We start from the raw sequence: 71,018 nt of genomic DNA, 5'->3' as shown, positions 1-71,018 counted from the left end.
TCCCCGGGCCTTTTATGACATGCACATGCCAGGCAGGGACCCCCACTGCAAACAGAAACCCCAGGGGTTCATATATACCACTTTGTCCCATGTCCCTCCCGGAGTCTTTTTTACAGAGAGGAAGGGAGAGGGATAGAGAGTTAGAAACATCAATCAGCTGCCTCTTGCACACCTCCTACTGGGGATGTGCCCGCAACCAAGGTACATGCCCTTGGCCGGAATCGAACCTGGGACCCTTCAATCCACAGACCGACGCTCCATCCACTGAGCCAAACAGGTTTTGGCACCGGGTTCTCACTTCCAGGGTCTGTGCTGAGGAAACAGACTGAACGGTGGCAGGTGGCCCGTGGCCTCTGTGACAAAGGCTTCTCATGTAGGGGCGCTCGTTCGTTACGACCTTCCTATCGAATACGTTGCTTTGAAACTCATTAACCTAAAACCCCCCACATTTTCCCTAGAAAGCTGTGTCCTAGAAAGTGACTTTCCTGACTCATTCTACCACCAGCTGTTTAATGTGTTGATGCACTTACGTCTTTTTTTTTTTTTTTTTTTTTCTTTCCAACTCTGCTATCTCACGGACTTGCAAACATAATTTGGCTTTTTTGTTCTGAGTAATTCCTGCCCTGCTGATGTCACAGTGCAATGTGGGAATTATAATAATAAAACTAACATCAACCACCACCCCCACCACCAAAATAACAATAGCCTTGAGCATTTCAGTGTTTGAAGCACTAAGTACGTCACGCATACTAACACATTTCATCCTCACAGATTCACGAAGTAGGAGCTTTTGTGATCTTCATTTTATAATGGAGGAAACTGAGGCACAGACAGGTTAGCTAACTTGCTTAAGGTTATACACATATCAAGAGAGGTGTGGGTGTGTCTGGCTGGGGTGGCTCACTGGTTGAGCGCTGACCTATAAACCAGGAGGTCACTGTTCAATTCCTGATCAGGGCACCTGCCTGGGATTGTGGGCTTGATCCCCAGTGGGGGGCATGCCGGGGGCAGTCAGTCAATGATTCTCTCTCATTGTTGATGTTTCTACCTCTCTATCCCTCTTCCTTCCTCTCTGTAAAAAATCAATAAAGTATATTAAAAAAAAAAAAAAAAAAGCTGTGGTGCCATCTACACAATGAGATACTACGCTGCGGTAAAAAAAGAAGGAATTCTTACCATTTGCAACAGCATGGATGGAACTGGAACATTACGTTAAGCAAATTAAGCCAGTCAGAGAAAGACAAATATTTCAAATGTGCCCTGACTGGGGATCAAACCTGCAAATGAGGCATGGCCCTGACCGAGAACTGAACCTGCAACCTTTTGCTATACCGGACAGTGCTCCGACCAACTGATCCGCCTGGCCAAGGTAACTGATGCCTCGTTCTTTTAATGGCTTTTTTGGTGGTTTCATCAAAATTTATCTTTTAAATATATATTATCAAAGCAATACATTTTAAAAAATATTAGTACTACAAGTCATATAATGGAAAATATTGGTATTTTTCTCTACTCATCTTACAACCCCCCCCCCCCGCCCCCCAATCTTACTTCCCAACAGCAAGCATTTTCAATAACTTGGGTCTTCCTTCTGGTGTTTTTAATCCATATTTCTAAGTAATATGCTTATACTATCACTTTTTAATTTTCCAGTTTTAGACATTCTCTTTTGTTTTCCTGTTATGATTTATGAATTGTGATTTATGAAAAACCCTACCCGCTACACACATGAACACACACACTTCCCCTGCCATCATTTTCACAATGTGAGTATATAGCCATTTTTCGTTATGTAATAAATAGATAACTAGCATAGGTGTTTTTGTTTGTTTTTTAATTCTCTGCGATTGAATTGAGACTCCAAAAACTGAGAAAAATAGGCTCAAAGAGCCCCATGTTCTAAATAGAGATTTTAGACCATCCATGCAGGGCTTGCAAATCGGGTGGCCCAGAGTGATTCTCCTAGCTTTCGCTGCTAACGTCCTGCACTGTCAGCAGTGAGCAAGGGGGTTATGTTTCCCACCGCCATGCAGAATGGGAGGAAGACTCCTTCTGTTCATCCTACACTGAGTGGGGGGATTTCAAGAGGCTCTTCACAGAGTATGATATGCTCCCTGAAGTTTGGGGGAATAGTCCCATGACTTGGTGAGTGACTCACACCTGAAAGAAAAAAAAAGGAAAGAAATCTGAAGGCCAGAGCTACCTGGAGCGGCCTGCCTGGCAGCAGCACAAAGAGTTAAGGTTGGCCAACATTCCCAGGGATTTTTTTTTTATTGGGGGGGGGGGGGGGGAGGGGCGTGGTATGAATGTGGTTCCTATGGGCCAGATTGGATTCTGTGGAAGGGAGCTGCCTACAGGTGGCTTTCAAAAGTTCCCCACACAACAGCACCATCTTGAAGGGTAAAAAGCGACCCCAACAGAGAGTAGTCAACCAGCAGCCCTATGCTGAGGGGGACAATGGCCAGTGGTCATACAAATGAGGCATTGTCCAGGTCTGGGCAATTACAGCCAAGACATCCTTCCTAAGGGATGAGCTGCTCCCAGGAGTCAGCCCTGGCCGTGTGACCTACAAAGAAAGCATCCACAGCAGATGACAGCTCTGCAGGCGGGGTGCTTCCCTCCCCCTATTCCTACTCTTTCCACGTCTGCAACTAAGTCTAGAGGAGCCAGAGACAGCCCAGTGAGCAAGGTGGAATAAGGTGATGCTGACCCTTCATCCAGGGTTGCCAGAGTTAGCAAATGAAATTACAGGAAGCCCAGTGAAATCTGAATTTTAGATACACAATGAGTGCTTTTGGAAAGCATTAAGTACATCCTATGCCATATCTGGAACGTAATTCTCCTAAAAGTATTTGTTGCTTTTCTGGAATTCACATTTAGCTGGGCGTCCTGGATTTTGTTTGGCAGCCCTACCCATACTTCTTGCCCACTGCAAACTTCAAGCCTGGGTCAGGCCCAAATTGGGTATCAGACTACACTGGACTTTGGATAACCTGAAAAAGAATTGAGGCAATTCATTAATAACCTAAAGTGTTTTAAAAAGTGATAGGTGCTGTCTGCTAGTATGTCCCGACCCGCGGGACAACAACGGGGGCACGCAGGAACCACCTAAGAGAATGAAACAAACAAGGAACGCGGAAGAATGGAGGCAAGACAAGGTTCTGATCAAGCCTCAACTTTATTCTTTGAAATGGCTGTATTTATACAGCAGAAACAAAGGGGGGCAGGGCCGCCCATGCAGAGGGGTCTTTGTGTAACATTCCAAGGTGCAACATTCCAAGGCTGGGCTATCTAGGGGGAGGTGGGGGGGTGAGGATCAGGAAGGGGAAGTTGCTAAGCGGTAGGTTAATCTTATCTTCTGGCCAAGCCCTCAGAGCACCGCATAACTTCTGCTAGAAGGAACTTAATTCTATTTCCTTAAGACTGAGTTGCTTGCCTCAACTCTGCTGGCTCCCAACACTAGTATACCCACGGAGCTGCTACAGGGAGATACCATATCAGAGAGGTCAGCCCCTGAGACCCTCCAAATGCATCCTGTTCAATAAGCTCCTTACAGTTATATTTGTTCAGCATTTAGGTTATTATTTCTACATCAATGTTATTTGTTGTGGGGCCGATGTGTAAACTAAGATTGCATTTCTTGTACAACTTCCTATTTCTCCCCCCCCCCCCCCGCCCCTTTGAGTTAATAATTGCCCAGAAAAGTATTTTTCATGATTAAAAGCTGTTTGTAGTCTTTCCCTGGGAACTGTCTGCTCATGTCCTCTGTTGGGTAGTTGAGCTTTCTCTTACTAACTTATAAAAGTTTATATACGGCTAAAACCGGTTTGGCTCAATGGATAGAGCGTCAGCTTGGGGACTGAAGGATCCCGGGTTCAATTCCGGTCAAGGGCATGTACCTTGGTTGCGGGCATATCCCCAGTAGGGGGTGTGCAGGAGGCAGCTGATCGATGACTCTCTCTCATCGATGTTTCTAACTCTCTATCTCTCTCCCTTCCTCTCTGTACAAAATCAATAAAATATATTTTAAAAAGGAGTTTATATACGAAGAAAATTAACCTAAAAGAACACTCTTCCAAGGGGAAATAGAAAGGGCAAGTCACAGAAGACATGCTGATCTTTTCCGACATCCGTGTTGGGAAGCATAGATTTTCCCTGCCCTGTGTTAATATCTAGTCTTGGTCCTCCAAGATTTTCTCAAATCCGTCGTTTCCTTACATATTTCTTTAATGCTTACATGCTCAATTCACAACTAAAAAGTTCCCAAGGAGGGTGTGTAAGAGTAAGACTGCCTATTTGCGTTTTTTTCCTTTAGACATGATCATTCATCCTTGGGAAGATTTTCCATGAAATTAACTCACATCGGGGAAAATAGTTGCAACTCTCACCTCTGAGAAACTATGAGAAATTCCTCTTGTGATAACATTACCATGTGGCTGGAACAGGGAACACAAAGATTAACATCTCAAATGTGTTCCTTCCTCTGTTCATGATTTTCTGATTCTAATCTGATAACAAATCTCATTGTTATTTTTTCAGTGCTACTTTATAAAATCAGGACCTCACTCATTTAAGTGACTTCTGCTTAGTTCTCTCTGAAGTAGTGGGAATTGTATGATAAGGTAAATGTTACATGTTAGACTACTACTGCAATCTCTGAACGCATAATAATCTGGCCACTCGGTGTATATCCTATATAATAAAAGGCTAATATGCAAATTGTCCCCTCAACCAGGAGTTCAACCAGCATGTAGGCCGGCCAACAGCCCATGTCCCCTCCCCCTGACTAGGCTGGCCGGACCCCACTCATGCACAAATTCATGCACCAGGCCTCTAATATATATATACTGAGTGATCAGATTATTATGCATTCAGAGATCATAATAATCTGGCCACTCAGTATAAATTTCCCATGTAAATGGCTGCAAGCCACTCAGCTAACTTTCACATGTAATTCTTTTCAAAGAATCCCTTTGTTCTTGAGGGAAATACAACATTCAAAAAACAAATGCATTAAAATATGAATTCAAAAAAGATCTCAGAGGACACTAGACTAGGAAAAATTGCATTTCGGATCGGGTCTTGGTAGAGGCCTACATTTGTCAATCGTTCCTCAGAAGAGCCCAGGCAGCTGGTCCATTTTCTTACTTTTATTTATAAATTCAATTTTAACACTGCGATGAGACATGCCGATTCCCCTGTTTCGCTGCCTAATTTATTTATTTCTCTAGGATGAGTGACATGTAGGAAGGCCAGATTCCAGAATCCCTGTGCCCGGAATAAAGAATCTTTGCCTGCCTTGCCGGTGCCAGGTGTGTTTAGTCTCAGTGAAACCATCCTCAGCATATGTCATAGTTCACATTCTTTGTTCTGCCTTATCTCCCTGTTCCGTGGGAAACCAGATTCTTGGGGATCCCTGTCTTGTACATTGAAAAATGTTTTCTTTTTTGTCTCTCTGCAGCACAAAAGTTCTGCGATCGGGTTTTGTGTTTATCTGACAGAGCGACAAGACAAAAATCTGATCGGTGCACAAATCGATTAATCAAGCAAACGCAACGCAGGATCTCCAAAGCGTCCTGGAGGAAGAGCGTGAGTGTGTGTGAGGGGTGGCCATGTCCTGGCATAAGGGTAGGTGCTTTCACTTGTGTAGTTCTTCTTGAAACCTTGCAACCGATTCCTGGAGGTAGAGGAGACATCTGAAAGTCAGAAAGTCAGTTACTTGCGGAAGGCCTCCAGCTGGTAAGTGTCCAGGGGTTTTCCCACTGCTCCCTACCGCATACCTGAACTCTAACGGTAGGCAGTTCTTGAGCTGACACTCATTATCCAAATGTCAGCATGGGCACAAAAGCGGGGTGATTTTGGACACAAAAATCACCATCATATGAATACCCCTGATGTACGGTTTCATAAAATGGATGGAAGTAATGTCTGAGAAATGCCAGAATCACAGGCAAACGCTGGTAAATCAAAGTCTTGCAGAGTTAGACCAGCCAACAATTAAAGAGGGGGAAAATGGGCATATTAGGATTTTCAAAGGAGAAACATTTGAAAATCATAGATTAAAGGAGGCAGCTGAAAAAAAATAAAAGAGGGACCTCAACGTATTTGTCAAATGCCCTACCAGGCGGGTTTTTTTTATGTTTAGCCTCATCAGAGGATATTTTTCCCATTGATTTTTTGAGAAAATGGAAAGGAAAGAGGGAGGGAGGAAGGAAGGGAGAGAGAGAGAAATAGGAACTTCCATGTGAAAGAGACACATTGACTGGTTGCCTCCTGCATGCACCCAACCAGGGCTGGGGATCAACCCTGCAACCCAGGTACATGCCTTTGACTGGGACTTGAACTCGAGACCCTTCAGTATGCAGGGCGACACTATCCACTGAGCACACTGGTCAGGGCTACCAGATTTTTTTTTTTGTTTTTTTTTTAAGTAGATTCCTCTTGGGTCCCAGAGTAAGCTACCCCAAAACATATCATTTTTTTGGCATGTTGATTAGTTTGAATTAAAATTACTTTAAAAAATGGCTGGTGTAAAATGGATGTGTCCTTAATCTTCCTCTATGTCCCTGAATGTGGGAAATAAATTTCCCTGTGAAAGGCACCTGCTACCCCCCCTTGTCTGTTCCTGAGGGCTGAGAGAGACATCCTTACCACCCCCATTAGAGAATCCGGGGCCCAGGAGCCTGGGTAAACAAACCTTGCCACTTGTTCATTAATTTACTACCCAAGCCCAAACTTTGCTTCGATTCCTCAATAATGAGCACCCAAACCTAGTCAACTCCTCACAAGTTACTGTTTCTTTGTATAAAAAGATATAAAAGCTGCCTGCTTTTCAGTCACTCCCGAACATCAATTTTATGATTTTGCGTATGCATGAAATGAAATTCTTTTTTTCTCATGTTAATGTCTTGTGTCAATTTTATTGTTAGTCTAGTCACACTGCATGCCTGTAAGGTAAGGGGGAAACTCCCTCTCTAACTCTGCCGAGCCCTAAATCAACACTGTTTTTCACTCTAAAAATTAGGGCAGACTGACAACCACTACCTAACTTTTGTTAAAAATTTATAATTAGGGTAGGAGGGGGATGGGAGAGGCAATGGGGGTGGGGAGGGACATATGTAATACTTTCAACAATTAAGTATAAAATAAGGGTCATTATATTGTTATAATTTTCAATATCAAATTTGAATAAATTTTCCCACATCCTATATAACTTTTTTTATATTTTAATTTATTTTTTAAAAAATATTTTCATTGATTTCAGAGAGGAAGGGAGAGGGAGAGAGAGAGAGAGAGAGAGAGACATCAACGATGAGAGAGGATCATGGATCGGCTGCCTCCTGCACACCCCTTACTGGGGATTGAGCCTGCAAACCTGGTCATGTGCCCTGACCAGGAATTGAACTGTGACCCCCTGCTTCATAGGTCAACACTCAACCCAGGGAGCAGCACCGGTCAGGCATGATCTTTAAGCTCAGACTTGAGTAGGAATTAATGAGGAATGTGTCACGGGTGCTGTGGATTGGTTTGGAAGTACAGTCCCAGGGAGAACCTGAGGAGAGAGGCTACAGGATGCATTTAGAATAAGGTGACCAGACCTCCTGCTTTTGGCGGGACACGGGACACTTTGTTAAAAATTGGGACTGTCCCGCCAAAAGTGGGACGTCTGGTCACCTTAATTTAGAAGTACAACATACCTCTGAGGCTCTACTCTGCAAACACATCCATGGTTCACCCTGCGCCGGTGTTGGAAAAAGAGCAGAATGTGACCTAACTGCCACTGACCTGCTGGAAAAATGAACTCTTCTGGTTATACCAGTTTGGGATGATCAGAAGGGATGATGTGAGGATCAGGCGGCTTCCTGCTAATTCCTTATTTTCAGTAATTGTTCATTTCACACGTATCACATGTCACCTGGCGGAAAGAATTCTATTGAAAAAACGCAGGGACTGGATCCAAGCTGAGGAATTAAGAGGCATCTGAGATGCAAAGCGCAGACCAGCGATTCTCAAAGCCTGGCCCGAGGACCAGCAGCCTCAGCATCACCTGGGAACTCACGGGAACTGCAAAGGCTGGCTCCCACCACCCCAGACCCACTGACTCAGAAGCCCTGGGGACGGCGCCAGGTGGTTTCTGGTTTCCAGCAGCCCTCCAGGCAATGCCGAACGAAGCCAACGCTGGAGAGCCACTGCCGTGGCATCCAAGTTAGCGGAGCGGAGCTTATAGAAGCAACCAGAAGGCACCACGGGCAGGAGGGGTATCCCAGCATATCCCTTCTGGGGTGGAGGTACACGGCGTACAGCTGCCGCCCGCACCCACCGCTGCCGAGGGCGTGTTCTTGGGAATGAATGCGTTCCCTGAGGGCGGGCAGCAGGGGGCTGTGTGCAGTGCCCAGTTGGGTCTCTAAACAGGAACCCGCGGGAGGCTCCAGGGGCGGCCCAGGGAACCCCAGCTTGTCCACAGGCGAGGAATTCTTGCAGACCTGCCCCACCCGCCCAGGCGGGCTGTTTGAGGAGAGTTGAGGCTAACTCTTGTTTCCACATAAGCAGAGTGGGGGCTCTGCATGAAACGCGCCTCCCCTGACCCCCCTCACCCCTCGTCACTTTTCTTCTCTGGGTTTCAGAGTAGAGCTAGCTCAGCTTTATTTGCCTCATCATCCAAAACCAGTTCTCCGCCAAAACCGGTTTGGCTCAGTGGATAGAGCATCGGCCTGCGGACTGAAAGGTACCAGGTTCCATTCCGGTCAAGGGCATGTGCCTTGGTTGCAGGCACATCCCCAGCAGAGGGTGTGCAGGATGCAACTGATGGATGTTTTTCTCTCATCTGTGTTTCTAACTATCTGTCCCTCTCCCTTCCTCTCTATAGAAAATCAATAAATTAAAACAAAACAAACAAACAAAAAAAAACAGTTCACCTTGGCAAATGCATGTGGGGGACAGAGTTTATGCCCGTGTCAGTATTTATTAATGTATTAATTGCTGTATCCCTTCCCACACCAATCCCAGGAAGCCACTGTCTGCCCCACTCTGTCTATAGGTGCCTCCTGAGAGGGTTTTCACGGCCCCAGAACACTCCAGGCCGGGATCATTATGCCAGCTGTCTCTGTCAGCAAGCGATCTTATAAAATATTTAAGGCTCCCTCCGATGCGGGGATTTGGAAGAGATGAAATGAGGCCTGTACGCGCCTAATGCCTTCTCTCGGGGGATGCTCACAAGGAGCTCTGCACCTGGGGTGCCGGCAGCTCGTCACCCCCACTTGGCAGGTCTTCAGTGGGAAAAATGCAGCAGACCTAAAATCTGCATTATTACCCTTTTCATTATATTCGCTCTATTTGTCTTCCTTTACTAGAAGTCAGATTCAAAAACTCCAAATACCAAAATGACTGTCTCAAAGGACGTTTAGCCTGGAACACATTGACATACCTCGATGTGAGGTTGGGGGATGAAAAGAGAGAGACCAAAGAGCTTATACACTTACTAGAGGCCCGGCAGACGGAATTCCTGCTTGGGTGTGTTCCGAGGCCTGGCCTGCAATCAGGGCCATCCTCCCTGGCTGCCCACAGCCGGCCCCACCCCCTACCATCACCCACCCCGTTCCCCCTTTGCCATCGGGCAATCAGAGCCTGACGGCCAGGGGACCGAGCGGTTGGCCGTTCCACCTGCTCACTCGCTGGCCCTGCTCCCACCGCCATGGGTTGCTCGCTGTATGTGGGGTGACTGGTAGGGTGAGGGCCTTGGCCTGGTGCCACCCGCATCCCCCACCACCCACCCCTGGTCCCCCGTTCGCCATCGGGCGATCGGAGCCTGCCGGCAGGGTGAAAAGAACTGAGAGGTGGTGAGTGGTCGTTCTGATCATTTCGCTGTTAGGGTCAATTTGCATATTACCCTTTTACCATATAGGCTATGCACAGCCCATGGACACAGACAATAGGATAGTGAAGACCTGGGGTGGTGGGTAGGGGCTGGAAGGAGCGGGGTGATGGGGGGAAGAGAAGGGGAGGAAGGGAAGGGGATATTATATATCTATAATAAATATACACAGTTATTTAGTGTCCTGGTTGGTGTGGTCAATGGTTAGAGCATCAGCCTGTGCACTGAAGGGTTGTCAAGGGCATGTACCTTGGTTGCAAGTTGATCCCTGGCCTTGGTTAGGGTGTGTGTAGGAGGCAGCCATTCTATCTCTATCTCTGTCTATCTCTATCTCTATCTCTATCTTATCTCTATCTCTATCTTATCTCTATCTCTCTCTTTCTCCATCCCTCCCTTCCTTCCACTCTCTCTAAACATCAATGGAAAGAATATCCTATGGTGAGGATCAACCACAACAAACATATTTAGTTTAAAAAAGCCATCTTAGTCCCAGCCTGAGGTTGGGGACAAAAAGAAGGGCAGCATAGGGCCTGGGTGAGAACCTGTCCCCCCAGGCATGTTGGCTGAAACCCCGAGGCCTTCCAGCAAGGGGCGACAGAGGCTGGCCACGCAGCGAGCTGGGTATCACGTGGCCTCTGTGGCAAGAGCAGACGTCCCAGTCCCTCCGCAAGCCCAGACGGGTTTCTCTAAATGCCTCGCTCTGGGCTGGGAGAAGCCGGGTCCCAGGACTGGTGCACTGGCGTTGACACTGGCAGGAACTGGGCTTCCTGCATCTCAGGTTTCCCAGAACCGTCCGCCTTATTGACATTACACTTCGGGGTGCAAACGGAAAGCTCTGGAAAAGCTGTGCCTGTTTACCTCATAAAAGGTCTCAGCCGCTTTACACACACACACACACACACACACACTCCAAACTGCCGTTCTGCAAAGAGAGCATTGTATTATACTTTAACTAGTCTCCCTGGTCTCTTTCTCTTGCACTCACAGCTGTGCTGAGGGTTGTAAAAAGCCAACCTCTGGGTACCCTACAGTAGTGCAGACATAACCTGAGAGCTACCCCTGGAATTGTGTGCCCAGCTGTGTACACGAACATTCCCTCCTAGAGGCAAGAGGTCGTGGCTGTCATCAGAGAGTCCCACAGGTCGGAAGGTGTTTCAGAACCTCAGCGAGTGGTCCACAGATAAATGCCGTGGTCATGTTAACTTCTGTTGCCTGCACATAGATATCCCTGACGGATCATGATCAAGGTTACTCACCAGTGCCTTCCTGCACAATACAACGCAACACACGCTAGCAAACCCCAGACTCATAGCCATAGTTTTGTTTTCTGAGAATAAGAGAATCTTTGCAATCTAGAATAGTGTTCTTACACCCTAACCATCATCCTAAATTCAGTTGTTAATGTTTGTCCTTGAAGGCTGCAAGGTTTTTTTTAATTAAAAGAGGGGGGGGAAATTACAGATACAATTTTAAGTCCTCATAATTCCTGGTCTGATTTCTCTTCCCAAGAGTAACTACAATTCTCAGTGTAGCCTGCATCCCTTCAGCCCACTGTTTAAGGTGTGTGCATATAGGTAGCCCTGAACAATATATAGTATGGTTTTTGTATCTTTAAATGATTTGTATCCTTCTGAATGCATCATCCTGCAACTTTGTCTTCTTCACTCAAAATTAACCTTTTGAGCTGAAACTGGTTTGGCTCAGTGGATAGAGCGTCGGCTTGGGGACTGAAGGATCCCGGGTTCGATTCCGGTCAAGGGCATGTACCTTGGTTGCGGGCACATCCCCGGTAGGGGTGTGCAAGAGGCAGCTGATCGATGACTCTCTCTCATCGTTGTTTCTAACTTGCTATCTCTCTCCCTTCCTCTCTGTACAAAATCAATAAAATATATTTTTTAAAAATTAATCTTTTGAAAGCTATCCATAGCTACACTAATAAAAGAGAAATATACAAATTGACCTTATCTCCACAATGCCCACCAGCCAATCAGGCATAATGCAAATTACCCCAACAAAGATGGCGGCTTAATTTGCATACATAGGCTTGTACTGGCCTGGCGGTGCAAGATGCCTGTTATGAGAAGGAGGGTGGAGGGAGCTACAGGAGCAGAGCTCCAGCCGGAGCCAAGAAGACTAAAGGCTCAGGCCTGAGCAAAGGCCTGGGTCCTGGGTGCCGGCAGCCAGGGGAAGGAAGGTCTATTGCACAAATCTTTGTGAAAGGGGCCTCTAGTTGATATACAAAAATCTAGCTCACGCCTTTGCATTTGCTGTTTTGTGTTTTAACCTTTTAAAAAATATACATATTTTATTATTTGATTTCAGAGAGGAAGGGGGAGGGAGAGAGAGATAAAATAAATAAATAAATTAATATATATTTTTTTTTAAAAAGGAAATGCACCTGACCTGGGGCCTCCTGCCTCTTCTTACCTCTCTGTGTTCCAACAGCTACATCCCCAAGCACAGAGTTAAACCCCCTCAGGTAAAGGCTTTTGGGGGACGGCATTCCCAAACGGTCTTCCATCCACGAGGCACAGGCAACTTGCTGTGGCCTACACCCTGGGGTTGTGTTCCAGCCCAACTGCTAACAGTCTTAGCCTTTATTTCCCCTGACCCGACAGAACAGCGGAAACTCTTCCTCTGCCCATGCCCGGGCCCCAAGCAGACCCTGCCCAGGGCCCTGACACCGGTCACCTTGTTACCTTGCTGCTTGGTTTGGTTTGTCCGTTCATTGCACGAGAATTTATTAAGCAAGCACCTGGTGGAGGGGGTGCGAAGATAAACCAGACAACACGATAACTGCCATCTGGAGAGGGCGTGCACTAGCAGCGTAGGTTCTTACATCAACCAGTCCTTCCAACGTGCCCGTGACGTAGGAGCCATCATTGTCTCCTTTTGACCGGGCAGGAAACGGAGCCTTTGAGTTCAGGATGATCTCACTGGCCCAGGCAAAGCTAGGATTCCAGCCCAAAACATCCTGTCTAAATCAAGTAGCTCTTTGTAGAGCAGGAATGAGAGGCCGCTTTGGTTAAGGGGATCAGAGGAGAACAGAGGAAGGGACATTAGGAATGGGTTAGAATGCTGTCACATACTATATCATGGGACACGGTAGTGGGGAGGTTGTAGGATGCACGAACCCATGAGGTGGGAAAGAGCAGACTCTGTAGAACACTGCGGAAGTGGAGTAGGACACAAACCAGGAGAACAAGTTGGGCCCTGAGTGGCAGGTGAGGGCATTTTAACCTCCGTCAGTGGAGAGGATGAGTCATCGTCACAGGCTCTTTGAGCTGCAGGGCGGTGTGATCAGAGCCAGAAGAAGCAGCCATGAGTTTGGAATTATGGGGAATTTTATCATAACACAACCAGAACGTGCCAGAAGATACAGCAAAGTAATTTTGCTTCATGATGACGCACCATCACATACTTCAAAACCGGTTAATGACACGTTAAAAGATCTGGGAATTATTAACCCACCCGCCATATTCACCAGACCTTGCTCCACTTGTCTGATTAATGGCACACACACTTTCTGAGCAGCACTTCAAAACGTACGGAGAAGTTGAAAATTGGGTCCCTGAATGGTTCGCCTCAAAACATTTAACAGTGTCCACAAATTACCGGAAAGAAGGGGGAAATCTGTAGCTAGCGATGGACATTACTTTGAATAAAGCACTTTTGATGTTTCTCTTGAAATTATCGTGTTTTCTTCGATTACAAAATCCGCATGATCAACCGGTACACCCGGTACCTGTTGGAGGTGAGTGTCCTCGCTAGCGTATTCACCATCACAGATTCCAGGCCTGGCTCAGTGCTGGGCATATTGTGGGCACTCAAGAAATAGTTGTTGAGTAACAAAGGAACCCAAAAGGCAAGAAGAAGAATTGTGAAAACATTTTTAAAGCAAGAAGAAAAGAGATAACATAGAAGAGATAAAAGAGGTTGAGAAGAAAAATACTACCAGCTATGATGACTGATGATGGATAAAACAGGCTATTTTAGAAGCTTTTCTAAAAATAAGTTTTAAAAAAATTTAAGTAAAACACATACATATAGGAAGTATATATTATACATGGATAGCTTAATGAATTATCTCAGATTGTAACCAACTTCCAGATCAAACACCAGAATATACCCAATCATATCCAAAGTCTCCCCCCACTCTCTCAGTCATTACCCTCACTACCTAAAGCAGTGGTCGGCAAACTGCGGCTCGCGAGCCACATGTGGCTCATGAACAGAGGTCTGCGGCTCTGTTGACTAATGAGTTTGCCGACCACTGGGATAGGGGCTTAATCACAAGAAACAACAATAGCCTGTAATTATTGGAAAGGAGAGTCTAGGTCAGTGGTCAGCAACTTATTAGTCAACAGAGCAGCAAACTGCAAGCCGTAGTTTGCCGACCACTGACCTAAAAGAAACTGACATCCTGACTTCTAAACAGCATACATTAGTTTTGCCCATTTGAGCTTTTTGAGTCAAACATTGTAGCTTCTTTTGCTCAAAATCGTGTTTGTGAAATTCATCCTTGTTGTTGCATGTAGGGGTTTGTTGGGTTCACTGCAGTATAGTAACCCAGAGTGTGAATCTACCGAGATGTATTTTTATGCTCAGCTGTGGATGGACATTGAGCTTGCTTCCTGGTTTTGACTATTAATAAAGCAGCTATAGACATTCTTATATACATCTTTTTGTATACTTACATGATACATTCACATTGCACATGTAAGTAGAAATTAAATTGCTGAAATATAGCATCGGACTATTTATATATATATATATATTTTTTTAATTACTTATTGATAAAAAATCAATAAAATTTTATTGATTTTTTTTTTTTTTTTTTTTTTTTTTTTTTTTTTTACTGAGAGGAAGGGAGAGTGATAGAGAGCTAGAAACATCAATGAGAGAGAAACATTGACCAGCCACCTCCTGCACACTCCCCACAGGAGATGTGCCCACAACCAAGGTACATGCCCTTGACCGGAATCGAACCTGGGACCTTTCAGTCCGCAGACCGATGCTCTATCCATTGAGCCAAACTGGTTTCAGCAGCATCGGACTATATTAAACTTTAATAAACACCACTGAAGAAAAAAATAAGTTTCTACCCTTTTATAGGTTATTTTGCCTCGTCTAATAATCAAATTAACATGAGACAGATGAACAGGAGAAAATGACCAAATGAATTACTTTTGTACTGATGGGGTTCCATCAGCATATGAGATACAGGGACAGACTAGGCCGTTGAGGGTAGGAGAGAGTGGGGGTTGTGGTTTGGGACTCCAAAGGCTAGGCAGGCAATTTACAGGAGACGAAAAAGCGGAAGTTTGGCAAATGAATGTTTGCTGGGTTGTCTTTAACAATGGGACACAGAGGGGAGTTTGGTTAAATGGGCTGTGCTAGGTCCCTCCTCTTGTTTGTCCGTCCGTCCATCCATCCATCCATCCATCCATCCATCCATCGTACCTAGTTCCTGTTAACCTTTGATGCTATCTCTCTTCCTGGAGCAGGCCTCTGTCTGAATTCTTTCAGATAGTTAAGAAGGTCAAAGATTTTCCCTGAGTCTTTAGTTTCTCAGAAATAACCAGCTTAAGGCAATCCATCTCCCCAAAGGCACATTTTAGGGTAGCAATCTCTGCTTCCCCCTCAGCATCGAACAGGCTTCTCAAGTGGCTGGATTTACCTCTATTCCATCCACCATCTGCACTTTCACATTGCTTTGCATTTTCTCCAAACGGGGATTTGTGACGCTTTTTAGTGTTCCATTTAAGACATCTTCGCTGACTTCAAAATCAAGGAGGTGTTCTCCTGTCTTATCCTCTAGAACAGTGGTCGGCAAACTGCGGCTCTGTTGACTGATGAGTTTGCCGACCACTGGGATAGGGGCTTAGACACGAGAACAACAACAGCCTGTAATTATTGAAATCGAGAGTCTAGGTCAGTGGTCGGCAAACTCATCAGTCAACAGAGCGACAAACCTTGGCTCGCGCGTTGCATGTGGCTCTCGAGCCGCAGTTTGCCGACCACTGTCCTAGAAGATCTAGTGTTTTACCTTTCACACTTCTATCTACATCTGGGTATTGATGTTTGCATATGCTGTGACATAGGGGGTCATGTGTGTGCCATTGGGACATCCAACTGGCCCAGCACCAGTTACTCTAACGGACGGTCCTTTCCCTATTGCTGCAGAACCACCTCTAACCTACATTCTGTCTCTGTGTTTGTGGGCGTCTCAGGATGAATCTAAAATTCTGACCCTGCCATTTGCCCAGACCCTCTAACGTTTCCCTCTTGGTGTTCGGTATTCTTTGTTCCAAGAAGTAGGCAGTAGTGACCAGGCGTTTATCCAATGTGCAGGGAATGCTGACCTCCACCGGGAAGGGTGTGTGGGATGACTCTCCCAGGAACTCTTTCCTGGAATTCCTTTCTCTGGCTCTGGGTTGCATTCAGCCCAGAGCAAAGCTGTGTGAGATTCCAGAAGCAGAAATGAAGCAGCTACCGCCGTCTAAAGGTTGTCGTTGGTAAGAGGTGGCGAGACAGACCCAGACGTGCCAGCAGGCTCCGCTTTGCCCTCCTCCTTCTTCCTGCCTGCCTGCTCTGCCAGCCACCGCAGCCCGGGCGCTGCCAGCAGATGCTGTGCTGTAAAGCTCAGAGGTGGCGTCATGAGGAGCCAACCACCCTCCCAGGCTTCTGCCCCAGCCCCCTCCGGTCCTGCTCTAGCAGCTGCTGGCGCCTGGGGCCCAGATCCCCTGGCAGTCAGGGCTGGGTAGTGACTTGTCTCTGAGCCTTCAATTCCCTTTCCAGACCCTGACGTCCTCGGCTCTCCCCCAAAGCATGGAAGGTCCATTTTCTCTAGCAAATTCCTCGTCCCGTAACTCACAGAGGTTCTGCTTTCCTGCTGGGCCCTGAATGGCACACTCATGTTGAAACCGTCAGCACAATGCAGCAGTGGCAGGGCCCACCCCCTGCACAGGGACAGAATGAGCACCAGAGGACACGCTGGCGGAGGAGCTGCGGGATGGTCCTCCGGCTGACAGCCCCGGCAGCATGGCCACCTGCTGATTCTGAGCTCGAGGCCCTGAAGCTGGGTCGTTTACCTCCCGGCTTGTCCTTCCCCTGCCCCCTCTACCTCCGTCCTGACCTTCCGGCCTCCAGACGTAGGGAGGGAAGACACTTCTTTCATTTTCACCCACGTGTGCGATCCTTCGGTACAGCACTCCTAGGAAACCAATCTACTGGTATTTGCTCGTATCGCCGCTTTACAGGGAAGGAAATGGAAGGGAATTAACCCCCATGGGTTCTGTTTTGACGCAAAGAACCCATGTACGCTCGACAGACGTCAAGCTACCGAGTGTCCGTAAGAGAAATGACCAGGGACCACAACGGGGAAATCAGGACAAACGTGCAGCCTGCGTCTCTCCTGGAGAAAACCAAAAACCAGATCCTTTCACTCAACGTGCGACTTCACGCAAACACCAGAGCTCTTTCATTTGGGTCAGGGACCCCTCTTGGAAGGAAACGGCTGGCAAAACGGAACTCAGGGGAACATGAGGAGCGGCTCCATGAAGCTCTGTGGAAGGGACCGGCCCAGCCAGAGCCAGCCCCAAAGACGCTCCCCTGACAGTCTGGGGAGACTCTGAGGAGATCGTCTTAATAGAGCGATTAGGGGCAGGAAGCAGGTGTAGCCTCTTAAAATCTAGGCGTCAGAGGGGGAGTTTTCAGGACAATGTGGTTTGCAGGAAAAACCAAGAGTTGCATTTTAATCCTTCATGGTTTGGTTTCCTTTGAAGGTGCTGACGTGGCAAGTCCAGAGAGCAGTCAACAGTCACAGGTTTCTTCTGAGATGCCAACATCTTAATTCTCAAGTCCACCCACTTCCCAAAAAACCAAGGAGCCGTGCCTGGACCTGAGGGTTTGATCCACTTACCCAGGAGAAAGATCCCTAACCCACACCATCTCCAGATCATGAGGCTTTTCTTGCTGTTCTTTTGGAAAAAAAAAAAAAAAGTTTGCATTTTTCCGTAGTTGCGAAAATAATAATAATAATAATAATAACAATAAATGCTTATGTACAAAACTTGAAAGGGCACAAGGAAAATGAAAGAAAAACATAAATACCACCATCTCACTTCCAACATAGTGGCATTTCCCCCAGTATTTCAGATACAGCTACAGGCGGAAATACGTCATTCAGAATCAAACTGCCTGTCTCTGCTCCTGCGTGCTCATGGGAGGGAAGATTCGTATTTGCAGAGGAAAAAAATAAGATAGCTAACGTTCCGTAGTATTTACTTTTGGCCGAAACATTATTCCACGCACTTTACACATGATTAGCCCTAAGAACGTTTGCCTATCACCACGTTCAAAGATACTCTCCTGTACTGAGCTCACTTAATTCTCAGCAACCCCAGATGTCAGTGCCATCCTTGTTTCACGGATAAGGAGGCAGGTGAAGAACCGTGCCCAGGCCACGCAGCCGGGAAGTGGGAGAGCTGAGGTTTGCTGGAGAAGCAAGCGATGGGCTGAGCCTGCACAGGCAGGACTTTCTCTTAGAGTAGGGGTGTCGAACTCAATCAGAGAAGGGGCCAAAATCTAAAATCCAGCCTAAATCACGGGCCGAATGGTTTACTGAACAGTCATAAACTGTCATTGTGATGGAAACGCAGCGAAGTGCAGTGATGACAGCGCAGTGCGGCCCACATTGCAAGGCCTGGCAGGACGGATTTGGCCCGCGGGCCTTGTGTTTGACACATGTGTCTTAGAGGCTGGCGGAGGCGGGAGGGACTCACCATTCAGTTTCTCCGCGTTGGTCTCCTCTGTCCCAGGCTGACTGCTGTCAGAGTCATCAGGGAGTCATGGTTTGTACCCTTGGGGTGGAGAGCACGAGATAAAGAGGGGGTAGGGGGTTGAAGAGAGGAGAACCTAGAGAGCAGACCTGCCCTGCCCTGGCTCCAGCTCTATGGCCAAGTCCTTGGCCAAGGCCACGCCCATGCTTGCCCACGCCCACGGTGGCCACGCCCGCCCACGGCCTCACTGTGGTCAGAGCCTAGGATTCTGGAGATGCTTACTGCCGGAGAGGTAGCCGGGTGGTGCTCCGAACACTAAGGAAAAGCCTGCCACACACACACATTGGGAGGAATTCAGGGAAGTGGCTAAATCTCTCAAGTTTTGGGTACGCACTTGTAAAGTAATGATAATATCTCCTACCTAACTGTGTTAACAGGATTTGACGAAATAATAAAGCCAATATACTGGACTCTTCCCCTTCAGCGATCTAGCGAAGGGTCGGCAAATTTTTTCTCAAAAGGGCCACGTTGAAAATAGTTTAGGCTCTGCAAGTCATACAGTCTCTCTTGCAAACTACTCAGCTTTGTTGTTGCAGCCCCAGAGCAGCCAGCGTCATTACATTAATGAATGAGCATGGCTGTGTCAGTAAAACTTTATTAAAACAGTCAGTGGGCAGGGTTCGCCTCACAGGCTGTAGTTTGCCTGCCCTCCACCTGGATGAGAGAACAGTCAGCAAATCAGAGCTCATGGGCCAAATCTGGCCTGCTTCCTGTTTTTGTAGCTCGTGAGCTAAAGATGATTCTTACATTTGAAGAAAAAAAAATGGTTGGAAAACACAAACAAAGGCTACTTATGACATGTGAGACTTATATGAAATTCAAGTTTCAGTGTCCGTAAATAAAGTTTTATTGGTACGCACTCATCTGTTTACATTTGAGCTCTGGCTGTCCCATGCATGCTACAATGGCAGATTTTTTTTTAAAATATATTTTATTGATTTTTTACAGAGAGGAAGAGAGAGGGATAGAGAATCAGAAACACCGATGAGAGAGAAACATCGACCAGCTGCCTCCTGCACACCTCACACCAGGGATGTGCCTGCAACCAAGGAACATGCCCTTGACCGGAATTGAACCCGGGACCCTTCAGTCCGCAAGCCGATGCTCTATCCACTGAGCCAAACCTGTTTCGGCACAATGGCACAGATTGTAGCCACGTGGCACCCTCTTTGATTTACAATGCAGATCAATAATTGGACTGGCCTTTGTTCCTAGATCCTGGGAAGTATCTTCTATGTTCTCAGTTTCCCATGTGACGGGAGTATCCCTGTTATGCTTGGTGGTTACTGATGGTTTATGCCAGTGGTCGGTAAACCCATTAGTCAACAGAGCCAAATAGCAACAGTACGATTGAAATTTCTTTTGAGAGCCACATTTTTTAAAAGTAAACTTCTTCTAATGCCACTTCTTCAAAATAGACTCGCCCTGGCCGTGGTATTTTGTGGAAGAGCCACACTCAAGGGGCCAAAGAGCCGCAGTTTGCCCACCACAAGTTTATGCTAATGAGGTGACTTACAGGGAACTTATGTGGACAGTTTATGCTAATGAGATGAGGCAGAATGGGGACAGGCCACACCAGGAAGACCAATCACGTGATTAGAACCATTTGGGGCCGGATATCAGCATGATCTCCGGAGAGGGGAGAGGAGGGAAGCTGGAGATTGACTTCATCCTCTTGCTCATTGAGTCAATGAATCACATCTGCATATGAAACTCCAATAAAAACTCTTAAACACAGACTGTGGGTGAGCTTCCCTGGCTGGTGAAACGCATCCAGGTGCAGAGAGACTGGCACAGCCCGAGGACCAGGAAAGCTTCACGCTCGCCACCCTCCAGATTCCTCCCCGTGCTTCTCTTCGTTGGGCTAATCCTGACTTGCATTTTTTATTTATTTTTTTATAATAAGACTGTTACCATGAAGATAGCACTTTCCTGCGCTGTGTGAGTCACTCTAGTGCAGTGTTTCCCAACCTTCTCTCATGATGAGAATCACCTGGTGGAGTTGTTAAAACACAGATTCCTGAATCCCAACTAAGAAGTGCTAAACTAGAATTTTTTTTTTTTTTTTTATAAAATAACATAATTTTAATAGCCAATTGTTCAAAGGAAAACTACAAGTAAAATTAGAAAATATTTTGAACTGAATGATAAGGAAAACACAACATATTAATACTTTGCAATGTGCATAAATAAATGTTTAAGGGAAAGCCATATATTTTAATGCTAAACTAGAATTTTTGAGAACATATAGGTAAAATTGCATACCTAACTTAGTGCTCTGTATATAAAATCTGTCTTAGAGCACTAGTTAAGTATACAATTTTACCTATATGTTCCCAAAAATTCTAGTTTAGCACTTCTTAGTTGGGATTCAGGAATCTGTGTTTTAACAACTCCACCAGGTGATTCTCATCATGAGAGAAGGTTGGGAAACACTGCTCTAGTGAACTAGTGAACCTCAGGGAGCAAAGGAACCCCCAAATCTGTAGCCAGTAGGTGAAAGGCAGATACCATGGAAACCACAGAGGTTGGTGTCTGAAGGGAAAGACGTTTTGTGGGGAACTGTGCCCTTCACTGTGAAATCTGACCTAACTCCAGGGAGCATCGGAATTCCCTTGCAATGGTGCCCCACAAATGGCAGTCATAACTGGACCGTGTTTTGAGAGTCAGCACTATCACGGTGTGGTGGCATGAATAGGCATTTTTTAAAATATTTTTATATGTTTATAATATGTGCATACCTGCCACGTCAAAACAAAAAGAGAAAAGTGGACTTGGACTGTCACATTTGTAGGCACAGTGAAGTATGGGTTATTTAGATATTGAACCTGATGGCAAAGCATGTAGTGATTCTATGGCTACGCTAACAGAATAGCACACGGACATCACTAGATTACGCACTCATCACAGTATTCCCAAAGTCACAGAAAAGCGACAATCAGAATAAATACAGAATTGAAAATGGCCTATCTCATGACAATAGAATTTCTCCACAAAAATAAAAAATGAAAAGGAGGCTGCCACCAAAGTGGCTCATTTTTGAGTGGCCCATCGTTAGCCAAGCAAGGATCGCCATTTATTAATAGTAAGTTAATGAGATCATATCCTATATAATAAGAGAGGGATATGATAATTATCTGTTACGCCTCACGACCGGCCACATGATGGCTGAATCATGGATCTCCAGGAGGGTGGGGCAGTGAACTACAAGGGGGCAGTGGAGAGCTGCGGGAGGTGGAGAGCTACAGGAGGGGGCAGGGCAGCGAGCTGAGGGGGGGGTGGGGGGAGTTACAGGAGGGTGGGGCAGAGGGTGAAGATATGCAGGAGGATGGCAGAGAGCTACTGGCCCACGGATTCGTGCGTAGGGCTTCTAGTTTGATTATAACAACCAAGGAAATATGTCCAGAGGAAATTAACATGCTTAAGTCTATTCGATTTTCTTTCTTTTTTAAAAAATATATTTTATACAGAGAAGAAGGGAGAGGGATAGAGAGCTAGAAACATCGATGAGAGAGAAACATCGACCAGCTGCCTCCTGCACACTCCTCACCAGGGATGTGCCTGCAACCAAGGTACATGCCCTTGATGGGAATCCAACCTGGGACCTTTCAGTCCGCAGGCCGATGCTCTATCCACTGAGCCAAACAGGTTTCGGCTAGATTTTTTTGAATTACTTGAAGATGTGAGCACTTTAGGAGCAACATTAGCAGTCAATTAAAAAAAAAAAAAAAAAAAGCAAAGGATTTTGAGTGGTTTTCTTTGGCCCATGATGAGTTGATAGATGTTACCGATAATACTCAATTGCTAACCTGAGAAGTCAATGCCAAGGCTGAAGTGGCTAAAGAATTAGCCTCTATGAATAGTCTGTACAGAACAACTAAAAGGGAGAATATTTTCCAAAAAAAAAAGTTGAGAACACTAATTCAGTACAACCTGAAGTGGAATCTGCTAAGGTGTGTTACAAATGATGATGGGGGGAAATAATATGTGTGGAGCAGAAAAATAGTTGGGGAAATTTAAAAGCTTTCGACAATTAAGGGTATTAAAAACCTATGGTTATTCGTTGTGCTGTTTATCAGCTGTTACGTGGAGGAAATCTGTGAATCTATCCTCTGTTATTGAACTAGTTGTGTCAGTTGTTGGACTTACCTATTGCCAGTTCCATGAATTTTTGTCAAAAATGAAAGCTAAGTCCTGGTTGTTGTGGCTCAGTGGTTGGAGCATCAGCCCACACACTGAAAGGTCAGGGGTTTGATTCCTGGTCAAAAACTAGCATAACTTTTGACTCCCCCAAAACTGAACCACTAATAGCTTACCATTGACCAGAAGCCTTATTGATAACATAAAGCATCGATTAACACATATCTAGCATGTTGTATGTATTATAATACCGTACTCCTACAATACAATGAGCTAGGGGGGAAATGTTATTTAAAAATCATAAGGAGGAGAAAATACATTTCTAGAATTGACTGAAAAAATTGCATATAAGTAGACCCATGCAATTCAAACCCATGTTTTGAAGGGTCATCGGCAGTTTGAAAGCCAGTGGTTCGCGTGTAAAGGAGTGTGTGCTTGTTCGTCTCAAAGCCAAATGGCCTTCTTTTGGTTTGGCTGCTCAGTTCACCCCAGAGGAACCCTCTGCTGGGTTCCCACACCCCTGCTCTGACCCAATTCGCAAACCTTCATTTCTATTCTCCGCACAACCAAGGTTCCTCTGTACGATGGATGGCGTAATAGTTTCCTGGGTCTGCCCTAACTGGATGGCTCATCACAGCAGAAATCCATTCTCTCGAAGTTCCGGAAGCCAGAAGTCTGAAATCCAGCTTCCGGCAGGGCCATGCTCCCTCCCAAACCGGCTGGGGAGTCTGCCCTCGCCTCCTCCTCCTCGCTTCTGGTGATGCGCCAGCAATCTCCGTCATCCCCCGCCCAGCAGTCCGCTCCTCTGCCTTGACGTGGCATCCCCCGGGTGTCCGCCCATCATCTTGTGTGTTCTAATTCCCCCTTTTTATAAGGACGCCAGCACGATTGGATGAGAGCCCACCCCAATGACCTCATTCTGACTTGATTCCCTCTGTAAAAGCCCCATTTCCACAGAAGATCGTATTCTGAAGTACAGGATTGGGACTTTTCAGGGGGACAGACTCAACCCATAACAGAGGGCAATGAAGAACGTCCCATCTGCTAGGGTTTAGAAGACTGCTAAGCACCCCAGGCCTCAGGGCTGGGGAAGGGTGTGAGTCCCTGCACCGGGTTGGAGAAGGGAACCAGCATGTGCTGAGTGCCGTTGCGTGCGTGGTTCTGGAGTAAGCACATGGCAGACACCGCCTGTTAAATCCACACCACCCCCTTGGGATGCAGGTGTTATTGTGCCCATTTTACAGATGAGAAAACTGAGGCTGGGTCAGGTCGGTAGGCTAGGATTTGATCAATTTGGGATTCTCCTCGTGGTCTGCTCAGGAAAGTGGGTTTGCTGTTCGTGCGGGTCACTGTGTCGCTTCCACGCCCACGATATCCCTGGACTCTTGGTGAGTTTAGAATCTAGTGAGTGATGAGGGTGATAGTGTATCCCCTCTCCTAGTTTTGGACATGACTCACTGGGTTGCATCCTTTATCCGGACTTAGCCATGAGTATCCTATGAAAGCAGAAGTGACATAGTTTGCCCTTTTTCACAAGGTTGTCACACGGTCAGAGTTTTCTAACCAGGCACTGATTTGAAATGCTGATTTCTGGGTGGCTACCATGTGCAGGAAAATGTTTGCAAATGAGGAATCACCCGGAACTGCATGCCACTGAGACACGTCAGAGATGGTATCAGACATCTTCACCCTGGCCCAGGCCCTGAGTCTGGGCGTGCACACATATTTTCTTGCATGAATTTCTTGCACGAATACGGGTGGGGTCCGGCCAGCCCGCCCACATGAGGCCAGGTGGGAGAGGGGTTGCCGGCAGTTAGTGGGCTGGCCCCACCCCCGATCGGGGGGTGTGGGGGGGTGCCAATCAGGGGCAGGACCGGCTGGGAGGAGGGGCCTCGGGCGGTTGGTGGTTCGACCCACCCCCTGGTCGAATTCCTGGTTGAGGGGACAATTTGCATATTAGCCTTTTATTATATAGGATGCCAAATGAGATTGGTATTTTGGTTGCAGTTCCAGATTTTAAAAAATGGAGGCCCAGGATTTTTGTTTGATTTGAAAGCCCCTGCTTTGAATTATGATGGCCCACCAGTTACACACCCACACACTCCCACACACCCCCCAACACCAAAAACAACAACAAACACTACCAGAGTTCAAGCCTACAGGGATCCAAAGACCTTCACCGTGAGTGTTGGAGCCTCGCCCTCCAGAACAAGAGGGCCTTCCCCCCACCCACGAGGCACTACAGGAACGGCTCATCTGCCAGGGGCCTTTCCCGGAGTCGGACCAGGTGGCTATTTCGAATTGGGTATCAACATACTGCACACAGGCTGAGGTTTCTCTTGGGGCTGCACTTCCTTCGCCTCCCCACCCACCCCCGCCCTCTCTGTGCCTTGTGCTTGTGAACAGCGCGGGCTTACCCAGCACTTTTTATTTTTAGGATCTCAAGATGTTGGAACAAGACATTTTTATTATTGCCACATGTTCCTGATGGGGGAAGTCAGACTCACAGAGATACAGGATGATGACCGACTTGGATGGCTTTGCAGCAAACAATTCAAAACAACAGCAGCCTTGGCGGGCGGTGTGCCTGGCTGGGCAGAGGGTGGGTGGCTGCCCGCTAGATGGGCTGACCTGTCCTGGGGTGGGGGGGGGGGGGGGGGGGGGGGGGGGGGTTGATCTGTATGAAAACAGTTCCTTCCTGCCTTTGCTCTGAAAAGGGCACTCGGGCCCGGCGGGGCCCACAGCTGGGCTGCCTCAGCTGATGCTCACCGGCATTAGCCATTTTAATAATATTTTTTAAAAGGCACACCCCAGCATGTGTACCTTTTTAAATATATATATATATATATATTATTGATTTTTTTACAGAGAGGAAAAGAGAGGGATAGAGAGAAACATCAGTGAGAGAGAATTATCGATCAGATGCCTCTTGCACATCCCCTACTGGGGATGTGCCCGCAACCAAGGTACGTGCCCTTGACCGGAATCGAACCCGGGACCTTTCAGTCCGCAGGCCGATGCTCTCTCCATGGAGCCAAACCGGTTTCGGCGGCATTAGCCATTTTAATCATTTCAGATTCACTTCAAATACTAGGAATAGCAGTTTTTGTTGCAGTCTCTGTTGTGTGTGTGTGTGTTTTTTCTTCTTCTTTCTTTTTTTCTTTTTCCACAGACATATTAATATGGATGTGCCTGGCAGGTTCTGAGCTTTGAATGGTGCTCGTTAAGTCACAGCTGGCTGGGAATGCTTGTCAATCTCTGCCTTTCTTCCTCCCAAGCCGGTTTCCCAGCGGAATGAAAATGGACTCTTCCAGACAAAAAGCAGCCTGGCCCTCCGGGGAGGGGAGCCTGAGATCCAGGGACGCTCTTTGCTCAAAAGAAACGTTTGAGCCATGAAGACATTCCGTTCAGCGATCACCCTCACAAAAAAGAAACCCCTTGAGCTAACCTGGTGGGGGAACATTCCATCCAGCGGTTCCTGCAGGGGTTTTTCTGCACCCCTCCACCCCCCACCCCCTCTCCTTGGAGGGAACAGCCCACCTGCTCTGGGATGTTCCCTTGTCTCTCCCCACTCACCAGTTCCCCCACATCTCACACTGACCTCTGCTGAAGTGCATGCTTTGTTTTCCAAACTCAGTCCTGTTTTTACTTATTATTATTATTATTATTATTATTATTTTTAAGAGCTAAGGGAAACGCTGATTCATTGCTACCCCAGAGGCATTCCTCAAGGGGTCATAATACCCTCAAGACCAGACTCTAACTGGTTTGGCTCAGTGGATAGAGCGTCGGCCTGTGGACTGAAGGGTCCCACGTTCGATTCCGGCCAAGGGCATGTACCTCAGTTGCGGGCACATCCCCAGTGGGAGGTGTGCAGGAGGCAGTTGGTCGATGTTTCTCTCTCATCGATGTTTCTAACTCTCTATCCCTCTCCCTTCCTTTCTGTTAAAATATCAATAAAATATATATATATTTTTTAAAAGACCAGATTCTTTGCATAAAAAGCTCATTGGCTTCAGGAAAACCAGCTGGGCCAGACACACCCATCCGGGAGCTAGCTGCTCACAAAGGGACTCCCGGACCGCCCGCTGGGGTCCGCAGGGACAGGAGCCCGGGCGGGGCCGGCAATCGGCCTCTTCCCAGCAGCGGGGGGTGGGGGGTGGGGTGGGGGGGTGGTGTGTGTGTGTGTTCCTTTGCATCCCAAGTCTGGGAGCCAGCGAGAGGGGGGCCACCCACTCATTGTCTGTGTGGGGGTTGGGTGCTGGGTGCGGGGTGTACCCCTGAGCCACTCTGCAGCGAGAAGCTGCCCTTGGATTGGACGCAGCTGAGCTCCCTGCAGCCTGGTGCTTCCCTGGGAAACGGCCGATTGGAAAATGATGTGCAATTAAGCTGTGTGCGAGGCGGTGCCCCCGCTCACCCCCTCCTGTGCCTCCGAGTGCCATCGAGAACCTCCCCGGGGCTCCCACGGGCTGTGGGCTGAGGGATGGCCGGGCAGAAGCCCTCCGAGGCGGTGCTGCCCACCAGGGGAGCCGCCCCGGCCGAGGGGAAGCCGGCGCAGCCACAGATGTTTGGGTCGTGGTTTCCCCCGAGTCAGCCCAGCACGGCGTCTGGGTCCGGCTGGCGGATCACACACACCGATGCCTGGGCCCCGCCCAGAGTCCCTGGCGGGGTGCCCTGGAGGCTGAGCCCTGCACCCCGTATTCATAGCGGGGTCCCCTCCCGGGTAACAGCGCTGCCTGCAGGATCAGGGGGGATGGGAAATGCACCCACAGAGAGGGCGACGTGAAGAGCAGAAAGGGGCCGTCCGGGGCGGGCACTGGGAGAGCCTGCAGCCCCGCAGCCTACCCCTGTCCTAACGAGGGACCTCGTCCAGGAGATGGAGAAGGAAGGAGCCCTTGCGAGGGGGTGGGGTGGCGCCCGTTGGCTTTGCTCCCAGTTCGCACCAGGAGCTTCCGGAATGATGGGGAGGGTGGGATGGAGGAGACGGGCTGCCCAGGCTGCTGGCTCTGCTAAGGGTTCCTTCCTTCCTTCCTTCCTTCCTTCCTTCCTTCCTTCCTTCCTTCCTTCCTTCCTTCCTTCCTTCCTTCCTTCCCCCTTCTCTCTCTTTCCCTCTCTGAAATCAATAACAATATATTTAAAAAAAAATTTTTTAAAAAAAGAAGCAGGAAGCTAGTCTGGATGACTTCATTTTTCCAAGCTAAGGTTCTGAGATTTTTTTTAAAAAAATTATTAATATATTTTATTGATTTTTTTACAGAGAAGAAGAGAGAAGGATAGAGAGTTAGAAACATCGATGAGAGAGAAACATCGATCAGCTGCCCCTTGCACACCTCCTACTGGGGATGTGCCCGCAACCAAGGTACATGCCCATGACCGGAATCGAACCTGAGACCTTTCAGTTCGCAGGCCGACGCTCTGTCCACTGAGCCGAACCGGTTTCGGCTGAACAGATCACATTTCCATCTGATCTTTTTTTTTTTTTTTTCGTTTTTTGTTTGTTTTGTTTTTGTTAATCCTCACCCGAGGATATTTTCCCATTGATTTTTAAAGAGAATGGGAGAGGGAAAGACAGAGAGAAACATCAATGTGAGAGAAACACATTGATTGGTTGCCTCCTGCACACGCCTTGACCAAGGCCCCAGGCTGGCGAGGAGCCTGCAACCAAGGTACATGCCCTTGACCGGAATAGAACCCGGGACCCGCTGGTCCCCAGAATGATGCTCTCTCCACTGAGTCAAACCGGCTAGGGCTCCATCTGACCTTTAAAGAAGCTACCAGTACCTTTGGTAAGTCACTTGAAATGATGTCAAGAATATGCCTCATGCCGAAACCAGTTTGGCTCAATGGATAGAGCGTCGGCTTGGAGATTGAAAGGTCCGGGGTTCGATTCCGGTCAAGGGCATATACCTTGGTTGCGGGCATATCCCCAGTAGGGGGTGTGCAAGAGGCAGCTGATCGATGACTCTCTCTCATCAATGTTTCTAACTCTCTCTCTCTCTCTCTCTCCCCCTTCCTCTCTGTACAAAATCAATAAAATATATTTTTTAAAAAAAAGAATATGCCTCATGATGAAGACTGCAATCATTAGGAGGAGGGATTGTGGGAGAATCCTAGTTGAAATAAAGCGGTAGCCATCTTCATAAGGTGCCATGTATATACAGATGTGTGTACTGAAATTTCCCGAGCTTGTGTATTTAAGGATCTAAACCGGAGAACTTGCTTGTGTCGACCTTTGCTGACATTTGCGAAGGGATGAGATTCAGGGTGATATTAGAGTTCAGACATCTATCACTTGGAGCGAGAGACATCTGTACGCCTGCGATGAACTCTCAGGGAAAGAGGAGTCCACTCTCAGAGCTGGGTAGAGCCACTCCTGAAAGACTTCACACTGGTCCAGACTTCACACTGGTTACTCATCCCCTGGGGCCCAGGGGCCACCCCCCCCCCCACACACCCATTCAAATACCTCCAGGGAAACGTGCCTTCTTTACCAAGACACTTCATCTCTCAGAAAGGGGCCCCTCGGTCAAGGCTGGGGAGCCCTGGGGAATGAATGCTGGGCTTGGTCTAGTGACAAACCAGGGACTTCAGTGTAGGGGCCCTTCCCTCTCTGATTCTCCTTCTATGAGCCTTCCATGAGCTCCTTTACTTCTCCCATTTCTCATTACTGTGCCTCAGGGTCTTCCTCCACCCTGTTCTTTTGTAAATCTATTCTCCCAAATGGTCTTGCCCACTGCAGGGTTCCAACTACCTATAAAACTGTGGCTCTTGAATGGATCTCTCTAGTCCAGCTTTCTCTTGAGTTTCAGACCCACTTATCCACAGACTACTCCACGTTTCTACCTTAAAATTGTCATGTCAGTTCTACCTCAAGTTCAGCATGTCCTCCAAACTCATTCTTCTTCCTGTGTCTCTTACCTCAACCAATGGCACCAGGCATCTGCCAAGCTAAAAACCTAGGAGTCATTACTCCCTCCCTCTATCCTTGTGCTATTTGTTAAATTGTGTTTCATTCATTGATTTGATCATTTGGTGAATAAATCTGAAGCCCCTAATATTAGTATGTGCCAGGCAGTGAGGTAGGTAACTAATGATGAGGGGAAAAGAGGTTTCCTGACCAGGCAGCTCAGTTGGTTAGAGTCATCCCAATATGCCAAGCTTGTAGGGTTTGATCCCTGGTCAGGTCACACACAAGAATCAACCAATGAATATGTAAATAAGTGGAACAACAAATTGATTTCTCTCTCTCTCTCATTCTCTCCCCCCTCCTTCACTCTCTCTCAAATCAATTTTTTTTTAATTAAAAAAAAAAAAAAAAAGACAAGATCCCTGCCTTTATATTTTGGGGAAACAGACACACGATGGTGCAAAATAAATATGCAAAGTCGTGAGTGTTCGGTTTGGGAAAGAGAAATGTAAGAGAAGATCAGAAGAATTCCTTGGGCATTAACTAGATCAAGGACATGGTGTGGGAGTTCAATTTCTAAACTGGCAGCTCAGCGTGCCCACGGTCCTAAATGAGATAGACCGAGTGAGACTTCAAGAAGACCATCGTGGCTCAAGCCTAAGGCATTACAGGAATAATGATGAGAGGGGTGTCCTGAGAGGTAGGTTAGAGGCACTCTTGTTCAGCACCTTAAAAGGATTTGGGTCCTTCTCCTATAAGGACAGAAAAGACATTGAAGATATTTTTTTTTTGTGGGGGGGGGGGGGTTAAGGAATGACCGGTTTATATATGAAAGTCACTCTTGCTGCCACATGGAGAATGGATTGAACACGGCCCGAGTGGACATGGGGAAGGTGACCCCATGGGCTTCCTTCTTGCCATCCCTCTGGCAGGGACCCCCAGTCCAGACGTTGGCTGTCCCTTGCCTCCCAGCAGAAGTCACCGCTACTGTGACCCCCTTTCAATGTACCTTCAGCGGGACGCTCAGACCTACCTAGTCTCACCTTCTCACAACAACAAAGAAAATCAGGGATTCTTCACTGTGTTCAAAACAAAGTCCAAACTCTTTGGCTGAGTCCCATCAAGCCTCGCCCTGGTCTCCTCCTCCAGTGTCACCTCCAACTACTTGTCCTCAAGTGCCCTGCGTCTTAATCCATAAAAAGGGGGTTGGAGAGCCGGAGAGAAGTTTGAGAGGAAGGGCCCACCTTCTCGAGATGAGGCTGAGGCTGAGGGTGAGCCTGAGGTCCAGTGGGTTGAGCCGGTTGGGAGCACAGGAAACCTGCCCCAGTAGGGGTTTCAGGCAGTTGGCTTCGAGCAACGCAAGGCGTGGCTACAAGAGTGTCAAGAAAGCACCCAGGGACAAGGCATTGGAGACTCGGGCACAAGACCAGAGGCATAGTTGCTGGGCAGTGGCAACTGAGGAGAGGTCCCTAAGCCAGTGGCCAGCAAACTGCGGCTCGCGAGCCACATGCAGCTCTTTGGCCCCTTGAGTGTGGCTCTTCCACAAAATTCCATGGCCTGGGCGAGTCTATTTTGAAGAAGTTGCGTTAGAAAAAGTTTAAGTTTAAAAAATGTGACTCTGAAAAAGAAATTTCAATCGACGTACTGTTGATGTTTGGCTCTGTGGACAATGAGTTTGCCGACTACTGGCCTAAACCTTGAGAGATGGACACTTAAGAGCAGGACCAGACCAGTGGAGAACTGATGTCCCAGGACTCCAGCTCTTAAAGAAAAGGACTCGGCCCTGGCTGGATGGCTCTGCTGGCTGGAGCATTGCCCTGCCCTGTACACTGAAGTGTCGCCAGTTTAATTCTCGGTCAGGGCACATACCTAGGTTTCGGGTTTGATCCCTGGTCAGGGTGCATTTGGAGGCAACTGATCAATGCTTCTCTCTCACATCGATTTTTTCTCTCTCTCCCTTCCTCTAAAGCAGAGTTTCCCAAACTTTTGACATATGTGTATCCCTTCTATACTTTTTGTAACGCTGAGTACCCCTCGTACTCATGAGAACGTAGAATTAGGTGCAGCTAAGCACGGTGCAGTGCATATCCCCACCAAACTCTGGTGCAACTCGTACCCCCACCAAACTCTTCCCATACCCCTGGGGTACGCGTACCACACTTTGGGAAACACTGCTCTACAGTAAACAAACATATATCTTTGGGAGAGGATTAAAAAAGGGGGGAGGGAGGGGCAGGGCTCAGAGATTTGGGGCTTAGCAGATCAAGGACAAAGCCTGATTTGAGGATGACTTTGTAAGGAGAACCATGGGAAAGCTCTTTCTAGTCTGCGTACGAAGAGACGAGGAGCCTGAATGAATCCCAGAGCGTAAGGGGCAAGGCTAAGCGTGACGTCAAGGCTCAGCAGATAGAAGAATGCAGAGAAAGGAGCCAGGCAGCTCCTTCCATGGCCCACCCTGAGATCTTCGGCCCTCGGGGCTCCCACACACAAGTCAAGGTCATTCAAGTTTAGCCCCATGAACCCCAAAGAGTTGTGATTGCTTGGGGAGTGGAGGACCCATCCCACTTCCAGACGAATGGCATTTCCACATTCATGTCATTCTGGGAGCAGCTTTCTAACCCCAAGGAGGGGCCTCTGGAGACCATGTCTGTGTGTCCGGTTCTCATGGCAACCCAACAACTATGACATGCTGAGAGGGCGGTGAGGTCACAGAACACAAGCTTCAAAGTAGGCGAAGCATGTGTGCCTCATTTATTTTTAAAAGAAACTTCTGAGAAGAGCTTAGAACAATTTTTTCCCCCCGAGTGCCATTTCACAAAGGTACTCGCAGAACAACAAGGTGTGACTGTAATGGCTGCACTGAGTTGTCTTTTGGACAGTGTTAGAAGGGACATAAAGAAGGTGGACAGAGAACTGAGGCAATTGAGATGCATCGATGAGTTCAGCACTCGATGTCTGTGTGACTTATACATGCACCCGTACTGCTGTTGTGACTTGCACCCATACCCGTACTGCCTGTGCTATTCGAAGCGCTCACGATGCTGCGGCCTGTGCGATTTCTACCCCTGTTGCCTGTGTGACGTCAAGCTTTACTGTCTCCGACCATCCCTCAGAAGTTTGGAGAGGAAAGCCATTAGAGCCATAGAAGATGAAAAGAGAGAGCTTGCCAAGTAAAGGAACCTTCCCAGATGTTTATAGTTGGTATAGTAGCCTCATACGTTAGAGTAAGAGGGTTGGGGGGGGGGGGAGGATGGGACCATTGGTACTTGAACGGAGATGAAGAGGGTTCAAGAGAATGCCTCTGGTGGCTTAGCAAAGATTTAAGAAGAGGGAAAGGGAATGAGGAGATCCTCAAAAGACCGCGTAATGATGTCAGTTGGCACGGCTGTTGTGGGTTTATCGCAGGGGTGCCAGCGTGATAAATAATATGGCTGTAATGAGGGAGGGAAGCGGGAGGTGTCGTTAAAAAGCTATTGAAGGCAGCGAGCCACACATTTTTTCCGAGTGTGTTTGGACTCACGGAAACGACTCCGGGAGAAGTAATCATAATTGATCAAATCCTTAATGCCTGCCAGAGGCTTTCAGAGCAAATGGGAAAATAGAGGCATTTTCTGGGTGTTGTCTGAGAGCCTTCCTCTCATCTCCCGTCTTCAGACAAAGACTTACCATCCATCTGGGGTTGGCTCTATTTCGTTGGCCTCTCCCTGCTATTCTAGTAGAGATCATGCAAATGAACGACAGAATTAAGAGTCTCCGCTTCCAGGACAGAGCTGCAAAAGCTTCATTAATCGAATTGGGTCATTTTAAAAGTCATTTACAATTTTTCCCCCGTTTGATTACATTTTCTTTTTTGGTCTGGAGAAGTGTTCCTTTTGCACATATGCTGTCTAGTCTGTTAGGATTGTTGAAAAAACTGCTTGAAAGCCCAGTCCCCTGGTGAAATAAATTCTGGTCCATCCATACATTGAAATGATAGTGTAGATGTAAAAAAGGATTGATGAAGCATTTTAGGTATTGTATTAAGTGAAAAAAGCAAGGTACAAAAAAAAAACAAACCTATTTAATATGCTATTTCTTAAGGATGTGTACAAGAAGATGATAGATATTTTGGTTGAACTATACTTGATAATATACCATTGTGTGAGTTTAAGGTGTACAACGTGGTAATTTGCGACATTTGTATATTGTAAGATGGCTGTCATTGTAGTGATAAATTAGCACCTCTGCCACATAACGTTATTATCATTTCTTTTTAGTGGATGAAATAATTAAGTTCTAGTCCCTTAGCAAGTTTGATGATTATAATACATTATTCTTGTCTATATTCCTATACTGTACTAATGTTAGGGCTAATGTTCGATCACTAGAACCCATTGCAAGTTTGTATCTTTAAACAGCACTGTCCATCCTGATGGTTAATTAATAGATGAGATAGAGAGATAGAGGAGAGAGAGAGAGAGATAGAGAGAGAGAGATAAGGAGATAGGGACAGGGAGTGAGTGAGACCCTTGACAACAGTGATAGTGATGCTTCACTGGAAAGGGTAACAAGGCAATTATTGTCCATGTCATCAATCACCAAAGGTTAGGAACAAGCCTGCCTTCATAGCGGAGGATGGGGTTATTGCCTATAAACTCATCTACACTCAATCCGAACCACTTTTTATTTTTACTCCTTAGAGTATCAAGTTACAAGAAGCATGCACATTGAACCAGGGGTAATATTTGATCTTCTGTAATATCTGGTCTGTGTCCACTCTCCCTCTCCCTTTGAATACTTGATGGCCTTGGATTCATGTCCTTTCTGCCTCTGTCCCCCGGCTGTCCCTCCTCTCCAGACGCTCCGGAGGAGAATGCCTCTGTTCTGTATCATCTGGGCGCCCTCCGCCTCCAGGAGGCCCTACTTCTTGACTTAAACTTCAAACTCAATTCTCAGCAGAACGGTTTGTACACAAGGTTTGGGATGTACTTTCCCTGACAATGTCCTGATTTTTTGCTCTTTTTTTTTTTTTTTTTCTGTGCCTGCAGCAGTACGTGAAGCTGGTGATGTCTTTACATTAATTCCCAGATCTCTCAACTGCTACCGTGTTTCCCCGAAAATAAGACACCCTCCGAAAATAAGACCTAGCGCATGGAAAGATAAGACATCCCCTGAAAATAAGATCTAGCGAACTTTGGGAGAAAAAAATTAATATAAGACACTGTCTTATTTTCGGGAAAACAGGGTAGATCCATCTTAGAAGTGACTTGACTTGCCCTCTTGTGTCTCCTCGCAGCTGCTTTCCTTCCAGAACATTCATACCCTCCTGTGCTCTTATTTCTGACAGCTCAACATTTCACTATCCAAAATATTCCATTTCCTCCACGTGGATGGAAACTCTAGCCCCAGTCCCTGAGGACTCTCACTGTTCATATTTTTTCTTCCAGTGAAAACGCCTCTCTCTCTCTCTCTCTCTCTCTCTCTCTCTCTCTCTCTCTCTCTCTCTCTCTCTCTCTCGCTTACATCTCAGCTAACGCCCAATCCGTGACTAAACAGATCCAGAAATGTTTAGCTCGATTCCATTTTTTAAAAACAGTTTTCGGTTTTTAAAACATTGCCGGGGGCCTTTGGAGTTTATCAATCATATTCATGACCTTTTGCTTCTTTAAAAAACCGCTAGCTGTTTGGTTAGGGAGGACATGTCCTGTCCGATGCCACGTTGTGTTGTCCAGGAGGTTCTTCGCCCACCCGGAAAGTAAGATTCTGTGGTCTTGGGCGGCCACGGCCTCACTGGCATAGAGTTTCAGTGCGGGGGTCTGCCTGCTCTGCCTCGGGGATGGGAAGAGTTTGCCGCTGGTTGAATTGCCCCCGAGTTTCTTGAGGGTTTCCTGCGTGCAGCTCCGGGATGGGTGTGCGTGCTTGCACACTTGTGTGCATGCGGGTGGAAACGGGGGCTAGAAGGCCTGATCATCCCCATTGTTGACAGAGCAGCTGCCTCAAGAGACACATCGGCGGTGTCTTCCTCAGTCGAGACCCAGGCAAGTCCTCTTGTCTCTTTAGCTCCTTGGATGTTGGCTTTTCCCCACCAAATGCACGCCTGCATGGCAGGCACACCCTGGCTGCTCCCCCGACCTTCCTTCCGCTGCTGGACTTACAAGGACCGAAGTCCCTGCGTTTGATTTCCTTTGTAAGAAGCTGTGCCGCCGGCCCGACGTGGCTTGCACTTCAGTCACCCCACACTTTGGGGGCTGTCGGGCCTCTGTCCTCACGTGGGAGAAGCAAACGATAGGCAGCCGCACCTCTGCCCTTAGGAGTTTGCTGTCTCTGCTCCTGGCAGCTGTCTGTATGGACAGAGGAACCACGGTTTGCAGCCGCCTGCGGGGGGCAGTGGCCTCCCCCCTGCAGCCTTTGCTGACACCTGGAAACTGGGCCTGAGCCTGTGCATAGCTCCACTCACCACTGTGGTCGGCCTGAGTCTCAGCAAAAAAGTTCCCTTGAAGATCCCCACGCCAGGGGCAACCCCGTCTTCTGTGAACCTCACACACCTGCCTTCTCGGTTCTCTTCTGGTTCTCTCCTTCACCCTCAGAGGATGGGGTTTTCACAGAACCGCCCTTACTCTTGAGGCCGATGATGGCCAGCCCTCGTGGTGGCTTCTTTGCCGGTTTGGCAGGGCCTGGCCCAGTGCTAAGCCCTCGGGGAAATCTTCCCATCCCCCACCCCAACCCCATGCCCTGACTCAGAATCTACGGCCTAGTTAAAGGGGAGCACCTGGCGGGGGAAAGACTGGCTTCCCTCCGTGGGAAGGGAGGACTCACCATCTCCTCTTACCCACAGGTCCCGGAGCCCAGTCACCCCAGGAGGGCAGGCGTAGGGCCGGCTGCCCACCGAGGCCAAGGGCATGCCTGCCGTTCGGTTTGACCTTGTTTGATGATACAGTACATGGGGTTTGATCCCTTAAAACCTCAGGTTTTGGGAAAGCCTGAATAAGGTGGAGCCCGTTCGTAGACTTACCCTTTAAGAGTGAAAACTGCCCCTCGCCCTTCCACTTCGCTTCATCCTTGTGCCATCCTGGCCATCCTACAGATCACGGAGCAGACTTTGCAGCCATGTCCTTGACCGCCAGGAGGTGGGCAATCCGGGACTTGAAGCCAGCGTTGCCTAGTCTGGTCAGTGGTTCTCAAAGAGTGGTCTCTGGGCCAGCTGGGAGCACCACCTGGAACTGGTTAGAAATGCAAATTCTCAGCTCCTCCGGCAGGCCTGCTGAGTCAGCACTCCGGGGTGGGGCCGAGGCACCTGTTTCCACCAGCTCCGTGACAGATGCACCTGCATAAGTTTTTGGTCAGCCTCCACATCTTCTAGGACAGTATTCTCTTAGACCATTTTGGAATTAGCCACTAGGCACCCTGGTTTATGCCGAAGCCGGTTTGGCTCAGCGGTAGAGCGTCGGTCTGCGGACTGAAGGATCCCAGGTTCGATTCCAGTCAAAGGCATGTACATTGGTTATGGGAACATCCCCGGTAGGGAGTGTGCAAGAGGCAGCTGGTAGATGTTTCTCTCTCATCGACGTTTCTAGCTCTCCATCTCTCTCCCTTCCTCCCTGTAAAAAAAAAAAAAAATCAATTATATATATATATATATATATATATATATATATATATATATATATACACACACACACACACACATATATATATATATTTTAAGCACCCTGGTTTATAACAGTACAAGGGCTCACATTGTTAAACCAATCCTGTTAGGGCTTATCAAGTGAAAAATGCAGATTTGAAGCCATATGTATAGCATGATTTCATAATAGCACACACAAAACTATACATCATGCAGAAATACACACACACACACACACACACACACGAAAAGTCTAACCCCAAAATGTTAAATGTCATATAGGATTACGGGCATTTAAAAAAAAAAATACCATCTTTTTGCTTATCTGCATGTTCTGTGTTTCCTGCAATGAACTTGCCTAGTTTATGTAACAAAAAGAAGTGTGTAAACAAAGTCCACACAAAAGAAGCAAGAATTTAAAATCTATCTCGAACAAATAGCTCCAGCGTTGAGTCCAGACGCCTCCCACTGGAGGAAGTTCTAGGAATGCCACACCCCAAGGCCTTCCTTCGGAGACAGACACAAGGGTTGTTGCCAGGAGTAGCTCTGAGGACACAGACCGTCTTCAGGCTCAGGGATGAAAGGCCATTTCAGAGCACTGCGCTGTCTTTGGGAGGACTGGGCCGTTAGGGAATGGGCCCAGGCAGGCCCGGGTCTGAAAGCTCATAACCTGGCCATTAAACAGGCCTGACTATGAACCCAGACTCTGCCATTCACCACCTTTCCCTTCTCCTCGCCTGTAAAGCAGTGACAATGACATCAGCAATCCAATCTGAAACAAAACAATGCCTTCACCAGGTTAGCACTGTCCATGGTACATGGGGGGGTAGGGGGGGAGAGAAAACCCAACATCTTCATCACATGCAAAGAACTGTTATACTTTTTATTCATCAACTAGTTTAAGCCTCACAACAACCCCAGAAGTAGGCCCCAGAGTTACAGATGAGAAAACAGAGGCACCGAGATTCAGGTACTTGTCCACCTGGCAGAGCCAAGATCCGGACTGAACAGGTGGCAGGACGTGCACTCGTATGCACTTCGCTTGACTGCCTCTTGATGTATCGTAAGTGATTGATTAGCGTGAGCTGCTGTTGTTGTTGTTTATTATTATTCAGGATGTATGCACCGGAGCAGCAATAAGGCAGCTTCATAGGAACTCCGGAGATCTGCTCCAAGGACCACAAGCAGGGTCTTTACCAAGCAGCTTGGTGGCGGGAAGAGAAAAGCCTTGACGTGTATTGTAATGTTGACCAATTGCCATGGTGTAAAGATTCTCACCGTGATGTATTTCGAGCTGCCGGCATGAAGTCGCTGGACGGGGAGGTGGTAGGATCCAGCACACAGCCCCCTGCAAGGTGATGTCCCTGCTGGGGCCTCCAGCCAGAGCCTGAGGGTGGGCCCTAGCACCCTGCCTGGTCATTTGTTGACGGAGGGCTGAGGCTGGGTCTGTGTGAGGGCCCAGTGGTGGCACCAGTCCTGAGGATAAGCAGGGCTGAATTCTAAGGCTGACAGCCATCATTATAAACGGTATTGTATTAGTTGGATCCTGTTAAAAGACATAATAGTGCCCTAACTGGTTTGGCTCAGTGGATAGAGCGTTGGCCTGCGGACTCAAGGGTCTCAGGTTCAATTCCGGTCAAGGGCATGTACCTTGCTTGCGGGCACATCCCCAGTAGGGAGTGTGCAAGAGGCAGCTGAATCGATGTTTCTTTCTATCCCTCTCCTTTCCTCTCTGTAAAAAATCAGTAAAATATATTCAAAAAATAGATATTAAAACACACACAATAGTAATAATAACGATGATCATGGTAGAAAGTAAGCAGGTTTATAATGTGCCAAGTACAATGTTAGGCAAAACATATAGGATGTTGGTACTTGTTGCTATTTTCATTTACCAATGAGGAAACTGAGGCACAGAGAGAGTAAGGAACCTACCCGAGTTTCCGTAACCAGTAAAAACAGGAGCTGGGGTTTACACACAAGAGAGATAACGGGAAGGCCACGCATCTACCTGTTGTTCACAGAGGTGTGCCCGTGGGGGCGTGTCATGTGCAGAGGCCTTTTGTTGTTGATACACTTCTGTAAAGCTTGATTTCTCATTCCCACTGGTGTTTCCTTTTGCTGCTTAAAAAAAAAAAAGGAGATCCAAATATTGCTTCTCCAGCCGGGTTCTGCGGTCTCCCTCTCACCCCGTCCGCTCTGTCCCTTGCAGACTGAGAAGAACCACCAACAGGATCCTGGCCTCCTCTTGCTGTAGCAGTAACATTTTAGGATCGGTGAACGTGTGCGGCTTTGAGCCCGACCAGGTCAAGGTGCGCGTGAAGGACGGGAAGGTGTGCGTGTCGGCGGAGCGGGAGAACAGGTACGACTGCCTCGGCTCGAAGAAGTACAGCTACATGAACATCTGCAAAGAGTTCAGCCTGCCCCCGTGCGTGGACGAGAAGGACGTGACCTACTCCTACGGGCTCGGCAGCTGCGTCAAGATCGAGTCTCCGTGCTACCCCTGCACGTCGCCCTGCAGCCCCTGCGGCCCCTGCGGCCCCTGCGGCCCCTGCAGCCCCTGCAGCCCCTGCGGTCCCTGTGGCCCCTGTGGCCCCTGCGGCCCCTGCGGCCCCTGCGGCCCCTGCAGCCCCTGCGACCCCTGCTACCCCTGCGGCAGCCGCTTCTCCTGCCGGAAGATGCTCTGCTGAGGCGTAGGAAGATGCTCTGCTGAGGCGTAGGAAGATGCTTTGTTGAGGCGTAGGAAGATGCTCTGCTGAGGCGTAGGAAGATGCTCTGCTGAGGCGTAGGAAGATGCTCTGCTGAGGCGTAGGAAGATGCTCTGTTGAGGCGTAGGAAGATGCTCTGTTGAGGCGTAGAAGATGCTCTGTTGAGGCGTAGGAAGATGCTTTGGTGAGGTGTAAGGAAGCCATGACTTAGGTTAGGTAGTGACTCCAGCCAGGCAGCTCTTCCAGTGTTTCTCTTCCCCTTCCTAAGGCCCCGTGACTCCCTAGGACCCCGCACGTAGGGAACTGAATAGATAAGTGCAACTCGCTGGTGTCCTGTGCAAGTCTGTCCGTCCCACCCAGGCGGGAGCCCCGCCCGGCGAGAGGGTCTGGGAGGCATTCATGGGAGGGAAGGGGAGAGTGGGGCCTGCCCTCCTGTGTCCGCCTCGGCACCCGACTGCTGCCAAGTCCCAGGAAAGGCTACTCTTTAAAAAGAAAAAAAAAGAAAAAAATATATATATATATATTAAAATATATATAATTGATTTTTTTTTTACAGAGAGGAAGGGAGAGGGATAGAGAGCTAGAAACATCGATGAGAGAGAAACATCAATCAGTTGCCTCCTGCACCCCCCCCCCCTCATTGGGGATGTGCCCGCAACCAAGGTACATGCATGTGTCCTTGCCGGGAACGAACCCGGGACCTCTCAGTCCGCAGGCCTGTGCTCTATCCACTGAGCCGAACCGGTCAGAGCAGGAAAAGCCCTTGCCTTCACCCTAGCCTTCCCAGAGTGGTCGCTGGGCTGGGTCATGTCATGGCACCATTTGGACACACAACGTCCGAGCCCTGGCTGGTTTGGCTCAGTGGATAGAGCGTCGGCTGTGTTTCTTTTTTATTCATTTATTTATTTAATTTATTTATCTTTATTGATTTCAGAGAGGAAGGGAGAAGGACAGAGAGATAGAAACATCAATGATGAGAGAGAATCATGGATCAGTCAGCTGCCTCCTGCACACCTCACCCTGGGGATCGAGCCTGCCACCAGGCATATGCCTTTGATCGGAATCGAACCCGGGACCTTTCAGTCCGCAGATGGACTGAGCCAAACCGATCCCGGCTCTGTGTGGGTTCTTAATGCTCTCCTCGCCCTTTTAAAAGCTTCCTTCAAGTTCAAGGTTAAAGGACATTGATGGTGGTAGCAGACACAGTTTGCTTTCATTTGAGGGAAGCAATGGCCTCTAACACAGGTGGTGAATAAAAACACTGAGCATTTCAAAAAAAAAAAAAAATCACCTAGCAACCAGGCAGGCATGACTATGCTTGGGTGCACCAGATTCTAGAATTACCCTTATAAGCGTCTTGCCGTGTCTTGATCGCATGTTCATAAACATTCCATTTTCTAAGTTACAGACTTTTGAAGACGCTTTTGAGAGCCCTGCACCCTTTGGCGTCAATGGCATCCCCCGGCGTCTCGCACCAGCAGGAAGCTCTGCCTGCAGAGGGCATCCTCCCGGGGCACGCCTGCTCCATCCTCTATTCCCCCACTGACCTCCTCACCCTCCGGTGAGTCCGGCCACTCATTCACCCAACCTGCCCTTCCCAAGGCCAGAGTCTGCGCTCTGCAGCAGCAATGGAGAGAGAAAACTACCCTTCTCCCAAACGCCTCCCATCAAACACGGGAGGGCTACTGTGGAAGGGTGGAGGGAAGAGGGAGTTGCACAGAAACTGAATTTGCAAAGGGCTCCGAGAGGCCAGAAGGGCCCTCTAGACAGGCCCTGCCCTCAGCGTGGCGAAGGGATGCACTGCTGACATCACTGCTGGGCAGGGCATCTCGGGGAAGCCACAGGCCTGGCGACTGCTCAGCGCCTGGCCTGCGAGGGCTGGTAGTCTGGGTCCACTCACCGCCCCCACCAGAAAGACTGGATTTTATAAAGGCACGTGTTTCACGTACCGAGCACTGGCTGCAGGCGAAGCACGGTGCCGGGAGCTGTTGTCAATGAGAAACACGATGCCAGGAGCTTCTCTCAGCGAAGGCGAGACTGGCACCTGGGATATGATTGCCAGGCACCTGGCAGTGTGTGATCGAGAATGAAATGGTATGTGATGACTATGGATGGTCTCCATCTGACACCATACATAGTCGTCACAATATTATTGAGTTTACTAGAGGCCTGGTGCATGACATTCGTGCCCGGGGCAGGGGGTGGTGTCCTTCAGCCCAGCCTGCACCTCTCCAATCTGGGACCCCCTCGAGGGGTGTCCAACTGCCCCTTCAGGCCCGATCCTACCCAGCGATCAAGCCGGGATCAGGCCTAAAGGGGCAGTCGGACATCCCTCTCAAAATCCAGGACTGCTGGCTCCCAACTGCTCGCCTGCCTGCCTTCCGAATTGTGGATGTTGGGGTCCCAACATCAGAGAATGTGTGTGCTCGGGAGGTGAAGCAAACCAGAGGTGGCAGAACTGGAGGGGCGGGTCTTTCTGGGTCCCCAAGGGAAGTCCAAACGCAGGGCTTATCCTGTGAACTAACCGGGTTCCTGAGGAGGGGAGGGGGAGGGGAAGCACTAGGGAGGAGAAAGAAGGAACACTTGCTGTTTCCAAAGTTGTCTTCCACTGGTTGAGTGGAATGCTGGGCCCAGACAGCTTGAACAACGGCCTTGAGTGTATTTGCATATCTGAGTCCACCTGAGTCCAAATGCCGTCCTCCATCTTCCAGGGTGGGAGATGGAATGGGGAAACTGAGGCCTGGTGGCTCTGGATCGGCAGAGGCAAGGCCGATTGGAACAGAGGGTATCTGAGAGATGAGGGAGGCTCTGAGCTGCGTCACTGTTCACCATGTTTTAGTAATTGAACGTATAAATTAAGTAAATATACCACCTTATAATAAATATGCTTAGTAAATATTATAGAGTCAAGGTTGGAGATAAAGATAATTATTTTTGCCGAAACCGGTTTGGCTCAGTGGTAGAGTGTCGGTCTGCAGACTGAAAGGTCCCAGGTTCGATTCTGGTCAGGGACATGTACGTTGGTTGTGGGCACATCCCCAGTAGGGGATGTGCAAGAGGCAGCTGGTTGATGTTTCTCTCTCATCGACGTTTCTAGCTCTCTATCTCTCTCCCTTCCTCTCTGTTAAAAAAATCAATAAAAATGTATTTTAAAAAAAAGATAATTATACTTCTCAGTGAACACAATACATTCAGAGTGGAAGAGCTGTTTAATAGTATCTTCCTACATAATAAAAGACTAATATGCAAATTGACCGAATGGCGAAACAACCGATTGCTATGATGCTCACTGACCACCAGGGGCAGACACTCAACGCAAGAGCCCCTTGGTGGTCAGTGCACTCCCACAGGGGGAGCATCACTCAGCCAGAAGCCGGGCTGATGGCTGTTGAGCGCAGCAGTGGTGGCAGGGGCCAAAGGATCATCCCCCGCCCTGAGTGCACCAATTTCATGCACCAGGCCTCTAGTCATAAATAAAAGGGGATCCATGCCCGAGACTCTCAAGTATTGTTTGATTTATACCAAAACTCATGTAGTAACTTACTTTGTAAAATGACATTAAAGAACCTCAATTGACTGTTCTCCAGTCATTGTAAAGTCTTTTTACTTAGTGAATTGTTCGTGACTCCAGGACTGATAGAAAAGTAGGTTTAAATGATCTCAACTTCCCTACCCAACACAGAAATTCCTCCTCTCTCTGTCTCTCCCTATCTCTCTCTCTCTCTCTTTTTCTCTTTCTTTCTCCCCCCTAACCCCCCTCTCTCTCTCTCTCTCACACACACACACACACACACACACACACATCCTATGAATGTCACAGACTAGAAAAGCTTTAGATACTTTGATTTAGACTTTTGGTTGAAAATACGCTGAAAGTAGAGGTAACATTGATACTAAAACCAGAAGGCTTGGGTTTAGAACACAAGTAAGGGGGGAGGGGAGGGTGTTTCTGGGTGACCCAGACGGACCCAAGCGAAGTTTGTAGGGCTTGGGGCCTTTATCAGAGCAGCGTTCTCACAGACTCCTGGCTGAGTCACATGGTTTGGGATCGTGGTTGAGGATACCCTCAAGGAAGGAGCGACCACTTCTGCTGCTGATCCGGAGGCCACGTCTCCAGGCTGGAGATGTTCAGGAGGCACTGGTTCCTATCTCCAAAGGGATGAGACAGAAACAAAAGACACCCACGGCTGAGGCCTCTGCATCCTGGCGAGCCTCTCTGATCCGGCCATCACACTTACGTGCCCAAGCCCTGTCCCTGCGTCAGTCACCCAGGCTCCGCACACCTGGCAGGCGTGGCGTCACCCTGGGCGGCTCATAAACCTGGCCTTTGGCAGATGACAAAGCTGTGGTTCCAGGGCCTTTCCTGTGCCTCAGAGACTGTGACAGCCACAGAGAGAGTCCTCGAGCCAGGCTGCCAGGAGGGATGCTGCAATCCAGCAGGCACTGCTCCGGAGGCGACTGGTCCACCCCTTGAGATGCTCTTCCAGGCGGTCACCTTCCTCTGTGCACAGGAGAGAGCTCCCCCGCGCAGAGCATGGCCCACGTGGTGGAAATAACGTCTGCTCCTCATGGGATGGGGTCCCCAAGCGCTAGACTACCTGGAGTGTTTAGTCTGGAAAATCTGGAGAGAGATAAACCTTTTCTTCAACAAACTTCAGTGGGTGCTGTATCTTCATACACAAAACTAAGGAAAATGGTCTGAGGAGAGTGGTACACTGGTGAATTTTTCTTTTTTTTTTCTTTTGGTGTAAAACTTTTATATATATATATATGTGTGTGTGTGTGTGTGTGTGTGTGTGTGTGTATATATGTGTGTGTGTGTGTATATATATATATATATATATATATATATATATATATTCATGAATTCGTAGATTAGAAATTCAGACAGGTGTAGTGGGCACGCTTTGTCTTTGCTTCCTTTGGGAAGAGCCAAGTGGCTGGAATGTTCTGGAGGCTTCTCCACTCTACTATTTGGCATCTGGGCTGGGAAGACTCCAAGGCTGGGGTTGCTGACATTGTTATCTGGCCTGTAATTTTTTAAAAAATATATATTTTATTGATTTTTTTACAGAGAGGAAGGGAGAGAGATAGTTAGAAACATTGATGAGAGAGAGACTTCGACCAGCTGCCTCCTGCATACCTCCTACTAGGGATGTGCCCACAACCAAGGTACATGCCCTTGACCGGAATCGAACCTGGGACCCTTCAGTCCGCAGGCCGATGCTCTATCCACTGAGCCAAACCAGTTTCGGCTATGATTTTTTAAAAATAGATATTTTATTTTAGTGTTCATTCTCATCCATTAATTTTTTTTTTTTAAGAGAGAGTGGAAGGGAGGGGGAGAGACAGAGAATGAGAAACATGGATGTGAGAGAGACACATCGATTGGTTGCTTTCTGCACACATCCCAACGGGGCTGGGATCGAGCCTGCAGCCGAGAAAGGTGCCCTTGACCCGAATTGAACCCACGACCCTTCAGCTCAAGGGCGGACGCTCTAGCCACTGAACCAGACCGGCTAGGGCTGGTCTGCAATTTTAGATGAGAAGTCTACAGTGGTGTAGAAACCACCATACCTCATTATATACCAAAGGAATGACTTTTACTGAAAACATAAAAAGGCAGCATAAAAAGAAGCGCAATATTCGGCGTTAAAACATTTCCACTAACGGCACATTTGGAATAAAGACTGCGTTAGGAAATGACAGGAACATGGTCGCCATGCCTGCAAAAATGAGAACTGTCAGGCACTCCTGAGCAACAAGCTTTGTTTACTGTTTCTGTCCCATATGTGTGGAGTTTCCCCCATATGTCTGTGGTAACCCTCCACATTGAAAATGGATCGGGGTTTGGTGTTGGTTCTAGACTAATGAGCATGTGTCCCAGATTTCCTGGGACAGCCCGGATCACAAAGGACTGTATCCTGGCTCTGGGGATGGGGGCATGGCCCCGGGAGCTCCCTGTGTGTGGTCAGAGTCTCTTCGTGGAGGTGTGGAGGGGCCACAGCACAGACCACTAGGATGACAGCTGAGACAGCCACAGAACAGAGGGTACAGCACAGAAGAAGGTGCCTGAGCCGGACGGGCAGTCCTGGAGGGAACGCACAGAAGGGGCAGGAGAGCACGAGGCCAGGACGTGTCTGGGCAGAACAGCCTGACAGTGGATCAGGCGATCATCTCGGAAGACAAAGGTGGTTGTCTGGAGTCAGCGGCTTAGTCACCTTCCAGGACCATCGGTGTCAAATATTCTTAGCCTCAGTCTCTGGCCGGGAGCGGCTGCCTGGGTCCCACCTCCTGGGAAGCGGTGGGCTCTGGAGAGAGAGCCCATAGGCCTGCTTTGCGAGGGAAGCTGTCATTCCCCCTCCTCCCCCTCCTCCCCCTCCTCCCCCTCCTCCCCCTCCTCCTCAGGAACCCACACGAGAGCCTGAGAGGCAGGTAGGACGCGGGAATGGCCAAAACCGAATCTTTGCCCCTGAGGAATGTCCAATCCAGCGTGGGAGGCAGACATGGAAACTGATGCGTTGTAATTCCACTTTACCAGGATTCCTATCTAGACAGGACCAAGCCCCGAGGGGCGTCCGGGGGTCAGAGCCAGGAGCGCAGGAGAGCTGGGGGCTCAGAGGGAGAGGGGGGCTCAGAGGGAGAGGGGGGCTCAGAGGGAGAGGGGGGCTCAGAAGGAGAGGGGGGCTCAGCAGGAGAGGGGGGCTCAGAAGGAGAGGGGGGCTCAGCAGGAGAGGGGGCTCAGGAGGAGAGGGGGGCTCAGAAGGAGAGGGGGGCTCAGAAGGAGGGGGGCTCAGAAGGAGGGGGGGCTCAGAAGGAGGGGGGCTCAGAAGGAGAGGGGGGCTCAGAGGGAGAGGGGGGCTCAGCAGGAGAGGGGGGCTCAGAAGGAGAGGGGGGCTCAGAAGGAGGGGGGCTCAGAAGGAGAGGGGGGCTCAGGAGGAGGGGGGGGCTCAGAAGGAGGGGGGCTCAGGAGGAGAGGGGGGCTCAGAAGGAGGGGGGGCTCAGAGGGAGAGGGGGGCTCAGAAGGAGAGGGGGGCTCAGAAGGAGGGGGGCTCAGAAGGAGAGGGGGGCTCAGAAGGAGGAGGGCTCAGAGGGAGAGGGGGGCTCAGCAGGAGAGGGGGGCTCAGCAGGAGGGGAGGCTCAGAAGGAGAGGGGGCTCAGCAGGAGAGGGGGGCTCAGAAGGAGAGGGGGGCTCAGCAGGAGAGGGGGCTCAGGAGGAGAGGGGGGCTCAGAAGGAGAGGGGGGCTCAGAAGGAGGGGGGCTCAGAAGGAGAGGGGGGCTCAGAAGGAGGAGGGCTCAGAGGGAGAGGGGGGCTCAGCAGGAGAGGGGGGCTCAGCAGGAGGGGAGGCTCAGAAGGAGAGGGGGGCTCAGCAGGAGAGGGGGGCTCAGCAGGAGAGGGGGGCTCAGCAGGGGGGGGGGCTCAGGAGGAGAGGGGGGCTCAGAAGGAGAGGGGGGCTCAGAAGGAGGGGGGCTCAGAAGGAGGGGGGGCTCAGAAGGAGGGGGGCTCAGAAGGAGGGGGGCTCAGAAGGAGGGGGGGGCTCAGAAGGAGGGGGGGCTCAGAAGGAGGGGGGCTCAGAAGGAGGGGGGGCTCAGAAGGGGGGGGGCTCAGAAGGAGGGGGGCGCAGCAGGAGAGGGGGGCTCAGAAGGAGAGGGGGGCTCAGAAGGAGGGGGGCTCAGAAGGAGAGGGGGGCTCAGGAGGAGGGGGGGGCTCAGAAGGAGGGGGGCTCAGGAGGAGAGGGGGGCTCAGAAGGAGGGGGGGGCTCAGAGGGAGAGGGGGGCTCAGAAGGAGAGGGGGGCTCAGAAGGAGGGGGGCTCAGAAGGAGAGGGGGGCTCAGAAGGAGGGGGGCTCAGAAGGAGGAGGGCTCAGAGGGAGAGGGGGCTCAGAGGGAGAGGGGGGCTCAGAGGGAGAGGGGGGCTCAGCAGGAGAGGGGGGCTCAGAAGGAGGGGGGCTCAGCAGGAGAGGGGGGCTCAGAAGGAGAAGGGGGCTCAGAAGGAGGGGGGCTCAGAGGGAGAGGGGGGCTCAGAGGGAGAGGGGGGCTCAGCAGGAGAGGGGGGCTCAGAAGGAGGGGGGCTCAGAAGGAGGGGGGGCTCAGAAGGAGGGGGGCTCAGAAGGAGGGGAGGCTCAGAAGGAGGGGGGCTCAGCAGGAGGGGGGGGCTCAGAGGGAGAGCTGGGGGCCCAGCAGGAGAGGGGGGCTCAGAAGGAGGGGGGCTCAGAGGGAGAGGGGGGCTCAGAGGGAGAGGGGGGCTCAGAAGGAGGGGGGCTCAGAGGGAGAGGGGGGCTCAGAAGGAGGGGGGCTCAGAAGGAGAGGGGGCTCAGAGGGAGAGGGGGGCTCAGAGGGAGAGGGGGGCTCAGAGGGAGAGGGGGGCTCAGAAGGAGGGGGGGCTCAGAAGGAGGGGGGCTCAGAAGGAGGGGGGGCTCAGAGGGAGAGCTGGGGGCCCAGCAGGCCCTGTGCGGCAGGCCACATACAGCCCTAGGTCCTCTCGCCCCTCCTGGGTGAACGAGGGGATGGCGGGAACTGCTCCTCGGGTCCGTATCAGCTCTCCTGAGATGCCTCCTTTTGCTTCTTTCCCGTTGTCTCCCCTGTAAGGACCCGTCAGCGTCTCAGCAGGAAGCACTGCCAGGGTCTATCTACTGAGCCAAACTAGGGCTCAGCTTCCTCTTCTTCCTGGCGAGGATACAGCCTCGCTGTGCTTTGAGAACAATAAATACTCTGTTTCCCCCAAAAATAAGACAGTGTCTTATATTAATTTTTTCTCCCAAAGTTGCGCTAGGTCTTATTTTCAGGGGATGTCTTATCTTTCCACGCGCTAGGTCTTATTTTCGGAGGATGTCTTATTTTCAGGGAAACCGGGTAAAACACCTCTGCCAAGGGCCACAGACACCAAGTGCGTCCTCAGTACACGCTGGTTCTGACTGAGGGAGAGGAGAAACCCCTGAGCTTCCGAGCACAGCAGGGCTGCCATGGGCGGGAATGTGCCCAAGCAAGTCATGGCAAGTCTCTGGATTTCCTTCTTCCTCCCTCTCTCCTTCCCTCCCTCCCTGCCCCTCCCGGGCCCATCACCTCACATCCTTCATCCCCTGGAGCCTGGGCTGGAAGGCCCCCCCCCCCCACTCCCAACCTTCCCTCAGGTCCCCGGGGGTCTCTGCCTTTCCTGCCTCTCTCTGCCTTCCTCCACGTGGGTCACACCTTCCTCCTCCTCCAGGCGTTTGGGGGTTCTGTGAGGTGCCTGGGGGTTCGGAGACTTAGGATCCCACATGCTTCCTGTCCCCCGGGAGTTCACCAGCTGGGAGAGCAAAGCATGTCAGGGGGAATAGCAGCGTGGCCTTGGCCAAGACACTTCCAGGGCCCCCACGCCCTCCTTGGCAAAGGCGGGAGGGGAACCAGCGCCTTGGGGGGCTGTTTTGTGGCACTATCCGCTCTTAGCATTCACACAACCCGGTTTTGTTTGTTTTGTTTTGGGGTTCGTTTGTTTGCCTGTTGAGAAAAAATAACAGGGAACCACCTCGTTGGGAATGTGCTCTCTAAGGCCTTCTCTCTAGAGATAGGCAAGATATGTTGAAGATGCAGAAGAATACCTAGACATGCATACGATAAGCCAGAAGGCAGACGATAAATCGGTGGGGAATTTTTCAGTTCTAAGGACAAATAAACCCTCCCTTTTTTTTTTTTTTTTTTTGCCTGGGGAAAGGTGCCCTTGTGACAACGTCCAGGTTCTGGTGCCGCCACGAGGGGGCGTCTGTGTGTAGAAATGACACCCTCTAGGCGGCAGAGGGACTCTGCTTTCCCTGCCAAGCAAGGTGGGGAGTCAGAGCAGAAACGATGATCAAGAACTGAGCTGGGGCAGGCGCTGCGTTTTCCACTTCACTTCTAAATTTAGTTTTCCCATCATGTGACGGTTATAGCCGCAGAGACTGCCGAAGGCCGAGGGGGTGAGAGCACAGGCAGGTCTGCCCGTCGGAAACTCCCTCCTGGAGAACGAACGGTGTCACCCCAGGATGTTACCAGGTTCCGGGGCCTTAGAGAACACAGATATTAGAGGAACTTACTGGCTCAGACTCCACAGTCATAGGTGGACTCAGAGCATCTTGCTCTGGGAGGTTCCTTATTTGATTTCCCGAGCGGTTTCTTTTTATGCACATCTACGCAGAAAGTCGTGTAAAACGGGCAACTATGGTTTGCATTCATGTCTCTCGTAAATGCCTTCTGTTTTGTTTGCGAGTCTGCGGGTCTCCGGCAGCAATGAGTCACCTGGGAGCTGTCCTTCTTACCCACCTTCTTACTTAGAATTAAACAGAAGGTCTTCGCTTCCCTCTAGTGGCTGCTCTGGTCTCCGTGTCCATGGAAACCGCGCCGAGCGGCTGGGACCACAAGGGGCAGAGCAGACGGCCTCGGGGAGGATGACCTGAGCAGGTCCCCAGGCTGGGCAGGAGTGGGGAGAGGAAAATTACCCCCGCGGGGCTGCCAGCTCCTGCTGCCCAACTCCCACAGAAAACTGCCCGGTCATGGGCATCCTCATGGGCATCCACAGCAGCTCCCCTGCTTCCAGGCTGTGCCAGGAGACCCCCATCCCCAACGGGCAGCAAGGCTCCCTGGGGAGGGAGCAGTGCGGGAGCCCTCCTGCCTCCCAGGTCTGCACAAATGTTTTTTTAAAAGATGCCTGCATTTATTTAAAATGTTTGAAGCCATTTAACAATTTATCAAAGTCAGGAACCAAATGAACTCGCAGGAGACTAGGATCAGGAAGGGGAATTAAAACTGATTTTGGGTGTGCAAGTATGTGTGTGAGCTGCAGGCCTCACCCAGGGCCCCTCGCCTCCGGTCAGTGTGAGCCTCCTGCCCCCCCAGCCTTGCCTCCACCTCTGGGTCCTGTAACTGGAGGCGCAGGGTGCTCAGGGCCGTCTGTGGTCGAGTAGAAGCTGCTGGTGGCACGGAAGGTTCCCCGGGATCTGCCTCCAGCCCAGTCGCCAGTCACTGAAGTGGGTGTCTCCGGGCCCTGGTCCTCAGTGCCCTCCCAGTGCCCTCAGGGCCCTCTTGCAGCCTCCCAGTTGCCCCTGACGCTTCCTGCTGGGCAGACCCCACACTTCGGGGCTCTGCCTCTGCTGTCCCTGGCCCAGGGCAGGCCCCCAGCGCTGGGACTCCTGAGGCCTGCGTCCATCTGTCCGTCCGTCCGGGGAGTAGCATTGCCCCCCGGGGGTGCCCTGGCCAGGTTCCCGCTCAGCCTTATGCCCCATCGCCTGCTGTGACAGGCATGTCCGTGCTGACCCACCCTCAGGGGCCCGGTCTCCAGGCCTCCCCCTCCCCATTTGCTCACGAGCACCCTGCCTGTGGGGGCCTGACCAGCGGGTGTGGGGTCCCCTGGTCCTCACTCAGGGCCTCCCAGAGACGCAGGGTTTATTTTTGGATTGAAGACAATAAAAGTGCCATTCTTACAGCAGAAAAAAAAAACAAAAAAAAACAAACTGATTTTGGTTTGAGTATTGGGTGTCCATGAGCCTTCGAACTGAAGAGTCCAGGCTCGATTCTGGTCAAGGGCACATACCCAGGTGGAGGGCTTGGTCCCCAGTAGGGGGCATGCAGGAGACTCTCATCATTGATGTTTCTATCTTTCTCTCCCTCTCCCTTCCTCTCTGAGATAAAAAAAATATATTTAAAAAAATAAAGGCTATTGCTCCAAAGAATTATAAAGGAAACTGCATGTCATTCCTGGAACTGTTAGACAGACATGAGCAGAGCAAGGACGATGGGCCTGGGACGGAAACTCCCCCGGGCAGAACTGGGAAAACATGACCCTTGCCCCCAGGGTAACTTCTCCTGCCCTGGCATACCGCTGGGCGGGCGGTTTGGACCCCTGACCTTTTCCTCCCTGGAGATCACATCGAGGCCTCAGTTGTAGTTCAGCCCCAGGCCCAGAAAAGCAGCAAAACCAGACCAGTGACACCTCGGCTGCCTCAGGACCAGCTGCATTGGCGAGTGACACCCTTCCCCCTAGCACCCACCAAATGGTGGAGACCATGACCCTGGAAGAGCACCCCTGGAAACCCTATGAACATTCCATGAGACCCTCCCCGAAGAGTGGCCCTAAGATTTGAGAGGGGGGGAGGGAGAGGAATGCGCTCAGGGCAAAAGACTCTCCAAGGAGCACACTGGTGTCATTCCCTGCCCCCTGTCCTTCTCCCACAGACAGGTATCCCCTAACCACCAAGGGACCCCATGAGACTTGCAACCAGTGGAGCAGCGGGCAGCAGCAGCTCTTCCTGTGTGAACCCCTGCACCTGTCTCCAAGGCCCCTTTTCTCCAACTTCTCCGAGAGCCACAGCAGCCACAGCCTGGGCTCTCCTGTCGCTTCTTCTGTCCTGAGGGCATGTTTGCTGCCCTCATGGGCCCAGACCCTTTGGCTGGAGCTGCGTAGCCCTTCCCTCAGGCTTTCCCCATCTCCCTCCCCTTTTCTTTAAAGAAATCCAAGTTTTCTTTCCTCGCCGTCTGAGATGGCTGCTTAGCCTGCCTGCGCCCCACCGACTTCAGTTTTCAGGAAACCTGAGGAAATGTGCTGCCTGCGGGTCAATATGAATCCAAGCCTCTCAGCTGCCCGCCATGCCATGTGCTACTGCTGACCCGTTTGCCAAGGCACAGGGTCAGGGGTGAGTGGTGAAATGGCACCAGAAGCGCTCTAGGTGCCAGCCCAACCAAAATGTCGTATCAGCACCTTTCACAAGGAATCCTGTCTACAGCCTTTGAAATGGAACTCGTGGGGCCTCCGACCCCGAAATTCCCCTTTCTGATCCTAGTCTCCTGCGAGTTCATTTGGTTTCTCACCTCGATAAATGGTTTAAGATATCTTGAGAGTTTTAATAAGTTTGCACATCTTTTAAAAATAGTACAGCATTATAAAATATATTTTAAGCAACATGAAAGGTAAAATAAACTTGAGGTTTCACGTGAGATTAAAAATCAGAGCCAGGAACGAAAGAGCCCCTTCAATGTTTCTATTTTTTAGGTCTAAATATATTTACATGCATTTGTGCTATGGAAAGCATACAGTATGGTGATCCAGTCTTATCTCACAAACACACAAATGTGTTTTTATTTTCATGTGTGCCAACTATCAAATCTTGGCATGTTATGAAAGGAACACTGAACGTCATTTTTTTTAAACAAACACACACACACACACACACACACACACACACACCTCAAAACGGCTTTTGCTGTGGAATATATTTTCCAATAGGCCCTTTTCTAGCCACTAGACTAGAGGAACCTGCTTCAGCACTGGATCCATGGTGGACAGACGAGAGGGCTATGGAAACGGTTTGGAGGCTGCAGAGCAGTCGTGAGTTCACATGGGGACAGACAGAGGCTGTCTCCCCGACAAACTAGCCTTCCGGGAAAGAGTCCCCCGGAGGATGGGGGGTGCTGTAGCAAGATCAGCTCTCATGCAACTCTCTCGCAGATCTCCGGGAAATAAAACAATCGCCAATGCAAGCTGGGTTTCTGAACTAAAATCCAAGAAAGACACAGTGTTTCTGCGAAAGAATAACCCGGGCTCCCAGAGGACTTTCCCTGGAAGCCAGGCTTGAGTTGGTGAGAACCAGATGTTCAGCAGCGAGTGGAGCCGCTGAGCGGGTCACTGACCCTCCCTCCCTCCCCTGCGCCTCCCCTTGGAGAGGAGGGGCCTCTCAGGCTCCTCTTCCTCCTGCCACCATGCAGGCCTGGGCCCAGCCTTGCCTCTAGGACCCAGAAGCGAACAGGCAGGGATCAGGACTGCCCCCAGTCAACCCTCCGACCACCCTATGCCTTGAGGTTGAGTCTCTTTACCCCTAAGGCCTGAAGGAGCTGGCCTGGATGCGACCCCTCCAATCTCTGCGGGCCCTACAATCCTATGAAACTGATTCAAAGGAAAAAGTAGACTAAAGAAAAGAAACAAGGGCAGGTCCCTTGCAAAATAAATAAATAAATAAATAAAAGATGCTTTTGGCTTTGGGCTATGTGACACCGAACCTAAAATATTTATCATTGGAACCTAGCCTAGGGAAAACCGCCCTTGTTTGAAAAATGGTCACGTTTAGAACACAATGTGGCCCAGCTGAGGTGCCAGAGGGCTCCGGGGCTTGTTCCAGATACACGCTCCGATAACCTGGCCTTACGGTTCTCTTATCGTCGCACTCCGCGTCAGAGGCCAGAGCGCAATGCTCTTGGGTCCTGTTCCTCAAGGAGCCGCAGCCCCACTCAGGCCTCCTGCCCGAAATGTCCCTTTCCGACGGCGACCCCCGTCCTCCTCCCAGTCTGTCCTCCCTCCCAGCCCGCCCGGCCTCCTCTCCCGCCCTCCGGAGACCACGGGCCACTTCCTGTCTGCTGTCCATCTCCCCTTGTCCCACACCTGCCAGCCCTCCCACGCACAGCCACTGTGGTCTAAGGGGGTAGCAATGGGGCACTTATGCCTGGGGTCTGATCAATATATATATATTTAAATATATTTTATTGATTTATAAAAATATATATATTTTATTGATTTTTCACAGAGAGGAAGGGAGAGTGATAGAGAGCTAGAAACATTGGTGAGAGAGAGATATCGACCAGCTGCCTTGTGCACACCCCCTAACGGGGATGTGCCCGCAACCAAGGTACATGCCCTTGACCTGCAACAAACCTGGGACCCTTCAGTCCACAGACCGACGCTCTATCCTAGGGGTGTTGAACTCAATCAGAGAAGGGGCCAAAATCTAAAATCCAGCCTAAATCGCGGGCCGAATGGTTTACTGAACAGTCATAAACTGTCATTGTGATGGAAACGCAGCGGAGTGCAGTGATGACAGCGCGGTGCGGGCCACATTGCAAGGCCTGGCGGGACGGATGTGGCCTGCGGGCCTTGTGTTTGACACATGTGCAGTATCCACTGAGCCAAACCGGTTTTGGCTGATCAATATATGTATGTTAAACAAATACTTACTCCTGGACCTCACCATTCAGCGCAGGCTGTGGTATTTTGTGGAAGAGCCACACTCAGGGGCCAAGGAGCCACTTGCAGCTCGTGAACCACAGTTTGCCGACCACTGGGCTAAGGTATTTTGTCTGTGGTCCTTCCCGCTCACTCGCCACCACTGGACAATCCTTCCCATCCTCCAAGGTCCGGCTGTCCTGTACCTCCTCCCGTATCCCAGCCGCAAGGCCCAGCACCCACCCACCCACCTGCCCACCCCCACCCAGGGGCCCAGACTTCTCTGCTTCTGTTTTGGTCCTTGACCTGCTCTGCCTCCATGGGCCCAGATGCCCCCTCCTAGAGGTTTGTCCCTCCCGCACTCCCTGCGCCACCCTGCAGGGCCTGCCCTTCGGAGTTGCAGCCATGTGTCTTGGAGAAGAGAAAACCTTCCTGGGGGGGAAGGGGGGACGACCCCTGTGGAGGGGGCTGGGTGCCAGTCAAGGCTGCTGATGTTTGCACGTTCCCGGGCCAGCCTGTCCTGAGAATCACCAGCTCCTGCCAGCACAGCCGGCTGCCTCCCAGGGCCGGCTGTCCGTCCAGTAAAGGCTGTTTGTAACCCGATTCCTGGTTAAAAATAACCCCTCGTCTGACCCACTAAGAGTCTCCGGGGGACTCCCAGGTGGGTGAGCGTTTCCTGGCAGCACATGGGCATGCTTAAAGGAACCCTCTCCCCCCAGCGCCACCTAAGCTGCCCGGGCCTGTCCTCTCACAGAGGGCCTCTCTTGGCCCAGGTTTGGGGAAGGCCTCTGGCTTCTCCCTCCCTGTGGGGCCGGTCCCTGGGTTTCTTGGGCCCGGGGTAGGACTGCTGAGGTCATGGCCAGACGTACTCCTGCTCACAGACACCAGTGAGCTAATGCATTCCATGGTTACCCACGTGAATTGAATTTCCACCAGTTACAACAAGCAAGAACCTGATAGCTCCTAATTCAGCGGTCGGCAAATTCATTAGCCCACACAGCCAAAGAGCAACAGTATGATGACTGAAATTTCTTTTTGGAGAGCCACATTTTTTACACTTAAACTTCTTCTAACACCACTTCTTCAACATAGACTCTCTCAGGCTGTGGTATTTTGTGGAAGAGCCACACTCCAGGGGCCAAAGAGCCACAGGTGGCTCTCGCTGGAGCTGCACTTTGCCATGTGTTAAGCCAATTCCAGGCCCTGGTAAAGAGGAGGCCCAGCTCACAATGGCACAGCTTGGATTCCTTCTGGGGCTGGTTCCCCCGCAAACGTCTGTGGTTCCCTGACAGAGGACTCTCCTGAAAATGCCTGAGGAGCATGAAACTTCCCGCCTGGCCCCGCCATGGCATGGCGGTAAGGGCGCTGTGTGTATGAGAGCTGCATTCTCAGAGGGCAAGTTCACAACGTCAGGCTGACCTCTGGCCGGCTTCCCAGGCGGGAAATTCAGTGCCAAGGACATGCTTTTAGTTACTGCCCATTTGGGAAGTGAAAGATCAAGTGCCTCTCAGACGGAATTCCTCCCTCGAAGACTCCCTGAAAACCAGGGGCGTGGAAACTGCCTGGAGATGCTCAGAGACGACCAGGTGTGTGGAGAGCAGCGAAATACTTCTCAATGTTCTACATCCTGATACTATTGTGTCTTTCTCTGCTTTTCCACTGCATATCGATTATTGAAAAGGTAGATAGATCTGGCATGAAAATATCTTAGAAAAGATCAAGAATCAAAGTTATACATAAATATATTCATCTGCTTGGATGTCAATAGTCCTATATAATAAAAAGCTAATTTGCAAATCGACCCAAAGGTGGAACCACCGGTCGCTATGACGTGCACTGATGGCCAGGGGGCAGACACCCAACGCAGGAGCTGCCCCCTGGTGGTCAGTGTGCTCCCACAGGTGGAGCATCTCTCAGCCAGAAGCCGGGCTCACAGCTGGGAGTGCAGCTGCGGTAGCAGGAGCCGCCCCCGACTCTGCAGCAGCACTAAGAATGTCCGACAGCCAGCTTAGGCCCGCTCCGGCAGTCGGACATCCCCCGAGGGCTCCCAGACTGCAAGAGGGCACAGGCGGGACTGAGGGATCCCCAGAGTGCATGAATTTTGTGCACCGGGCCTCTTGTAACAATTATAATAACTAACATATTTTGTCCCAGACACTCCAAATATTATATGCAATATCTCATTTAATCCTAACAATATCTCAGTGAGGTACCTATCTAACCTTCCCATTTTACAGACACAGGGAATAAGGCTAAAGAGGTCAAACAACGTGCCCAAGGTTACACAGTGAGTGGCAACCCTGGAAGGTAAACCCAGCAAGACTGACTTTTAACTACTACCTAATTCTGACCATTAGTTCTGATTAAAAACGCATTCCTTTAAAGAATTAGATTCAGATGCCTATTCCTAATAATTACGGGAAATCCCTGATTTCCACACAGTTCAGATGGTAGGACCTGGGAAGACTGGGAGCGGTGAGGGTCCAAGCCAAACAGAACTCATGAGCCCCGCCCCGCCCCGCAGACACAGGAGGTGCCCGGGCCGCCCCTTGGGGCTCTGACCATGTGGGCTGGGGCTGGGTTTCCGGCACTAAGAACATCCCAGGCAAAGCAGCAGGGAGGGGCGGTGGCAGGAGCACTGACTGCCTCTGGGCCCCGACAGCTGGGGGCTGTCACACACCCTCTCCCATCTGAGGGGGGTCAGGAGTCCTCCGGCTCAGGAAGCCAATGCTGCCTCAAAGGAACATTAATGTTCACCACACATGTGGGCAGCGAAAGCCCTTCTGAACAGCAAGGAGTCAGAAAACGTGCCTGCTTTATCTTTAAAAAAAAAAACATGTTATTGATTTTTTACAGAGAGGAAGGGAGAGGGACAGAGAGTTAGAAACGTCGATGAGAAAGAATCATCGACCAGCTACCTATTGCACACCCCCTACTGGGGATGTGCCTGCAACCAAGGTACATGCCCTTGACCGGAATTGAACCTGAGACCCTTCAGTTCGCAGGTTGACGCTCTATCCACTGAGCCAAACCCGGTTCGGCTACCTGCTTTATCTTAAAAAAAACCATTTTTAAAGTGCCTGCAGTTGGGTCCAGAGCTTGGTCCTTCCTGAGACAGGGATGGGGCGGGAGAGGGAGGATGGTCCCCACTCACTGCTCTGTCCGGAAGGAGGGGCAGGCTGAGCCGCGGGCGATGGACGAACAGGCCCGAGGACTCCAAGGAGGCGCCTCATCCGCTAAGCTCACGGACAGAATTGTGAGAAACCAACACCACGTTCCCTAAGGCAGCCGCCTTTTACCATAGAAAGCCGGCGGGTGGACTCTCCACCACCGGGAGGTGCTGACGGTGGTGGAGATGCTGATGGAGACAGTGAGCACTCCTTTGTCCTCTCTGGGTCAGGCCCTGCAGGAAACGCTACACAAGTGATTTAATTTAATTAATGAACCCACAGGGGGGTGATCCTCTTATCGCCAATGTACCCGCCAGCAGAACGAGCTTTTCAGAACTGCGGGGCTTCCCTGCGGCCACGGAGGAGGCGGGGCACGGGTGGTGGTGAGGGGGCGGCCTGGCCGGCCCCGCCCTGCTTTTCCGAGGTCCCACAGCCGTCTGAAGCTTCTCCAACACGACGCGTCACCTTCACCTTGTCATTCTTCCCTTTCTTTTTCTTTTCCAGAACCTTAAGGGCTAGAAAAGCTCTCTAAAGATAACTAGAATGGAGATCCTTGGAGACCCTTGCCCCAGACACAACAAACGTCTTACCCAAATGCATTTTGGACACAAGACTCAAGAACCTAGTCTGTTCTCCTCCAGACTGAAAACTGTATAGCCTGGTTATTTTCCTTTTAAATAATTCCTCTAATATATATGTGTGTGTGTGTGTGTTTTTTTTGTTTTTATTGATTTTAGAATGAGGAAGGGAGAGGAGGAGAGAGAGAGACACACCAGTGATGAGAGAGAATCATTCATAGGCTGCCTCCTGCAAGCAAGCCCACAGCCCAGGCTCATGCCCTCCTAGGGGATCTAACTGTGAACTCCTAGTTTATAGGTCGATGCTAACCACTGAGCCACACTGGCCGGGCTCATTGCTCTAGTTCTGATATAGAACTTAAAGCCCTGCAGGGGTAGGGAAGGAGGAAAGAGCGTCCTGGTTTCATGGGTCTGCAGGTAGAAGGGTTCCTCGCCCAGATTCTGCATGGAAATGGGCCCGAGCGTGGGTGAGGTGCCTTACAATGGCTTCCTGAACCGTTTGAGACTCTAGAATGAGTGAGACGTGCCAAGTTCCCTAGACTCGCCGTTTGGCAGAAAACCAGGACGGAAAAAAAAAAATATATCAAGGGGCAAGGTGTCCAGAAAAGAACCCAGAAGACGCCAGCCCGGCCAGCTGCAGACGATTCCAGGGCACATGGGGAATTCGGCCGCAGTGAGCCAGCCACCCCTGCCAGGCAAAACACTGGCCTCCCAGGGAGCTGGCATCCCCCAAGGAGAAGGCAGCGGGCTGGCCGAGGAGCCCCGCTGGCCAAAAGCCAGTGACCAGACCCGGAAAAGCGCTTCTTCCACTCCCGGCCTGGCTCAGCAGGGGGCGCCCTCTCCTCCGGTCGGAGCCCACTCTCCTGCCGGTCGCCAGGACTCAGGGGACCTGCTCAGAGGCTGCCTTTCATCCACCTGGTTCTTCGCCAAAGGGTCTGGCCAGAGCTGGTAGAAAGACACACGCCCTCCACCCTCATCCGAGAGTCTTCCCAGCCCCGCTGAGCCAGAACCTCGTGGCTGTGGCTCAGGGATCAGCCTTTTATTTGCTTTTCTATTTTTATTTTTAAAAATATATATTTTATTGATTTTTCACAGAGAGAAAGGGAGAGGGATAGAGAGTTAGAAACATCGATGAGAGAGAAACATCAACCAGCTGCCTCCTGCATACTCCCCCACTGGGGATGTGCCCGCAACCAAGGTACATGCCCTTGACCGGAATCGAACCCGGGACCCTTCAGTCCGCAGGCCGACGCTCTATCCACTGAGCCAATTATCCCCGGTTTCAGCTCAGGGATCAGCCTTTTAAACAAAACCTCCAGCTGGAGAGTCCAGGGTAGGAGCCGGTCCACGGTAAATAGCCTGAAAACAGAGAGGCTGTGCCGTCCCCGGGGGTCGCCCTGGAGCCTGGCACAGGGCCTGGGACTGGCCCCTGGTCAGCAGCTGTTCAGCGGGCGAACGAACGAGGACCAGAGCCCTCCGAGGTCAGTCAGGGCGACGCTCCCGTACGCCCCGCCGGGCCTGGCACCGCTCCTTCGCCCTGCGCTGTGTGCCCTCGGCCACATCCGGGCAGCCAGCAAGGCCACCCTGCAGGCGGACGCTCAAGTCTCTCCAGCAAACTGCCAGGCCAACCAGGTCGGGCCCTCAGGACTGGTATTTGGCAGGACGGGAACCAACCTCAGACGTGCGGACAGCCGCCCTGCCCGGTGCCAGGAGGGCGTTGCTGGGGTCAGCCCCGGGAGACGCCGAAGGAACTCCTGGCAGTGTAACCCGGTTACACCACACAGACCCATCCAGGCCTCCCCCCTCTCCCCCAGGGTCAGGCTCCCCCTTCCTGGGCTGGCCCCCTGTCCCGCCCTCCCCTGCCTCCAGCGAGGACACGGAGCCCCGGACCTCGCCAGGCGGCGAAGGCCTCTGCTGCAGTCACACCGCCTCCTGCACGCAGCCAGCGGATAACTTTCACCACGACCTCATTTCTGTCCTCTCGCTTCACACCGGGGTCATTACTACCCCGCCCGGCGCTGCCGATATGGGCGGAGCCAGGGTTCAAGGGCACAGACCAGCTTCGTGACTGAGCCGGCACCGTGCCCAAGGCCTGGGCCTTTGCTCGGGTCAGGCCTGGGAGAGGCGGCCGGCCGCATGTTTCAAGCACCACTGTGCTTCACCCTCGCCCGGGAGCATGTTTCACGTGGACCTCCGAAAGCACAGCTCCAGCCCGCCCAGAGCGCTCATGGGGGGTGAGGCACCCGGGAACCTGCATGTCAACACGCAACGGGAGTGAACAGAGCAATAGGCATGAAGCATGTTCCTTCTGGAGACGGTATGTGTAGTTTGACAAACGTGGGTCAATTTCTGGGTGAGAACTCGGCCGCCGTCGGCAGGGAAAACTGTGCCTGAAACCCTCCAGCCCCCGCCCAGCAACAAGGGGCTCCCTCGGGGACTCGCCTGCGGGAAGGAGGAAACACTCCGGAACCAAGCCGCTAGGGTGCTCAGCGAGGAAATGCGGTGTCTTACTTCCTCCTCTTCGCTGCCAGGAAGTCACCTTTGGCTGCATATTCTTGGGCCAGTTTTTAAATTTTGCCCCATTTTTGTTTTAAGCTGTTTTTTGGGTTTTTTTTTTGTGTGTGTGTTTTGTTGTTGTTGTTTTTTAAAAAACACCTTTTGTTGTCACAGTCTCCCCCTACCCTCCATCCTCCCTGCCTTTCAAACTCCTGAACGCTTGACCTTTCCTCCCACATCAAAGGCTCCCGAGTAAAAATGGCTGGGGCGCGCGTTGGAGCCATCAGTGTCCTTTCACTGAGTCCCACTGCGCATCACCCCCATCCCCGCAGCCAGACCTTGGGCCCAAACCGGCCTGCTGCCCCCCAACAAAACCACCTGGGGAGGGGACAGACAGACCTCTTTCATGGTGCTTCACAGACGCTGTTTCCTTTTTTTTTTTTTTTTTTTTAACATAAGTTGAAGCAGATGAGAGAGAAACATCGACCAGCTGCCTCCTGCACACCCCCTCCTGGGGATGTGCCCACAACCAAGGTACATGCCCTTGACCGGAATCGAACCTGGGACCTTTCAGTCCACAGACCTCCGTTCTATCCACTGAGCCAAACTGGTTTCGGTCTTTTCTGCTCCTTAAAGCTGCGAAGTCCAACATGCCCGGCCATCACCGCTCACCCGGCCCCCTGCTCCCCTCCGCGCCTCCCCGAGGATTCCAGCTCCAGCCTTCTACCCCCACATCCGATGCTTCAGGGGAAAGGCGTAGACCATCCTCATTAAAAACGTGGGAATCTCAGAATCAAGGCATTCACTCCAGAAGGTGTCGCGGTGAGCTGGGAGGCATCATCACTGTGATTAAAACGGCGCCGGATGCTTTTTGCTCTGTCTCCGCCGGCTCCACGGGGCAGGGGCTGTGTGTGAAGGGGGGGTGGAGGCAGCTGCTTCTTCCTCTGGGTGAGCTGGGTGGGCACTGCCAACATGTGCAATTGAGATGGGTATAAGCATACAATACAGACCAGATTTCCAAGATCAGTATACAAATGTTCTAGATATCATTAACAACTTTGTACTGGTCCTAGGTTGCGCTGATAATCTTTTGGATGTACTGAGTTAATGAAGTTATTAAAATTATATATTTTTTAACTTTTCTTTTTTTTAAATATATTTTTATTGAGTTTTTATAGAGAGAAAGGGAGAGGCAAAGAGAGTTATAAACATCGATCAGCTGTCTTCTCTCCTGCACACCCCCTACCAGGGATGTGCCCGCAACCAAGGTACATGCCCTTGACCGGAATTGAACCTGGGACCCTTCAGTCCACAGGCCGATACTCTATCCACTGAGCCAAACCGGCTAGGGCTTTACTTTTCTGATGTAACATTTTACTAGAAAATTTCATATTACATGTGTGGCCCCCCAATATATGTATATTAGACAGCACCCTTCTATACCATGTTAGGAAAGCTAGCCTGTATCCTGAGAGCACTGAGATGGTTCTGAAGTGTTTTCAACAAGGAAGGGACATGGCCTGCTTTGCATTTTCTTTTCTTTTTCTTTCTTTTATTTTCTTTTTTAAATATATTTTGTTGATTTTGTACAGAGAGGAAGGGAGAGAGATAGCAAGTTAGAAACAAGGATGAGAGAGAGAGTCATCGATCAGCTGCCTCTTGCACACCCCCCACTGGGGATATGCCCGCAACCAAGGTACATGCCCTTGACGGGAATCGAACCCAGGTCCCTTCAGTCCCCAAGCCGATGCTCTATCCATTGAGCCAAACCGGTTTTGGCCTGATTTGCATTTTCAAAAGACTCTGGCCAGGAGACTGAATGGTGGGGTTAGAAGACTAGAGGCCAGGGGACCAGCACCTGTCCCAGTGTGAGAGGGTGGATTAGACCAGCGTGGCAACAACGTGGGTAGAGGAAACTTAAAAAATAAAATTGCTAATACCAAACACTCTCCTTCCAATGAGAATAGGATAAATCATATGGAATTTCCTTCTTTATCAATAAAAAATATTGGAATATCTGACAAGGGCCAACGTTGGAACAACTGAGTAGCAAAATATAGTATTATAACGCAAAGAATGACATAAATATCCATAAATCCATACCGACGTACATGAATGAGCACATAAAGAAACAGGGGAGAAGCAACAGCTCTCTCTTGCTGAAGTCTGATCAATAAATAATTCAGGAAATAGGAAATGACCATTAGCATCTCACAGAAGTAACGGCCTCAGGGAGATCCACCTGAGGACACTGAGTGGGCAAATGTTGAAGCAGTAACAGGTTATTTGCATGAAGTGGCTCCCTCTAAATTAGGGGTGTCGAACTCAATCAGAGAAGGGGCCAAAATCTAAAATCCAGCCTAAATCGCGGGCCGAATGGTTTACTGAACAGTCATAAACTGTCATTGTGATGGAAACGCAGCGGAGTGCAGTGATGACAGCGCGGTGCGGGCCACATTGCAAGGCCTGGCGGGACGGATGTGGCCCGCGGGCCTTGTGTTTGACACATGTGCTCTAAATAGTTCACCATGTTAAAGAGAAAAGTTAGTCCGTTTACAGTGGAACATTCCAGCAGGTACCACTTAGCCAAGGGACCGAGGAGCATCACCAGTCAGTGATTGAGACATCGTGTATTCCTTGATGTGATGCACTGAGGACATCATTCCTCTCTGGCAACTTCCCAATGAACACATAACCTCAATCTAATCATGAAAAAAGAAAATCAGACAAACCAACATTGAGGGGCCTCCCATAAAATAATTGAAAAGTACTGCTCGAAGGAGGTAAGTCAGGAACGGCCATAGGTTGGAGGAAACTGGAGCCATGACAACCAAACGCAATTTGAGATAATGATTGGGTCCTGAAATTAAAGACACTATAGAAAAACTAGCAAAACCCGCCTTTGAAAACTGCACGGAGACGGTGGCGTAGGTAACTGCCTGTACTCACCGCCTCTCACAACCACATCAAAACGATAACTAAAATACACAACAACCAGCATCCAGAACCCCCGGGAAGCTGGCTGAATGGAAGCCCTACAACTAAAAAGTAAAGAAGAAAGCACACTGAGACAGGTAAGAGATAGGTAGGAGGTACGGAGGGGTGGAACAGGCTGGTCTGGCACCCACACGGCTGCTTTCTAATTGGGAGTGAGATCACCTCTCCGGAGGCCACCCCGAGGAGCAAGGGGTCCCAGCCCCACCCCAGACCCCCAGCCCAGGCCCCCAGAGCTGGGAAAGAAGTACCTATGAGCAGTAAGAACCACGGGCTGTAAAAAACAGTGCAGATTGGAGGGGCTCAGTGACACAGAGGCTGCTGGAGACCCAGCTGCTCCTCTTACAAGGCCGGCGCACAAACTGAACTTACAGGGTCCTGCTTCCTCTCAGCTCCAGCACCAGGACGAGGCTCTGGGAGACCCAGATACAGACGAAGAGAAACTGGACTGCCTGGCATCCGGGCAGAAACTTGGGGGCTGCTTTCTTTCAGACGGAGGTTCTCGCAGCAGTCAGTCATTGCTTCCCATGCTGGGACCTCTCTGGTGCAGGGCTGACTGGCAGCCATTTCTGTTAGCTCCACCCTGGTGATTCCCTGAGACCCCGCCTCATCCAATTTACAACCCCACCCAAGCTGTGAGCAGCGGCTTTTGCAAATGAATGACTTTCCCCTGCTCTAGCAAAAATCTCTCAACAAGCGGCAGCCGGTCAGGGAGCCCCAAACCTATCCATAAAAGGCCCAAGACTCAGCACCTGCACCAGCCTGCCTTGCTTCACAGCTGGACCCCATCTGGGCACTTCCAGACCCGATACAAAGAAGAGGAATATGCAAATCTTCTTGGAGTCCTGCTGGGTGGCCCCAGGCAGTGGCTGACCTTGCACCTCCCTGGAGACCCAAAAGCCAGTGTACCCAGTGGTCAGTGTCAGAACACACCAGATTACATCTACACACACATCAGCAACACACTCAAGAGGCATTCTCAGTGAGCGCCAAAGCCCCACTGAAGCAAGTCCTGCTCCATAGGGATGTCTCCTACACAGCAGCTTTCCCACTGTAGTCGCAGCTGGTCCTCACAGCCAATTCCTCCCAGTGACACCAACAGCAATCAAGTCTCAACTACAAGACTGTGCTCACAGCCCACAAGAGGATGTAACTAGCGCTCCAGGCTCAGGTGACTATAGAAACACCTATTACCCAAGGACACTACCAACTCAAGGAGACTTAGTAGCTCTCCCCAGTACAGAGAAACACAGGGAAGCAGCCAAAATGTGGAGACAAATAAACATGTCACAAATGAAAGAAATGGAAGAAAGCAAACTACTGGCTCTAGAGTTCAAAACTACAATTATAAGGTTACTCAAGAATCTTCTAGAAACCTCCAAGGGACTTAGTGAAACTTTTAAGAATCTTAGTGAGAATGCAAAAAAAAAAAAAAAAAAAAAGGATCTTATATGCATATATGCAATACCTATGGATACAGACAATATGGTGGTGAGGGCCTGGAGGGGGGGGGGGGGGGGACGGACATCTGTAATAATCTCAACAGTAAAGATTAAAAAAAATAAAAAAAGCCCTAGCTGGTTTGGCTCTGCGGATAGAGCGTTGGCCTGCAGACTGAAGGGTCCCCGGTTCAATTCCAGCCAAGGGCAACATGCCTGGGTTGCGGGCTCAATCCCTAGAAGGGGGCATGCAGGAGGCAGCCAATCAATGATTCTCATCATCGATGCTTCTCTTTCTCCCTCTCCCTTCCTCTCTGAAATCAATAAATAAATAAAAACTAGTGAAATCCAAGTAAGTCCTATACTCAACAGTATTGTACTTAATTTCTTAGTGTTGACAACTGTTCTATGGCTATGTAAGGTATCCTAAGGAGAAGTCGAATGAAGGGTAAAGGGGAGCTCTTTTTGCAACCTTGACTAAGTCTAAAATTTTCTGAAACAACAATCTGTTGAAAGACAGCTGAGCCCTGGCCAGTGTGGCTGTTGGTTAGGCTTCATCCTGTGCACAGAAGGGCTGCCAGTTCAATTCCTGGTCAGAGCACAAGCCTGGGCTGGGGGCCGATACCCAGTGTGGGGCATAGAGAAGAGGGCGATTAATGTTTCACTCTCACATTGGTGTCTCTCTCTCTAAAAACTGATGAAAATTATTTTAAGAAAGCTGAATTAGCAGCCATTTCATAGAGTCCAACTTAATATGTCAGATCAGAAACAACAAAACTGAAGTGCTAAAACTACACTAATACATTACCCTAAAACCAGAGGCCCTGTGCACGGAATTCGTGCAAGGGCCATGACCCGGAGCCCACTGCTGCCCCCCCTGCCTTCCAGTGACTTTGTCCAAAAGGAAAGATGTCCGGTCTAATTAGCATATTATGCTTTTATTATTATAGATGCTACAAGGGTCCTTCTGCACATGTGTCAAACACAAGGCCCGCGGGCCAAATCCGTCCCACCAGGCCTTGCAATGTGGCCCGCACCGCGCTGTCATCACTGCACTCCGCTGCGTTTCCATCACAATGACAGTTTATGACTGTTCAGTAAACCATTCGGCCCGCGATTTAGGCTGGATTTTAGATTTTGGCCCCTTCTCTGATTGAGTTCGACACCCCTATATTTAGAGCAACTTTGCATTGAGATCAGAGCCGGCTAACGTTCAACTCAGCCATAATACTCTTATGATTTTTCTCTAGAGGTTCACTAAGAAAAGGACTCAACTGCCAACCAGGACCGGGAAGAACACAGCAAAAGGAGGCAATGTCCACGGGCCCTGTCATTACAGGGGACTGAGCATTACGTCAGCTACCTTCCTCTCACCCCACTTCTGAAGACGCCATGATGAGGCAATTTGGGGGGGGTGGGGTGTGTGTGTTACGATGGCCTGATGGCCATTTCCCAACACAGAAGCTTTACAGGATGGCAAGGCCTCCTCCAGAAGCCTCGCAGCCATTAGGTGGCGAGTTCCCAAGATGCCTGTCCTGCCACTGGTGTCCTGCTACCCTGCCCCTTACCACGATTGTTGGACGGCGACCCAGACTCCAGGCCAGCATGAAGCTGGGCACGGTGGAAGGTGTTCTCTCAGGACAAGGTGATTTCAGAGCCAACTGAAACGGTCATCTCCAAAATTACACTCACTGCACCGAGCGGCATTTACAGCTCCCGGCTCTTTCGACCGATGAGTGACTAGCAAGTGTTCCTCTTCGTAGGTGGACTAACTTCCGTGACGCTTAAGTACCAGTAATGTTTACTGCTTAATGGTCTGAGCTAATCTAACTGCCAGAGGTGAACAATTTACTCTCTAATGCCAGGCTTCTTTTAATTTGCCACAGCAGTCTCATTGCTTATAATCACTCTCTGTGATGGTCCCTTTAACTTAGTGCTACTTAACAAGGTTTTGCTGCGTCTCAGAGCTATATTTCAACCCCAAATTATCAAAATGTGCAAAAACGTTTACTCTCCCATGATCTCAGTGAACTGACGCCTGGTTTTATCTTGAATATACTCCCTAAATAGAGTCGTACGGTAAAGATACACTCCCTAAAGTTCCAAATCATCGTCAGGGAAATTCATACACCACGTCCTTTCATAGAGCCATAAGTGATTAGTGTCAAAGTTAGAGAATCATTTTCAACAAATGCAACCGACCAATTAGATATACCAAAGGAAATTCTTTATTGTAAACAAGATATAAAGTACAACAAAAGAAATATTGTGCAAACTGTAAATCACAAGGATTTTTTTTTTTTTATTTATTCAAAGAAAACTTTTCCAAGGGTCATTACGATGTCAGAAATCTCGACCCGATATCGAGAAAAATGTTAAATGGGTAGGTATAGGGACATTTTTCACTATATATTTTAAACAATTTGTTTTTGTTTTACCACTGTGTATGTCACCCACGACACGACAGGATATAACAGGAATACTGTTAACAAGAGTGAATGTTCTAGTGATTTTTCTACACGTCTAGTTCCACATCCCCACATAAACCACCTATAAATTAATAGGACAGTATCTGTCCATTTGTGAATAATGGTCATTAACGTTCTATATAATTCAATAAAGCACACGTTATGTCCTCATAACATACTTTACTGATGACATAAGCCATCTTTTTCAAGGAGTTATCTGAAATTCTCGATATCCCTTCCTTACAATATATATTTTCATCTTTGAATTTTTTTTCCTAAAACAAAGTGCAGTGTATCTTAGTCTCTAGGAAAACACATAGATATACAATTCTTAACTCTACACAAGAAACTGCAGGCAAACTAAAGTTCAAAGCATAATAAAATGCCTAATCATTTCTTAAAACTTTCAAAACAAAAATGAAAAAAAAAAAAAAGTTGTATTATTTGAGGATTCCAAATGTTGGGCCCTCTTTAGCAATATACAGCTAATCAATTCCAAATGTCAGCAATAATGTAAAAATGGCAAGGTCTATTTAGCAACTACACCCACCAAGTTGACTGGAAAGACGAGGAATAGTAAACAAGATAACTCTAGGAAAAGGTGACAATATTTATAATAATAAAAACGGACTTTATATCTCCATCTCTGTACCGTAGCGTTGATTTCCAGCCTCTCTCACTCTTGAGACCAGTGCTCTGGGAGGATCACATTGCAACATTGGTCTCAAGTACAAACGGCAAAAGTAAAGTAACAGGTTGTGCACACAAATTCGAAGTTTGTGCTGCCTGTGCTGACCTCATCGGAAACCTTCGAAGACTATGGAGAGGAGTAAAAGCTTCCCCATGTCTCTTAGGTGATAAGAAATGAATCCTGGCGCTCTGGCGGGCCTGTGACCACAGCGCTTCCTGTCATGGAACCCCGTCTGGGTGGGCCTCTGCTCCAGCGCCTCCGGAGGGCCACAGACTGGCATGGAAGCATTCCCGCATCACCGCTGGGCTCCCTGCTGTGACCAAAGCGAGTTCTTACTCTTCACCTTCTGGGTGTCACTGGGCGGGAGCAGCGGCTGGAGGTAGGGCAATGTCGTTCAGCTTGCTCACTTCCATCTGCCAGTTTGGGAGCTTCTTGGCGGACAGGTGGCGCCGGGCATGCTTGGTCAGATGGTCGCTCCTCATGAACCGCCGCTCGCACATGGGACAGGCGAATTTCTTCTCACCGGTGTGGGTTCGCCGGTGCCTGGACAGTTCATCAGAGCGGGCAAACCTCCTCTCGCAGCCTTTCCAGCTGCAGCTAAAAGGCTTCTCTCCTGAAACACACAATTCAGATGATCGTTACTACGCGTTTACTGTACGTCACACGCGCAATCGTATCTACGGATACGTTAAAAAATAAAAGCTACTAAATAAACTGTCAAGTATTGTATACGACTAAACTAACACACTGTCATGTCAGTACATCCGCTACTTCCAACATTCATGATCACGTTTACGCCTCTTCCCTTTATAAGAGAAGCCCAAAACAAAAAAGGTTTCTGAACTCCAGCTACCGTGCAAGGGCTTTAGAGACGATTTATTAAAGCAGCCCCTCACGACATTTGCACAAATCATCGTTTGAGAAAACTCAAACAAAACACCTTCGTGAAACCTCTGAGAGGGGCTTGCACGGGGTGACTATCACCCACGACCCTGGCTAACATGGCGAGCTCTTCCTTGAGATGCCTGGCTTCTCTCTGCGGCCACCGCCAAGAAAACTCCACCGGGACCTTCCACAACGCGAACGAGCAGCGTTCGGTACCTGTGTGCGTTCTCATGTGGGCCTTCAGGTGAGAGCTTTTGAAGTACGTCTTGCCACAGCCGGGATGGCCGCAGATGTGACTTCTGATTCTGGACGAGTCCATCTGAGGAGCGACTTTGGCGGCCGAAGGGGAGAACCCTGGAGCGGGGGCGATGGGGGAGAGTCTGGTGCCGTTGGGGCTCACCACGGGGGGCTTCGGGTTCGGGACCACGGGCTGCGGCACCACAAACATGACCGCGCCCTTGGGCACCTGCGGGCCCATGAACACGAGAGGCGGGCAGACGGCGGGCGGCTGGCTGGGCGGCGTGCTGGGGACCACGGTGGTCACGACGGGGCTGTTGGCAGGGAGGGGCACCATCTGGCAGATGACGGGCACGGGTGGCACTCCCCCTGCGGAGACGGCGGCGGGCGGGGACACCAGCACGGACTTCTGCTGGGGGGACAGGGAAGCCGGCTGAGACCGGCAGATGACCGTCTCTGAAGGAGGCGCAGGGAAGTCATAAGGGGCGGCGCCCGCTTTCTCATCGGCATCCGCTCCGGGGCTCCTCTCGCACGGCGAGCTGCTTGGGGACACGGCTGCACAGGGGACGCCTTTGCGGGCAGCCTCCACGCCGAGGTGGGCTCTCCTTCGGAAAGAGCTGTCCTGGCCGTGCAGGCCGCCGGCCGCTTTCACCGGGCAGGACTGGCGGGTGCACAGCTGGGCATCGGCCGTGTGCCGGATCACACTGGTTGCCTGAGCCTTGGGGAACTTGGGGACGGGAGCCGGGACTTTCTCTTCCTCCTTGAAAGGGGCGGCGAGGTGAGGCTTGGAAGCATCCGAGAACGATTTGAAGTGTCCGGTAGGTGGCGCTGGTGCAATCAGATTGGACACTTGAGAGGGTTCAAAGTCAGAGGGACTGTAAGGTGGCGTCAAACACTACAAAAGAGGGGGAAAAAAGCAGGCATAACAGTGTGAGAAATTTAAAGTGGAATTCATTAGTTAAGATTATAGAAAGCATGTCACTGGCATTCGTCTTAAAAACAACAATACTTACAAAGGCTGGGATCGTATGAAAATCAGGTGTACTAG

At 50.0% G+C, this 71,018-nt stretch overlaps 2 protein-coding genes across 3 annotated transcripts in view; one reads left to right on the top strand and one right to left on the bottom strand.

Moving 5' to 3' along the window:
- Nucleotides 1–32,471: 32,471 nt before the first annotated feature.
- On the top strand, nt 32,472–40,057 carry ODF1 (outer dense fiber of sperm tails 1). The gene is made up of 2 exons (XM_036437408.2): nt 32,472–32,931; nt 39,580–40,057. The coding sequence occupies exons 1-2, from the start codon at nt 32,612–32,614 to the stop codon at nt 40,055–40,057; spliced, it is 798 nt and encodes a 265-aa protein (XP_036293301.1). The 5' UTR covers nt 32,472–32,611.
- Nucleotides 40,058–67,899: 27,842 nt separating this feature from the next.
- Nucleotides 67,900–71,018, bottom strand: part of KLF10 (Kruppel like factor 10) — a 6,476-nt gene continuing 3,357 nt past the window's right edge. For both annotated transcript variants that reach the window (XM_036436664.2, XM_045581348.1), the window contains exons 2-4: nt 70,984–71,018; nt 69,950–70,865; nt 67,900–69,461 (exon numbers count right to left, since the gene is read on the bottom strand). The exon at nt 70,984–71,018 is cut by the window's right edge and continues 199 nt beyond it. In XM_036436664.2, the coding sequence (XP_036292557.1) occupies nt 69,202–69,461; nt 69,950–70,865; nt 70,984–71,018 (1,211 nt within the window). In that variant the 3' untranslated portion in view covers nt 67,900–69,201. The remainder of the gene's footprint in view (nt 69,462–69,949; nt 70,866–70,983) is intronic.

This window comes from Pipistrellus kuhlii, unplaced genomic scaffold (genome assembly GCF_014108245.1).
Source record: "Pipistrellus kuhlii isolate mPipKuh1 unplaced genomic scaffold, mPipKuh1.p scaffold_m20_p_14, whole genome shotgun sequence".
In the NCBI taxonomy this organism is placed as follows: domain Eukaryota; kingdom Metazoa; phylum Chordata; class Mammalia; order Chiroptera; family Vespertilionidae; genus Pipistrellus; species Pipistrellus kuhlii.
The sequence above is the reverse complement of the archived record's forward strand: the minus strand, read 5'-3'. Positions and strand labels throughout refer to the sequence as shown.

Bases quoted from the DNA above. Each gene is read 5' to 3' on its own strand.
- ODF1 (XM_036437408.2), top strand. From the start codon at position 32,612: ATGGCTGCACTGAGTTGTCTTTTGGACAGTGTTAGAAGGGACATAAAG. The intron at 32,932-39,579 runs GTAAAGGAACCT...TGTCCCTTGCAG, and splicing joins GAAAAGAGAGAGCTTGCCAA to ACTGAGAAGAACCACCAACA.